The 72,089-nt window shown below is 46.4% G+C and overlaps 1 long non-coding RNA gene across 1 annotated transcript; it reads left to right on the top strand.

The window, feature by feature from the left end:
• Positions 1-28,298: 28,298 nt before the first annotated feature.
• On the top strand, positions 28,299-71,235 carry LOC139059603 (uncharacterized). The gene is made up of 3 exons (XR_011514232.1): positions 28,299-28,420; positions 29,082-29,109; positions 71,160-71,235. It is a non-coding gene; the product is annotated as an uncharacterized lncRNA (long non-coding RNA).
• The last annotated feature ends 854 nt before the right edge of the window (positions 71,236-72,089 follow it).

Below are 72,089 nucleotides of genomic sequence, written 5' to 3'. Positions count from 1 at the left end.
AAGAGATCGCAGAACAACTGAAGCCGAGCACCAACCGAACTCTGCTTCTTCTTTGGCCCTTCTACTGGCTTTCGTCCTTTTCGCACTCTTTTGCTGAGACGCATGTAGCAACGCGCCGATTCGCCCAGGCTTACATCCTTCGGCCGTATTTTATTCAGTACCAAACACGGTGTGAGGGTGCGTTAGCAATCGCTACGAACAAGCTTACACAAAGAAAGCGTTGAACGCGAACATCAAATCCACGGACGGCGCTTCATATTACTGCGCGGCATTCTGCAGAAAAATCTGAATGAGGCAAACGGGAAACGTGCATCAACTACTATAGACGGGACCACCTACTCATCTAAACCGTTTTTTTTTTTCTATACAATGCAGAATTTTAAAGATTGCTCGTGGCTGATCACATAATTCCTCTCATTGAGCTGGATTACTCCAAAAGGCAGACATTACTTGCACGAGAAGGTGAAGTAGAATAATTGGCTAATTAACAAACAATCACTGAATAAGTTTTTAATTATTTACTTTACGAAACAAATTGAATTTTTCGCATTGTAGCTGGTGAGCTGGCGAGGCTTATACACTTGGAAAGAAGTTTCGGGATGACACCAATTTCGAGTTATTCATTCCCAATGTGCGCGCCGAACCACACGGCAGCTCCAGTTACTTTTGTGATTGAATAAAGAAAACGCAGTTTCTTCACAAAAAAAAACAAAATGAAAGTGGAAATATAGTGTATTTTTAGCGCACGCTTCAAGTTTGACGTCTCAAAGCCGGTGTCATCCTTCGAAGTCGTTTAAGGTCGCTTGGCCTTGCAAACTCATGGGTTACAGTTCGTAAATTGCAATACGCGCCCTAAAGAAATTACTTATGAAGTTAATTACCAATAGTGGTGGCTTAGTGCTCTTGATGTTACGCTGCTCGGCACAAGGCTGCGGGACCAAATCCGAGCCGCGGCGGCCGCACTTCGACGAGGGCGAAGTTAAAAAATATCCGTGTAGCATACATCGGATATAAGTTAAAGAGCCCCAAGGTAGTGAAATTTATTCCGCAGTCCCCCACTACAGCGTGTCTGATAAACAGATCGTGGCTTTGGCTGTCTGTCACCTCCAGTTACAATAAGCGCGAAAGCTCCCCAGCTGATATGACGTACTCGCACTGATTATGCTTGATTGGCCGAACAAAACAAAAAAAAAGTTCTTTAAGATGCTGCGCCTCTTTCGCAAACGAGCCCTACGTCAAATTATAGTGGGCCCACTTCGGCTGCTTTATACGTGACGTCACAAAAACAGGGAACTTCACACGTGAAAGTGGCATGCATGAACTAAGTGTGCATAATTACGCCAAAGATAACTGAATTTTATTTTTCAGAACTGACAGGTACTGCCCCATTCTCAAAGAAATAAAAGATGGGTGCCCGCCGATCACTCGGCCACTGGCTACTCGCAGGTGCCGGCACCAAAAATTTTCTCTGCATATAATGAAACTTTTCGGCTGGCTGCAGAACGTTGTCGAGCCCTTTCTGCACGTATACGACATCACACTGCCAACTCATCTTCGCAGAGGATTGGTTTTAGCGGTATTTGTAACGCTCCCATGGATGCCGTCCCGATTTTACACCCGCCCCAACAAGTGAAGCAAGGAGAAGTGAACCAATCGCAGAGACCTACGCCGATCTCACTTACGCGGTTATCTACATTATCTACACCCACAGCACTAGCTGGACTTACAACCAAACTAGCCTCACTTGTGCGCACTAGTCGCCTCTTGTCAGACAGTTCGATAATAAAAACGTGTCAAGGTGGGCAACGCTATTTCCTTTCAAGGTGAACAAGTTAACCTCCTATAATCTAGGAGTGCCTTTGACTGGGCTGCTCAAATAACATTACGGGTAATCGGCCGATGCTTGCATAGGCAGTTACGTAAATTTGGCGTCAGAATATTGGAGCAAAGTCAGTGTGGAATTGTTTGACCTTATATGGCCCAAGGACTACAAATATACTATCTGCCTTTGGCGATTTTTTTTTAATGAATGGTCTAAAAAATGGCATCTTATATAAATTCGAGGCACTGCGCCAGTGCAACAAAGCCATGGAAGGAAGCTATCCCACAGGGGAACACGAAGACTAGCTTTCCTCCAATAAAGAAAGCTATGTTTATCAACCTAACCTGAGTTAGTTTACAAAATTATCAAACCATGTGCACATTGAAGTAAGAGATATTTCTAGCTATCAAAACGCGGCATGTCGAGGGCAGAAAGATATATTAAATAAAAAAAACTGAGACATGTCACCTCTATAAACAGTAATGAATGCAAATTCAGTTAAACGCTCACATTATCATTATATACCTGCAACGCTATCTATTTCTTTCCCGTCATTGAGTAGCCGTAAAATACCAGAGGCACCATTCACATTTCACGTCTTTTTATTCGATATACCATACTACTCACGTTTATTTTTACGATGGCTTGTTTCTCTAATCAGCGTTATTCACCGTCATCGGCCTAACTGTAACAGGAAACTAAATTTAGGCTTTTCTTTTCTGCCTCGCCTACAGGGGAGGCTCGACCAATGCCGCCGTAGCTGAATCAATCGATTTGAAAGCAATGGCTCGGTGCGATGCAAGTAGTACTTTCGAACGAAAAGGCAATCATGTCTCGAGAGTGAATGCGAAGGGTACAAAAGTTGCGCTTAGAACACATCATTTTAAGACGCAACAGATACCAATTTCAAGCTCCAGATTTCCATGCAAGACACGATTGCACCGAAGGCAGGACTACCGTGGAAGATGAAAAAAAAATAATTTATATTGTTATTGGTGATCTTCAAAAGTTGATGGGAGATCAACATCGGTGCTTATATATCGCTTGCGCGAGGCACGCCGCGCGAGTGTCCACGAAATCGAAGGAAGCGATACGCGTGTAAGTGCGTTTCGCCTCCGTTCACGAAGTGTGCAATGACTCATTCAGTAGCGACACAGATCACATTCCGCCCTTCCAGAACATTATACCTTGTAAAGCCAAGCCCGGCAATTTCGCGAATATGCAGTGAACTTCGGCAAAACGGGCGCTGAATATTCCTAAACAACCGCTTTCCAAGCAGTTTTTCAGAGCAATTTGTGGTGATAAAGGTTGCAGAGGGAATTGAAGAGTGGCTTTTTTATATACGTTAAATGATAAATTAAACGCGAAAGCCTACTTGAAAAGACCAGCAAAACAGAAACAAGTGCAGCCTTGGCTTTATTGAAATGCAGAATAGAGGTTTTAGCACGACGTGCTTATCGTATTTCCGCTGAACTCTTGATGTGAAGCGCCGTGACAAGGTACAGGGAACGTCACCTTCACCAGATATGTTACGTAGGAAGACGCAGAAGAAATGCTATATACAACTATATTTACCAGTAAATACGCCGCACTTAGCCAAGACGCAACAGCCCGCGCTAGCCTCCAATCATCGTCGTCGTCTTCACACTGCTCGCCTCTTCGTGATCGCAAGTACTGTTCCGTAGCAATATGATAAAGGCATGCCAGCTGACCCCTTTTTATGTAACCCATTGGTACGTTAAGAAATTTACCGGAAACCGCTCATACATGGAGCCAGCTTGAACAGAACTCCAGAAGTCACGTTTCGGTAGAAGAGAATTCAGTAGACGATATGTCAGAAGGACAAGATAGTGATCCACATGTACATCTGTGTTGATGTTGGCGATGAAGTGCTTTTGTATGCTGCAGAGGTGTCCCGAGCCTTTGTCGTAATGAAAGTTGGAAAAACACTGTACATTGCCGACATCCCTAACAGACACGAACGGGATTAGGTGCAACAGTCGCAGGAATTGCGCCATATCTGTTTTACAGCAGTACATTTTATGGGCTCACTCCCCAAGACATTTCGACATCTGCCAGCAATTCCAGCAGACATTGCCAGCATGTAATAAAGATATTAAAAAATATGCAGATCCCGCGCATAGTGCAATAAGTAATAAAGATGTTACAGCAAAAGCTTGGTTTCTTTTTGAACGCACCTTATGTTCTTGTGTGCGTACCAAGGTACAAGTTATGTGCTCCCTGCATGTTGAACATGCTTGGTGCTGAAATGTCTTATTTGAATATATGCTAGGAACTAAATGTAACTTGTTCCCGTTCAGTTATTCCTCCGTATAAATACCGTTTTTCTCTTTTTTGTTCTCTTCGTGGTATCTGCAACACATATTGGAAGTGATGTATGATATCAATGCATAACTTGAACCTTTCACTGTGCAATGACAATAAGCACTGTGCAAGTGACAATAGCATGTCTCCGAGTGTGTATTTGTGCCCGTATAATAAAGCTATTATTTTCATGAAGTTTGATTGTTGTGCGTGTCATTGCCAGCATTTCCTGGCAGCCTTCTGGTAGAATGTAACACTAGGTTGCCTGTGTCTTCAAGACGCAGTTGTTTTTGGGATACTATATAGACAACACGCACTTGTACATAGGAAGCACCATGTAGTGATAAACAAGAATATATCCAACTGCTGGACCATTTTGATATTTATTTGTCCTATAACAACTACTATATCCATCACTTACAGGGCCCTTTTTCTAATGGTCGTACAAGATCAGAATCATAGCTATGAGCTCTGTAGACATCTTGCTTTCTAATTTGCCTTCAATAGACCAATAGCTGAGAATTTTACGATTACTTTTATTCTGCTGACAGAATAGTAAGTATTGGCCATTAGATGATGCAGTATTATCAGAAATGGCTATTGAACCAGTACTCACTCTTTACCATGCATAAGGCGAATACAGCTGTCGGTTATCAGGCTGATACTCACTCTGTTGATCTAATAATGGACCAATAACTGTCCACTATTGGACCAACGTGCTTTCTATTGGTTCAATAATACACAGAAAGGTGGCATCTACTGGACCAATACATTATCTATTAGTCTAATAAGAGACCAATAGGCGGCACCTATTGTACCAATACAACTTGTATTGAACCAATAAAAGACTAATAGGTGGCACCTATTCATTCAATTCAACTTCTATTGGCCCATTAAAGGACTAATAGGTGGCAGTACTGGTCTCTCTCGATTCCAGTAGAATTGCTATACAGCCTATGGAGCTCCAATTGATTTTCCATAGAACCTATAGAGATCGTCTATTGGGCCAATAGAAATTCCATTGGTGTCTTTGCTAGGGCATGCTCACACTCGGCAACACCAGAAGCATTAACAGGCCGGCGCCCCCTCCTATCATGTCATACATGGATAGACAAATGTTTGTTTGTTGTCTGCTCACTGCGAAGGGCAAAGTACTAAAGCGCTTGTAACTGGCATCACACGCCATTTCAAATATAATTCCTTTTCCCCGTGCACATTGCACTGGCCCCCTAATTGGTTATGTTGCTCAGGTTGCTGGTTTCCGAGGTGAATAAAGCCTAAGAGATCATGCTGCACATACTTTTTTGGTGTCTAAGTATTACATAAACACGTAGAGGCTAGAGCTTGCCAAACCACAGGATGCAGCATGCAAAAAACATACTAAATCTATTTATTGTACACATCTCGATCGTTGTGCGCTCTTAGCATGCCGCGTTTGCGATGACAAAAGCTGAGTAAAAATACAGCAGAAGGTACGGTTGTAGCGTGGGGTGCGTTCGTGATACCCTACTTTTAAACATAAAGTACAGCGTATTAGACACCACTGAGACTATTAAGGACACTGCCTCGAACCCCCGTCCATCAAAAAAAAGGACCGTGTATAAATGGGGAGAGCTCGCCGCAAAATAGGTTAGCCCACTGCCAACCACTGCAACTACAGTGAAGCAGATGATGTTGCCACTCTCTTCGAGCAGACAACGCTGCAGGGTTTTCTCGTGAAATTATTTCCGAGGTATAGCCCTGTCATCTGAAAATGTGATCACACTAAACACGACACATTTCATGTTCAGGAATTTCGGACATTGCCCTTTCGGCTATCGGCCAAACTTCAGGACATTTCACCAGCCTAACTCAAGGAGCAGCGTTTATTATTGTGCAGTGCGTTATTATTGTGCAATGAGCAGCGCCCTTTTATTAACATGCGCATTTTCATGCACTTATTCACAACGTTGTTGTGGCTGCGCCATAGCCGCATTTTGACCAGGAATAAAACACTGCTGTAATGCAGCAGGAAAGTTCCGACAGAGTGCCGTATATAAGCGCAAAACTGGAAGGGTGTACAATGTGGACGTTGCTAAATGAAATATCTTGAAGTTCTGGCGATGTTATGAAAATTCTGCTCATTGAGCTACGTTGGCGCATTGCGACAAACTACGATAGATGTTTGCAGGCGCATTGTCCAAATCGTGTGGTATGACGTGCCTCCACAGATGACAAGACGGCCGCAGCGATCGGATTCCCTAATCGCAGGCGACTGACATTATGCGATGAGGGCAAAAAAAAAGTGTGCCCTGCCTGCCCCACGAAGGTATCGCCGGTAAATATTTAGGGGCAAGAAGAGAAGGAAAGTTATGATAAAAATGAGGTAAAGAGTGTGTAGGAAATATGGAATAAGAAAGTAGAGAGGCGAAATGAAGGGTATAGATGAAGAAATCAAGCGGACGAGCACCAGCAGCGGGGCCCTATTGAGAAAAGACATTTTTTTTTTCCTGGGCTTTGCTCTCCCTTCTTCATGAACGGATTTGCTCCTCTTGGGGCTCGCTTGTGCCTTCGTGTTGCCTTTTTGTCTCTGTTTTTTGATTATTTATGTGTGCTGTGAAGTTTTGGTTTATTTTGAGCACCAAAAGCAGACTCTGCCTACACTCCTAAGCAAAATTTCGCCCTTTATGTCGCATCTTGCCGTACAACCATAACCGCCATCTGCCTTGTCCGTATTTCCTTTCTTTAACGCTGCGAACCCGGTACTTTCATATAACGAACGGCATGAGCGTTTTCAGTACGACAGAGCATTATCGACAGGAAAGTAGCAATTGCAGCGTTTTCAAGAAAGGAAGTGCAAGAAAGAGACGCCGATTATTGTTGTGTGGCAAATATACACCCCAAAGGGTGTACATTTCTTGAAGAGTGCACTCTAAAAAAGTTTACTCCCTTTGGGGCTTGTCCTCAAACAATTATCGTCATCTGCCTTGCTTGCCCTTACTCTGTTGAAAACTCGGCGCTCGTTACTTTCCTGTCGAGAATGCTGTGTCATGCTGATAACGCACAAACCATTCGTGACCAGGAAGTACCGGGCTCGCAGCCTTAAAGGAAGAAAATGCGGGCACAACAGATGAAGATTATAGTTTGGGGACAAAATACAGCCCAAAGAGAGTAAACTATTTTAGAATGTGTACAGCTTTTCAGCAAGCAGAATCTCCTGCGTGGGATTTCAAGAGCTGTTTAATACATTAATATTTAGGTCGTTTTTCTTGTAGTGAAATGTTTAGGTTGATTTTATCAATCATTATTCTAATATTCTGGTTGTTTTTTATCTTTTTTGGTTGTCGTTTAGACAACCAAAGTTTTTCCTAGTATTCCTTGCACTTTTATTCTTCGTGATTGGACAATAGGATATGTTTACAAGAAGTGATGTAACGATTCGGCTTGCGCGTTACTATGGCATCTGGCAGGTTCCTTTATTTTAAATCTTTCAAATTATTCATAACATCGGCCAGGGCCTGAAATTGCGTAAGACGCATATAAATTGTTCGGAAAATGGTCGGGCTCATTACCCTTTGATATTTTGACCCTCTCCTACCCGTGCTTTACTCAACTTTTGACCCTCTGCTTATTCGCTCAATAAAATGTCCTTGGGTTCTGTTTGAGGAACGTTTTTGTAACTGGTATTTCTACCTGTTCCACCTGTTTTGAAACCTTCTTCGCTAGTTGGTCAGCTAACGTATTTCCTCAATTTGTAATGTGTTCTGTAATGTATCTTTGTTTGTTTATAGGGTCTTTAATATCTTTAAGGGCAGCCAAGCGATATATAAACAGCTGATAATTATGTGAATGGTGTATTGTTGTGCAAGTCCTATATGTGACAGCTTTAAGAACTGCTATTTTAAGGTCTGCATTTTTAAATTAGGGTGGGAGTTTGTATTGTTTACTTGTTAGTGTGTGATCTTCTGTGATTAGTATTACGAATGCTCCTCTTGCATTATCCTGTGTTCTGGAGCCGTTTGTATTTTTTTTATTATGTTGTCTTTCTATTTGGTAAATGCATATTCTAATGTGTCTGCAGCGTGATTCTGATAAGGATCATATCTTGTAATTACTTCCACCTTCGTAGACGTCTTGGCTTTCCATTTAGAATTTTTCTGTTCAAGTAATACCTGGTGCATTTCGTTTTCTTTTATCAGTTATAAGGTTAACTGGGGCTACATCTGCTAAAATTGTTAGGCCTATGATTGAAGCTGTACTGAATGCTTTTGTAGTCATTAATACAGGTAATCTTCGAAAACGTTTAAGCGTTTTGGTAATATTAGAATACATTCTATAGGAAACTGGTGACCCATATACAATTAATCTTTCTACGCGTTGAATGTGTGTTTTCCTGAGTTTATTGGGGTCCCCATTATTTCCTTGTTGAAGCGGTCTGTTTATATTGTAGAATAATGCAGCCACTTTTTCTTTTATATGTTGTAAGCATGTTTTTATTTTCTTTAGCATGGTAATTCCCTCTGTACTCATTTTTAGTTGTGGTGTGACTTTCATACTTTTTACCCACTACTAAAAGTGTGGTTTCGCTGGTGTAAACGTTATTCCATTTCTGTATTGCCATTGTTGAGTAGTTTTAAGGCTTGTATTTGCTTTCTTTTGTCAATCAGTTGTAGGCTTGAATTTCACTCTTTTTACTTCGTTGTCTGCAAATGCTTAGGTATGTGTTTAACATGGTAGTTTTATTTCGAGAAGATTTGCAATGGTTAAATTCCATAAGAGTGGGCTGTGAGGAGAACCCAGAGGTGGCTTTGGCTCTGCAAACATCGCAGATCGCTTTGAAAATAAGGCCCGCGCGGGCGCGCACTTTGGCCACGTCGCAGATTACTTTCAAGACACTCGAGCGGCGTCTACTATGACTACATCGCGGCCTTCCTCAGTGACCGCACGCTCAGAGTGCGAGTTGGCGACACGCTCAGTGCCCCTCGCAGCGTGACCTCCGGGGTTCCCCAGGGCAGCGTGATCAGCCCATTTCTTTTTAACTTGGCTCTGGCAAGACTACCTGACTACTGTACATCCCCAAGATGACAGCCCACGAAGTCCGCGTGGCGATCTACGCCGATGACATTGCACTGTTCGCGTGCGGGCCCACGGACCTCGGCTTCCAAGTGCGAGAATCCCCGCAGTCGGCGATCAACGCCGTCGATGAATATCTCGCCAGCATAGGGCTCCAGCTCTCGGCATCAAAAACTGAGGCGTTGTTAGTACACCCCCGTGCTCGTGCGCGCTTCGAAATGCCTTGTCTCACGCTGCGCGGAAGCCCCCTCCCGTGGCAGAGAAAAGTGCGCTATCTTGGACTTGACATCGACTGCCGGGTCAACTTTAACGCCGCCGTCTCCCAGCTCTGCAAGAATTCTAAGAAGGTGGCTGTCGCAACAACTCTGTCGCAACAACGCGAGCACTCTATGCACTTCCCCTCACGAACGCCAGAGCCACCAACTGGAACGCCATCGACATGGAGCACCGCACCGTAATTCGCCAACTTTACGGGCTTCCTCGCAACTCCCAAGTACGAGCAACTCTCGCCGAAGCGGGAGACTGGCCGCTCTCACTTCGCGCACGGAAGTAAGCAATGAACCACATCGAGCGCCTTCAACGTTCGCCACAGGGACAACGCCTCGTTTATCGCCTCCACACCCTCGAGGGCTCGGGCATGGGCCAGCGTGCCACCGAGTTCAGCGCACTCGTCGCGTCGACGCCGCAACTCCTACCTCTGCCGGTATCGCCGCACGCCTCCGCGCTACTCGATGTAAACACCACGGTGCCAGGCGTCAAGTCCAAGCGTCAAACAGCTGTTCGTGCTATGCAGCAGGAAACGGCCGCACTGCTACACGAGCGCCTAGGGGGCCGGCTGCTCGTTTACACCGACGGCTCCGTAGCGAGTGATGGTTCTGGTGCTGCAGCGTGCACGGCGCCGGATATTTGCGCTACACGGCAGTGCCGCCTTCGTGTTGTGTGGTCGTCGCGGTGGCCGAGCTTGCTGCGATCGACCTAGCAGCTGATCTCCTGCTTCAACAGCGCAGTGTTGTTTCTGCCGCGATCCTTTCGGACTCGCGCGCGGCACTGTGTATGCTGGCGAAGGATTACCTTGGACCTCCGTTGGTGCAGCGCATCGGCTCAAAGCTCCGCCATCTCGTCAGCCAGGGCTGCGATCTGGCGTTGCAATGGGTTCCAGCGCACATCGGCCTGCAAGGGAACGAAGCCGCGGACGCTCTCGCAAAGCAGGCTCACTCCCTGCGCTTCCCCCTCGCTACCTCGGTCAGCGGCTTCGACGTGGCCAAAGCAACCCTTCTGCGAGCGCTCCGTGCGCAGCACCCGGACCAGCGCGTCGCCGCGGGTGCGTCACTTCAACTCCTCCCCCGCGTGGGCTTCTCCCGGGCGGACCACTCTTTCCTGCTTCGCCTGCGCGTTGGCTGCTACAGGACGGCTGCTAAAACACACAGGCTGCAGGGAATTGGCGGCCCCGCGTGCAGCAACTGCGCCGATTTGGAGACGCTCGACCACTTGCTACTTCGCTCCCCTGCCTTCGATGTGGAGCGCACGGACTTGTGTACAGTCTATCGGCGACTGGGACTGACTTACGATACGGCGACCGCGCTGCTATTCCCTGCAGCCCACTCGTCCATCGTGAAGCACGCTCTTTCGGCACTGCTAGACTACTGCAATGCGACGCACTTGAGAGCGCGGCTCTGAGCCCCGCACTCACATTTTTTTCCCCCTTGCCACGTTTGTCCTGTCATTCTCTCCTTCATCTTTTTCTTCCCGTTCCCCCTTCCCCGTGCAGTGCTGTTGAGGTGTGCTCCTGTGAGAGGCAGTTACGGCGCTGCACTCATCTCTTCTATTTCCTTTCCTAAAATCACTTCACACACAGACTAGGCGTTCGTGATTTGCGTGGCCAGCGCCGTAGTAGACGCTGCAGTGTTTCCACTCTGTGCGCGGCGGCGGGTGAGGAGGACATCGAGACAGCGTGGCAGCCAACGGGCAAGAACGCCTCTACTCCCTCACCTGACCCCCATTGTTTCGCGCGCCACAGGAGAAAGCACGCATCAGGGTCGCGTTCCTCGCTCGCGCACGCGAGATTGAAGCGCGTTCGCCGGCTCACCCTCACACGCTATCACTCATGCGGAACCTCACGACGACGGCGACGGCAGAAATGCACCAGGAGTCTCTGTATAATTGCTATCCCAATAAAAGTGGTATGTGCGGTTCTTTAATAGGTTTTCTAGTAGCTGCAAGTATATTTCTATTTCGTTCAGATTTTCCTGCTGATTCTTCCTTTGGGATAATTATGAATTTTGAGGATGGTATTCGTTAGAGAAAAAAACACTTCTAAGACACGCGTTGCAGAAATTTCGAAATATTTTTATGTGCTTTATATGGCTTGAATTAAAATTGTGTTTATGTTGTCCGGGCCCGGTGTTCCTTGTTTTCGCAGCTTCTTTATTACAGTGCCTAGTTCTAATTGTGTGAATGATTTGTCCTGTAACTTTGTTCCTGGTATCTGGTTTGATTCCTTTCTTTGACAATCATGTTCTGTTTGAACTCTGCCTGATACGTTTACAGTTTGTCTACTTTGTAGCGTCTTGCTCCTTTTAGAGTTTTTGTCGTTCCACCGCTGTCTTTTCCTAGAATTGTGGATATTACTCTCCGCTTTACTTGATGCCGCGCTATGCTATACAGTAAGATGAATTGGTTTTTCCTAACCATTTAGCAAACATTTTGCCAATTCTTGTCTTTGGCGGTTTTATCAGCTGTAAATGTCGTGTGCTAAATAATAGACCCGTGTTAATTCGTTTCTCTTGTCTACTCTAGCCCTTCGGTATTTCTGCGTGATGCTCAGACCTTTCACGTTCTATCTCTAAATCTTCAGTCCATTATGAATTCTTCTCATTATTGAAGGGGTTCTTTATTTTTCTGTTTTTTACATAATCTTCTATGCTACTGCAGAAATTCTTTATTGTTATTGCGATGTCACTTTTGGTTCTTATTCTATATTATACTTCACTAAGATAGGGATCTTTCTTTAACACGTCTAATAATTTTGTCTTTTCTTTTAATGTTAAGCCATATTCTTGTTATGCTTTGGGCTTACTTATTTCAGTGTATAAATACGTGTATCTACGATTGCTGTTATTAAACTGTTTAAGTACTTGCCAATTTAGAATATCTTCTTTTAATGCCTGATTTACTATTCTTAAATCCCTTCACCCTTTTGGTCGTGTTCTAAATGCCGTGGAGAATCCTTATTGTTTAGTATTACTAAATCATGCCTAATAGTAAATTCTCATAAGTCTTCGCCCTTATTGTAACAAGTCCTGCTACATGAAATTTTATTTTTAGGTTCAAATTCTCCACTATTCTCAGCTTGTTATGTAGTATTTATTGGATAACGGTTTCTAAATTATTTAGGATTTATGATATAGTTTCTCGTGGTGGACTGTAACAGTTTTTAAATAAATATATGTTCTCTCACTTAACCGTTAGAGCAATTATTGTTTCTTGAAATCAAATTGGCAACACAGACGTTCTTTTTTTAACAGCGTGTATGCCTTAAGGCGCCACAAAGCTCTCCCGCAAACACATCAAACTATAAGGAAAGCTACATCACAGGAGTATCTTGCAGCACTGTGAAAGTTGCTGGGCTACATAGACAATCGGAAGGCTGAAAGTGTTCATCCACGCCGTGCGGTCAACTCAGCGTCGGTTTGTCGATGCATGCTACAATGCTGGTGAAATGACGCAAGAAATCTGTTTGGACATGCAACCAAAGCAGCGCTTAAGATAGCGGCCCGCTCGTCTCGTTTCAACGCTACGTAGTTATCAGCAGTCGGCACTCTTTGGCGGCATCGCAGACCACTTTCAAGGTGTGGCTCGCGCGACGGTGCCATACGAAGCTGCCGCCTGAGTACGTCGAGTTAGGCTTCACAATGGTTCGACGTGGATGGATAAGGCGCTAAAACGCGATAACGGCTTTTAATGTTCGGAACATGATCAGCTGACCTAGTGCCGCCACCTGCAGTGCTTTGCTTGCGTCATCAATGCGCATTGCGCCCTGTCCGCATCGGTTCGTGTCGACGCAGCGCTGTCGTTTGTGCTGGTTTGATACAGTTTCACATCACTGATGACACCGGGCTGCGTAGAGATGAGCAAGTGGCCCAATGCTGATGCATACCTAGACGTCTCCCTGAGGAGTTTCTGCGTGATTTTTTTTTTCGTATTAATCGCGATAGATGCGACGAACACCGGCGGCGGCGGACAGCATCGCTTACTGAAACGCTATTGGAATGATGCCATAACAGTGAACACTTGGAGCTGAAAGCTTGTGAAACTTCAAAAGTTTTCTACCCGTGTAGACCACCCTAGCCACGCATGTAACGTCTGCAGACAGTAATCGAAACGCAGAAAAGCTTTTCTTTCTGGTTTTTTCTTTGTTTTTATTTCCTTCTTTGTCGGAAGCTGCTGTAGCGGATTGAGCAATAGCACCGGTATTGATTTGCTTTAATATTAGAGCACAATAAATAATAATGGTTCACAATAAATGTGAACCATTAAAAACTGCACATGCCCAAATAAATGCTTTTTGCGCGGCTTATCTGACTAGAACGGTAGAATGAAACAATCTGTGCGGAATTGAGTAGTAGGGCAGTAAGCTGGGCGAGTTGAAATTGATGTGTAGAGGTGGCTGAGGATGACTGTAGATGCCCGGAGCTAGCAGACCTCGGAGCACCGAAAGAAAACCATGTGGTGTCTCGCGACGTCCATGTAGGTAACTCAAGCGCTATTCATTGATCTTGTAAATATGAAGGTGACTTTCGAGCTGCAGGAACGACGGCCAAGGACCATCGGCTCAATCTTGCACTCACCAGAGAGGAAAGCGGGAAGGAAGCGTGCCGTCTTCCGTTACGCGCTTGGCACCGAGAAGAGAGGAAGGGGTAGAGGAGGTGGGGAGGGGGGAGGGGTAGTTGTATTTTGGCAGCAAATGCGTATTCCGTGGCCACGCGCGCCCAATCTTGAAAGCGATCGGCGCTTGGGGCCGAGTTTAGGCACTTCGACGGCTCATACCTTTGTGCGTGTTGCGTTCTCGTCTCTCAGCTTCCGCTGAAGCGATAGTTACGTCCATAACGCGCATGCAAACCCGTAGCAACTGCCAGAAAAGGTAAACCTAGCACACCTCCGCCTACCCTCCTGTTTCTTGACGTTTTACCTAATGCACCTGTTACCCGGGCACTTTAACGGCGATAAGGAAAAGGGCAGTTGACCTTAACGGCCGTTGGACGGAGTTACACGGCAGTGCGAGCGCCGTTGGAAACCGAACGGCGATTTACACTAACGGAACGCGCCGGTCTGCGTTCCGCCGCCGTTTCCGTCCATTTTGTCGTGAAATAGGCAAGATGACAGCCCCCCCCCCCCCCACGCACACACACACAGCAACGTGCCCCCGCTGCAGGCGAGCACGCCGGCGCACGAGCGCTTTGTCTGGACAGAGTCACTGACGCATTTACTTATCAACTTGTGGCAGGATCACCTTGCCGAACTGCGAGCTCAGAAACACAATGCGCCCCTGTACGTAAGGATGACGGCGCTGTTCAACCAGTTCTGTTGAACCAGTCTCAACAGCGAAAAAACGACGCGCTGGTGTAGGGGTATGCAAGCTCGCATGTTCGTAACCTCCCGTGCTAGTGAGGGACACGAGCGCACGATGTAGGCAAATGTGGAACAGGTCACGCAAAAGTTGGCCTTCAAATCTTGATCCGACAACGTCGGCATGGTGGGGTCGTACCAAGACGGTGGCCTGGAAAGCGTCCACACATTCCTTTGCCTGGCTGACATCACCACAGCGAGGGCAGCGAGGCTGCGACATTGCCTCTCGGCCGTCTTCCGCTTCTTCTTGATTGGCGCTTTCTTAATGCGCACAGCTTGCAGTTCAGCCCTTCTTACAGACAACAAGGCCTCGTAGTGCGCAACCACGAGACGCAGATCGGGTGGACGATCACGGTCGTATTCATAAAGCGGCCGACTAAGCGCCATTCCATGGCTTTTCTCGGGAGCGCGTCGCAAAGTCGCACCACATTCAACACTGCACCTACTGAATCGCGCAGACGGTCACTCGCGGTACGAAAGAAAAAAAGGAAATGCACAGTGGTGCTGCGGTTAGTACAAGCGATCGAACGGAGGAGGAAGACGACGACATTTCCACGCAGACGCGGTTTCCTTGGGTTTCTTGTAAATTGCTCGACAGCAAAGAAAATCTCGCCCTTATCCGGATACGAAGCTCCTTGGAAGCCTATGGGGACCTGTGGACTCTGGTGAAGAATTGCCTTGTCCTACAGATCCTGCTCGTCTGATAGACTCAAAACAAGCACGGCTGGCGCTTAGGCCTAGTGCGGCCGCGCCGCCGCGCTCGCCCGACGAAGAAGTGTTTGTGCCAGATGTGAGCTCCTCATCTGTACCTTCCACTGGACTGCAACCGATAGTGTGCAACCGATAGCTCGAATACCCAAGATGCAACACCGAAGGACAGTCCACTTCGTGATCTGAATGTGAGCCTATCCGCAATCGTGCCGACGGACACTGGTGACCCTATGGACGTGCAGCCCTCTGGCGGTTCGACGAATGCAGCCAAGCGAGGTCCCCCTATCAACGTGCTTCAACAAGGCGCCATCGCATCGAAGCAACCGGCAAAAAAGGTAAGGGCCACCCCAGACAATTCCTACACGGCCTCCCCTACGCCCGCTCCCTCTCAGTCTTACCCAACACCCACCCCTTCTCAATGCCATCGAGTTCATATACGCCCCCTTTCATGCTACGACGTAACTTCAGTACCCACAAAATATGTCCAAAGGGTCATCGACCAATCTCTTGAAACCACTGCATACAAAGGGTTCGCAGCATATAAATCTACCAACTCGATCACTCTGCACTTGGCATCTCTCAGTGATGTGCAGAAAATGGGCACTTTAACATCTATCCCGCTGTCAGACGATCAACACCTACCTGTGCATTGCTACTTTGCATCGGGCCCTAATATACAGAGGTGTGTTGTCTATGGCATTGACCCTGCAGACACCCCTGAGATATGTCATGAATTGACCTCCACGACACACAGGGTGCTCGCAGCTAGATTCATGGGCAAAAGCCGTACATGCTTCGTGACGGTACAAGGCCCTCAATGTATTCCACAACGGTTTTATATCTATGGTTGCATATTGCGACCTAAACCCTACCTCCGTCGGGCAATATTCTGCTACCGCTGCTTTCAACGTGGACACATGCAGGCGTTTATCCCACAGCGTACTATTGATCCAGAAAAGCTCACACCAGAAGGCCAACCATGATATCGATGTGGCTTATGTAAATCTGATGAGCACGATATGACAAGCACAATTTGTCCGACTAAACAGAAGGCCACAGTACGGATACGAAAGGCTATACCAAAAACGACTATAGTAACAACACACATGAGGTTCTTGCAGAAGAGCCAGAAATGCTCTTGGCAGAAGAAAAAGCCCCAGAAACACCACTGTATTCTTCTGTTCTTAAACGTGGCAAGCAGTCGCACACAAAGGAACAGAAATTACCGGAACCTCTGTATCAGTCGGATGATGACCATGATGACATTGACGCTCGGATAGACACACTGGCCAGAGAGATTGAGTGACTACGCAAACATAAAGAATTGATAATTCTGCGTCGTCAGGAAACAGGAGCAACACGTGACGCATCAACCACTGTGAATGTCACCGTTACGCCTGGATCCCGTCCAGCACAACAGGTAAACCAAGCTGTTTGGACAGCGGTTTTAGATCAACTTGCTCAATTAACGTTGCTCATTCAGAATTGCCTGCATCATGGCTAATTCTTTGCCGCAGCTGTCACAGGATGGAATTCTACAGTGGAATAGTCGGGGCCTAAGCTCCCAGTTAGGAGAAATTAACACCAAGCTTCAATATAATAAGCTACATGCATGGGCACTGCTTATTCAAGAGCATAATAAGCTATGCTCGCTGTCCAATTTTAATGGGTATCATAACCCATCTATTAGAGATAGACGTGCTACTGCAATGGCTTCAGCTCCGGGAACAGCTGCAGTTTATATATCATCGCATATTGCTCACACAGTGATTGATCTGGAGCCATGGTGTAGTGGTAATCAAGAAGTTGTCGGGGTCCTGAGACGACCAGTGAAGACTCCTGTCATTCTAGTCGCATTCTACGCCAGACCACAGTACACACGTTTGAACTTCGGGTGGATAGCGCATCTCCGGTCTACGTACCCGGGAATTCCTATTCTCGTGGGTGGAGACTTCAATGCCCCACATAAACATGGGGGTAGAAGTACACCTCCCGAAGAGGATACCAAGCTAAAAACATCATGAGCGATGCTACTTTTACACTGTTGAACCATCACACTGCGGCTACCAGGGCTGTACCCACAGTATGTAGAACAAACGCTCCAGACCTCACGTGGTGGTTGGGTCCTGGAATGCCGCAGTGGCGGCTGGAACCAGATACATGGGGCAGTGATCATATGCCAATAATGATTGGTTTGCACAGAACGTGCATAAAGAAAATTCGACGACGAGTAACAGTCACGCATTGGAATAAGTTTCCGGAATCATCGATTGATAAAGTACCCTCAGAGCCCTGAGGAATCCTTCCCGCTTTGCAAGAACTGCTACGGAGGAACACCACTGTAGCCACAGTTGACGAGGAACAACCTCAACCGGACTTCGCCCTTTTGCAACTTTTGGCAAAGCGACATCAGGCAGAAGTGTATGCGTCGAGGAATTTTGATGCACCAAGTAGCCGTGCACGTGCTAACCATATAGCGGCGAAGGCGCGTCGGCACGAAAAGCAACTTTCTCGACGACGATGGTATGAGTGGTGCGAGAATCTTGGACCGGGCATTGGAAAGAGAGCACTTTGGCGTACCTTCCGGTCAATGGAACGTGGTCATAAGCAACTTGACCCTGCAGCGAGCGTTAGGTTAGCGATGCAGATTTCGCCACATCAATTTGCAGAACACGCTGCTAGAGCGTTTTTCCCGAAATACGATCAAGCCTCACCAATAAACTGCCCCGAAACTGATGAGTCTGACACAACTTCCAAATCCGAAATGTCCAGCCCTTTCAGCATGGCCGAACTAACAGTGGCGATTGAAACTTCGAAGCAACGAACAACACCTGCTCCCGGTGGTATTCCTTATAAGGTTTTCAAGAACATGGAAGGAGCAGCTCTCGACGCACTTCTTCAGGCTATTAATAAAGTATGGGAGACTGGAAACGTTCCACCTGATTGGAAGCATTCAATTGTTTCCGCGATTCCGAAACCAGGAAGGTCTCCAAATAGCCTGTAGTCTTTACGCCCAATTTCACTAACCTCAACTGTCTGCAAGCTTGCTGAAAAGATGCTGGCCACACGTGTTTCCTGGTGGCTTGAAAGCCACGATAAATATCACCCTGCTCAAATTGGATTCCGTTCTTACTTGGGAACTGAAGACGGACTTTCTATCTTATCAGACAGTTTTGCAGGTCTCACCACACAGTCACGCTGTGTGCACGGTAGTAACAACAGACATTATGAAAGCTTATGACAATATAGACCATGCTATCATTGTAGCCAACCTCATCGATCTGGGACTTCCACCGCGGGTGATAAGATTCATCTACTCGTTCCTTCAGAATCGCACATCTGCGATTAGAGTAAATGGAAGGCAAGAAAGATACTTCACATCGAACAGAGGAGTCCCACAAGTTTCGGTTTTGGCGGCTCCTCTTCTCTTCAACGCTGCTCTAATACCTCTAGCCTGGCAACTACATCGGATTCCAGACGTGAGGTTCTTAATCTATGCGGATGACGTCACTTTGTGGTCCGTGCATGAAGATATATCTAGACAAACCCAACAGCTTCAAGAAGCCCTTGATGTTCTGAAAGCAGGGTTGGACATTTCCGCCCAAAAATCAAGCTTTGTGGTGGCCAACAAGAAAGGACGCACAAGAATCACGCAGCACCCCTTTCCGCTTAGACTCGGTGCAGTGACAATCCCTGAGGCTTCTGAAGTCCGCATACTGGGTCTCGATATTCACCACTCCGGCAGTGGTGCACGCTGGCTCCGTAAAACCAGACAGAGCTCGACAAAAACACTTCACCTCATTCGTCGCACTGCAGCAAAAGCAGCTGAAGCTCGTACTGACATAGCTCGACGGTTCGTGCGTGCAGTCTTGCAGCCCCGAATTTTATATCAGGCACAATTTCAACGGCTGACTTTGGCACAGCTGGCACAGTTGGAGACGATTAATCGCGATGCTATGCGCACAATCACAGCACTGCCCCGCATCACTCCGACACCAACCTTACAGGAACATGCCCAGCTCAATACAATTGCAGAGCTAATTTTGCAATGTGAAAAAGCACGTGAAATAAAAAAGCTACTTATTCCAGCTGTCGCTGCGTTGCATGCTCATTTTCAACGCGGCTCTCGGATTGACAATCAGCCCTATCCAATGCCTCCCTGGGAATTCACCAGCATCACAATTAATAAGCCAACGAAGTTACGACCCAGCGATACAACAGGTATTATTGACGAACACAATATCGTCGATGTATCATGCGCTAACACCTGCAAAGTCTATACGGATGCTGCCATTCTCCCAGACGGCGGAAGGACATCATTCCTGAGTACTACGCATAATTTCATCAGCGGCCACCGCGCTATTTATCTACGGAAGCCAGCGCTCTAGTAATGGAACTTCAAGCCATCCACGACGCTGTGCAATATGCGACATCTAAGCTGCCTACCATCAAGCAACTAGATATCTTCACTCATTCTTTAGCGGCTATTCAGGAACTCAATAAGATTGATAAGGCGATGGAAATCTGCGAGACAATACACACTGTCAATAGTAAAACAGCTACTTGCGTCAAGGTACACTGGATTCAAGGCCATTCAGCGAACCCTCACAACATTGCTGCTGACCAGCAGGCACACTGCCCCCCTAAACCTGATCTTCCGCCTATTTCCCTCCCACCTCAACACCTTAACTCGCTCCGAGCCCGTAAAACTTTTGTCCGGCAGGGCACACGCGCCTTTATCCCACCGTGTGTCTGCTCCCTCCCCCTTCACCTTACTAGGGCGGAGGAACTTGTGCTTAGGATGCTTCGAGCCGGGGTGGCCCTTCCAGCGGCTGTTATCTCGAGGTGGAAATGGTCGTACTTACCACTGGGTGCTACGTGTACATACTGCTCCGTTCCTGCAATGGAAGCACATACATACTACCTAATATGGACATGTACTGGTTTAAAATCGGAACGCTCGCGTCTCCTACTGCAAGCCGGCCTCCGCTACAGTGTGACCACCAGCTATGACCACTGGATACAAGACAACAGATTCTACAAACCACTGCTTCAATTCATACACAACACAGGCCTCAGAGCACATATATAATACACATATACGCACCAAGAATTATGCCTTATGGGCAAGTCTTTATCGCAATATAAAAAAAAGCGATCGCACGTGACAAGGGATGCTTCACCACGTTGAAACTACAACAAACGCAGCCATATGGCAACGCAATGGATCGAATTCGATCCTGAAACCAAAATTTTTCGAGTCGGCGAGGTAAAAAGTTCAAGAGTCACGTGATAACTGGTCGAAACGGAAGTGAACCTACTGAAAGTAGAAAGTACCGTGTGAGCGCAGTCACCTCCGTTCCGTTCCCACGGCCGTTACGGCGTTCAACTGCCGTTTGCGTTAACGGCCGTTGCAAGTGCCCGTGTAACAGGGGTATGCCGCCTCCTCCTCACGCGCTGTGGCCGTGGCCGACGCCGCGTCGATATTGGCCTTATGGCATCACGTGGGCCATCGCGCCGGCTGCGTTTGTTTCCAGTCGCGCTTCACTCTTACAAAAATCTCTGTTAACATGAATTAGTACTCCTATCAATTTTTTATTTACTTTACTGACAGCTTATTGCCATTTACATTCTAGTAACATTTTTGCATACACCGTCAAAACACTTCTTTCTTACTTTTGTATAAACGGTGTTTTAAATACACCCTTAAAAGACTTCCTTCTTACTTTTGTATAAAGAATACATTAAATACGCCGTTAAAATCTTCCTTCTTGCTTTTCTATAAAGAACGTTTGTTCATACGCCGTTGAAGGACTTGCTACTTACCTTTGTATAAAGAATATTTTTAATAAACCGTCAACGTACCGTTCTCTAACTTTTTCTAACATCTTTGCTACTCCATCAAAAAGTTTGCAACTTTTTGGCAAAGAATGTTTTACTATACAACGTCGAAGTATTTTTTTTTGAAGGACATACATGTGTCGTACGTCTAAGCCAGTAGAGATTGACGAAAGATATTTAGAATGGGAAGCAACTAATTCAGAGCTTTTCAACATTTTTCCAAGACACATTAATGTCGATATATAACGTACCCATGAATCAAGCTTTTTGTTTTAAATCACAGTTCTAATCCTAGTCGGTGGCCAATTGTTGAGGGAGTTCTACTAAAGTGTTTAAAGAAATAAGTTAAGTAAGTTTATTTCGACCATCACGTCATACATGATGATGCAGGGGAACCGAAGTAAAAGCTGTCTTTCAATGGCTTCACAGAGCAACGGCCCCACTTATTTGGCGGTAGCATACAAAGTAACATAAAAAGAAAATACACAAAAAGAAACACTGCTCATGGCGGTCACATTGCACTGCAGAACAATATATAAACATGTTACATAAAGGCTGCATCTGGTACATAAATATATAATAAAAAAGAACACACATGGTGAAAAAATTGAAGGTTACTGATGGTTTACACAATGCAATGACATGGCAAAGGCACTTTTACAGAAGAACATAGGAATAGCATCGAGTAACACCATAATTATGTAAAGCGATTTGGCTTTAGTTGCATAAATAAATGACAAAAAAATTTTCAGGAAAGAAAGCAAGCCAAGAGTGTTTGAAATGTGACACATTGGGGTGTTATATCCTATCTCAATAGGTCATTAAGAAGTCGTGGAAGCCGGTGTTCTAACGTTTGTAGACCACATGTTGTTCGAAATGTTTCAATTTTCCACATATCCTTATTTCTTGTGTTGTACTTTTGTTCGTGCCTTCTCAGGCCTGAAAGAGTTTGAATAAAAGATGTTTTATTTAAATGTTCTTCTTTAAGTGTTCGGCTGAGGCGATAGCCTGATTTTTGTTACTGGAACTATTTTGTGTTCTAAAAACATTTCTCTTGTATGATCTAACCTCGGTAATTTCTTAAGAATCCGCATTGTTATTTTTCGTAATACAAGTAATACAAGTAAGTAAGTTAGCAGACTGTTCAAGATAAATGTTTTAAAGGTTCTACTTGACTCAAGTGAACTTGGTGGGAACGTCAGCACTGTTCGAGAACGTTCGCTAGCGCTACACCAACTGACCGGTGTGATGACAGCGGAGTGCTATGAAAGGCGCACACCAGTTAAGCAGCTTTATTCCGGCCTTAGGGCCGGTTAAGTGAAGGCTGATTTACGCTCGAGCCACAGTGCCGGCCTGGCGCACGCGTGCGATCGTGCTGAAAACTTCACGTCTCGCACACTGGTGCACAAGTTTCGGCATACACTGGGTTCGCAAATTCAGTGTAAACCGAAGTATGTGTACCAGCCTACGAAATCTGCAATTTTTCGCCCAACCACCCGCGTGCGGCAGGTGGATAGTGTGGCGTGCGGCTCGAGCGTAAAGGGGCCCTTAACACGCACTGCTATTGCATGGTCACCAAGTAGCTTTGTAACGAGATAATCTGGTGTGTGCACTCCGTGATATAACCAGTACGCCCTACGGTGAAACATGCCCGCACAGTGACGTCACGTTACCTGCTCAAGAGAAGATAATTGTGCTCGCTTAATATTGAGTGAACCCGCCGTGCTTGCTCAGTGGCTATGGTGTTCGGCTGCTGAACACGAGGTCGCGGGATCGAAACCCGGCCACGGCGGCCGCATTTCGATGGGGGCGAATTGTGAAAACACCTGTGTACTTAGATTTAGGTGCACGCAAAAGAACCCCAGGTGGTCGAAATTTCCGTAGTCCCCCACTACGGTGTGCCTCATAATCAGAAAGTGCTTTTGGAACGTAAAACCATATAATTTTGATATTAAGTGCATTCGCTTTATAACACGACGACAAACTTCTGAGCTACGATAAAGTTATGCGGTGGCGTTACGGCATCCGGTATTCCGCAGTACCAAGACACAGAATATCTAGAGGCCACGCTTTTGCCGTGCTTCGGGCGCCGGAAGAACGTCGTTGCCGCCACACTTTAGTCATCTATTTAACTACAAAATTGCTACTATTAGACCAGAATATCTTTCAGCATTGCCTTGCCTTAGGCGCTATGAAGCATATATTTTTTCTTGAAATGAATAAGTGCTAAAACAAGTTAATGTGAAAAATAGAATAACCACATAATTTACCCTTCCAGATATTACTTTTTAAATTTTTATTACATCTGCAGGAAAAGTCGGTCTCCAGAACAGTTTTTGTCTCAAAAAATGAAATTACACAACCCCTAATTGCTTAACAAAATTAAGCCGACTGTCTTGTCAGGTTCTCTTTCCACCTCGGCCACAGGGTACATTGCTCCAAGTACAGTCTCCGAAGAAAGCGATGCGCACACAAAGGCCCGCCACACCTGCTACCGAGAGGCAATGCATGTGTACGGGCCAGGTGGATTTGTGATACAAGGGCATCGATGAAAAGCGTGCGTGTTCTCCCCGAAACGGAGTCACGCGGTGCTTTCGTCGCCGAGCGACATCTTAGGTCATCGAGATGTACGTGCTAACTCGCGTCAGCGTTAAAGTGTGCGAAGGTTAAGATGCGGTGGTGCCGCACTCGCAAAGAAATTGTGTTGTCGCCCGCTCGTTCCCTAGCTGATTTAGTCGTCGTTCATGCTCGCTCGTTCGCACTGTCGTTTATTCATTCGCTTGCTCGTTCGTTCCACTATTAATTCCTACAACCACTACGTCTCTGAGACGCACTTGCTGTAGGGCACTTAAGCTGACGAGTTTAATTACGTAACGAGACAAAAAAATGGTGCCCAAATATCAATGACTGCAACAAATGCATGCCTTCAAGCGCGTCATTTCTTTTATAAAATGAACAGCTTTCCCGAAGGTTTCGGTTACTGTTATTTTGGCAAACATTCCCAATGTTGTCAGCCTATTTTTTAATCTGTCACTTCTAGTGGGTGAGTCACTGTCTTGCACTCGCGGTTTCGTTCACTCCGAAGTGCTACGCAAGTAGCTACTATCAGCCGAATTATATTCGACGCAGTCTAACTGAAAATACCTGTCTTAGGACCACTTCACCGAGGACCATTCAGAGTTGCATTTTCGCGCAAGTTCGGAATTAAGAAGTTACGACCTAATGTTGTGCCAAACAGATTCATAGACCAGAAGTTGCCAAAGCAAAGAAAGCCCCTTTTGCAATGCAACAGAGGTAATCCCTAAAAAAAACTACTGTCATCATTTTACCCTGTTCGTTTTGCTGCACCGCTACAAATTTGGTTTCATGGTCAACACATTTCTTTACTGCCCTACTGCCGAGCAATGTAAATTTTCAAAGGCCCCTCCATTGAAATGTATTTCTTCATCATAGCCATGACGTGTGGATTCAACGAAAGCCTATTTTTAGCTTTTTAACATTCTGCGCATTTTACCAAACAATATATTTTCAGGCATTTTCAACTGCAGAAGTCAGCCATGAAGTGCTAGGGCTCTTCTTGCGCAGTAGGCACGGCAACTTTCTTGGAAACAATTGGGCATCATTGCTCTGTTTAATTACTCAATCAATCATATGCACGCCTGCGAAGCTCAGTACAAGACACGGGCTCAAGTCCCCCGTTCAAAACTATGGCTGATACTGAATGTGAGTTGTTAGTTTCTTGGATTGACTTTGTGCACCTTTTCCCGAGCCAACATTTCAACTTCATTGCGGTTAATAAAAATCGCATATCTATTGTCTTGCTCACTTGAAGATCTTGCGTAATGTTTTCTATTCCCAGCCGCCTCGACTGACAACGACAATAAAATATGTGGCTACAATTGGCTGGGTATGCACGACACTTGAATTAACGCATTCGTAACAAGGGCACCAATTGCTCTGCTCCATTCATTTTTTATGCTAAATGCTGCTCGCGAAACCAATGCTAACAGTATGGGTACGTGCCTCCTACAGATAGCTGCGGCTCATCTTGAATATCAGTTGTCATTTATGTTATGTGCATGTCTGGCTTATCATTTGTGTGGCATGCTTTTCTCTGTCAGCAGCATCTTGCAAAAGTTCAGATTTACAGTACAAGCCCTGCTCTGCAGCTGCCACCTGTCATAGCAGTTGTATGTAATTAATTTAAAAAAGTAGATGCTTCTATATTGCTTTGTAGTTGGTAGCAATAACACCATATGAAACATTTCTTTGCAAGTTTGTTACAATATCGCTGCAGTAGAACTGCACAAGCCATTGGACTTTCTGGATTCATGGCAACATTACAGGTCCACAGGTGTTTTCATAAGACGCAGCTCTCTGTAACTACCACATTTCTTGTTGGCAGTGAGTGTCAGTGGATATTTGCTTTGATGTGGTGATTCCGTACACTCATGCGCTATCCCTCCGCTGTTCTATCTACGGAACCGCGCTAACCAGCGGTCCAAAGAGCCCAGATGTCCTGGATGAGGATCTGCCTGAACGCACTGAACATAATGCTTCTTCAAGCAGGTGTCATCAGGCACTGACCTTTCTGAAAACCTGCTTCACATAGCTTACTGTTTGTTTCTCACTTTTAGCTATTCCTGCGTTTTTCAGTGCCTATGTTTAGTTGCCATTCACAGGGCATGTGCTACATGTTCTCTGAAAGCATTGTAGCAGTATAGCGGCGTGCAGTATCTAGGAAACATTTATTTTTGTCTTGTGCAGCTCTACAAATGTGTAAGAGTGCGGGGGCTTACCTCTTGCTGAAAGCTGGGACTGATGTTGTGGAGAAATTCTCACTGTTGTGTCGTGCAACCTTTCTATAGCTACACTTAAACTCCAAGCCTTCTCTGTCAACGGCATCTTTCACCTGCGCAGGTATCAAGAACCAAGATGATTCACAGGCAACAATGTGTAATAGCAGCTGTAAGTTGTGTTATTCAAAATTTGCATCCCTACCATGAATAGCCAGCACGCTGATTTTATTATGCATTCCTATTCGCAGTTGCACCGAGTGTTGTGTCTACTTTTCAATCTTCTCACGGGGAGCGTCGTAGTTTTAAGATGTTAAGAAAACTGGGCGCTGAAATTGCCAATTCTTCCGTCGGTAAGCCTCGCTCCCGTGTTGTTTTTCTTCCACGCTGGTGATATCTAACCGATGTCTCATTTACAGCTCTATCAAATGGCATGACTGACAGTCTACCTGTACGAGTTCCTCCAGAGGGCCAGCACATTTCTCCGGAAGCTGTAACTGCTCTACACGAGAGTGTACGGCAATTAGAAAACCTGCTGCAAAGTACAAAGAGGAGCCTGACGCTTACACAGCGAATGAAAAATAAAGCTGTCCTAGAACATATGAACCTCAAGAAACAACGTAATCACTTTGTAGCTTGTGATCAGCTCCAGTGCATGGAAAAGTCATCGGCGAGAGGCACGCGTTGGTCTCCAACAGTTCAAAAAGCCCTTAAGGTTAGGCTGTCTTGTGATGCCCATGGATATGCTGTTGTAAAGGAACTTAGAACATGGCTCCCTCTGAGCGCACCCTACGGAGGCACTTGGAAAAGAACATATATTCTCCAGGCGTCCTGCATAACATTCTGCAGTGTCTTGCTCTTAAATTGTGTATAACAATGTTCATGATAGATAAACGTGGCATGTTCTACCTATCGGCCTTCATTCTCCAGGTTAAGCTTATGTATGACCACCAGTGGGACACAGTCACAATGCTGGACGAGAATCAAATCACACCAGGTCTAGCTCTTGATTACTCAACCGTCCTCGTAAATGGCAGCCCTATCCAACCGTTAGCTGATGGGGCACTGCCATAGGATGCCTTGGCTACGCATGCACTAGTTCTGATATTAGGTGGTGTGACCACACGCTGAAAGCAGACTGTGGCATATCGTTTGACAGAGAATTCCTTTAGTTCTGGTGCTATTAAGAATATAATCTTAAAAGTAATTCAACACTGAAAATATTTTCATCCACGTGGATGTGGTGGTCACCTATATGGGAAGTGCAACCAAGGTGTTTGGAGGGAATTAGGGATAATTGTTGGCAAGTACTGCAAAACCTCCATCTCGTTCCTGCACCCCTGCGATACAAGTCGAAGGTTCTATTTCGTTGCCGACGTAGTGCATATCTAAAAGAATGTTCGCAACCACTTTACAAGAGGTCAGTCATTCTTTTGGCGAAGTGATATTGAACCGGACCATAACTTGTCGTTTAATGAGGTTAAGATTTAGCACATAAACGTGCTTGTAAAACTTGATGCCGAGCTTGATTTTAGTCTTGCACCTCACTTGAAGCCAGCTCGCTTAATCCTGGAGATTTAAGAAAACTGACAGTAAGCCTTGCCTATTCATTTTTTAACTACGACACTGCGATTCAAATCATTTCCCAGTTCAGAAAGGAGACTCACCCGTGGAAGCTCTCACAACTGGTTGGTTGTTTCAAACTGTTTTCAGGTGGTATAAGTTAATGACATCGAGAACAACAGAGCTTTCCATCAGCTAGCTTGATGAGGAAAAGTACGGTGAGACAGTTGCGTTGCTTAATGCTGTTATTGATTTATTTTGAAGAGTGCAATTGGCAGTGCCAACAGAAATACTTGGTAGCCGGTACAGACAGGAGTAGTACTAGCGACAACAGTTGCACTCGAATCGCACGAATACTACTTGAGCCAAAAGAACTTTTTCTATGTACTTCTTTGTGGAGACGGGCAAGACGCATTAAAAATACCTGTTTTCCATATTGCACTAAAGAAACAGTGCCCAGGTCCCCTGAATTTTGCTGTGTCATTCAACCTGCCACAATGACACAGTTTTAAAGACATAGCAAATACAATAGCTATGCCAGTGATGACTGATTCTTCCTGGCAGGTCCGGACAAAACAGATGGAAAGGCCAATTCGAAGACAGAAGACGCACACTTCATCACCCTTCCTGACGACATTCTTGCACTGGGCAATGCAGAGCAAGAATCATTAGACTACCTGCCTAGGTACGTTGTGAACAATGTGCTGAAAAGCACAGTGTACTGTAGCCAGTGCAAGGCAGTAATACAGTCAAACAGTGCTAGTATGCTGACACAGATGAAGTCCTACACGAGCTCCATTTTTCTCGTGATGCCTTCGCCAGCAGTTTTAAATTTATTGGAAGCTGCAGAGGGTTTGCTTTGTGCAAACAGCCGAGGCCTTCTGCATAAAAAAGTTACTCTTGCACACCTAAAGGCCTCTGCTGTGGTAAACTGCTGTCTGTGTTGTCACGATGTTGAGAGGAAGCTGTTGAATGTGTTTTTCAGGACACGGTTACACATTACTTTGAAGAAAGAAAAGGAGCGTGTAACTCCAAATATTTAAAACTTGAATGTGTAGCTGTCGCAGTGTGGGAAAGCAAGTGGCGACAAACGGCGTTAAGTGAGAACAGTTTAGTTAAGGTCGCCTAGTTTTTTTAGGTTGCGTCTCGCTCTAAGAATCTTTTATAGTTCACTTTAATTAATTTCTCTTTCTATTGATTATTTACTGTAATTTTTCCTCTGATTATACTTGGCTTGTGATTAAGTACCTGTTTTGATTTATGTTGCAGATAGTGTCTAGTCGAACTCGCTGAATATATGCCACCTTGAATTAATAAAGAAACACCTTACATTTTTCCTAATATAGGTACCTTCTTCAAATATGGATGTTTGCCGTAAGTTCAACTGGGTTATTTTTATTTGTTTCAGTAATATTTAGCGGTTGTCTATTGTGGCTTAAATGAATTCATCTCTGCATTGAATGTGATTAATTTAACCTATAAAACTGCATTATGCTCTTGTTTAAACTCATGCATGCGAAGAATGTCTGTTTCAAAGCGCAATAATGGACACGGACTTGTGACTAGAAAAGCAAACCTGTAATTCATCTATGCTGAAAATAAACTATGAACTAGCTTGCAACTGGAATGCTGTTTCATATCATTTCGACCTCTAAAAAACATAATTTTACTTACCGCAATTTCGGCCTCGTCATAGCGCGGCAATTCTTTGCGCGGTCATCACTTCCCTATGTGAAGTCAGATCTCGCAAATTTTACTCCGGAGCGAGTGCAACCATCCTCATTGCACGCGCCTTTGTTCAACTCGGTTCGTGACAAGTACGTCACTTAGTGAACGGACGAGCTAACCCACGATAAAGAGTTATTCCTGATGAGTGACTAAGAAGAAGAAGAAGAAGAAGAAACTTTAGTAAAGAATAGTCCGGCAGTTCTTGATGTGGTGGCCTCAGGTGACGGCTCGAAGTTCTTGGACTCGAGCGGCATCTTCGGCTTGCCGGACGGCCCAGAGCTGGTCTGCCAGCTCTGAACTTCTGATAGCCGCCTCCCAGCGGCGGCGACGCCTACGGAGAAGGTCCCCGGCGGCTCCCGCATCCGGGGCGGCGTCGGGAAGAACGGAGCTCGAGCCTTCTACTCTGGCAACAGCCGCGATTATGGACGCGTCGCCAACGGAGCTGCTTTGATTACCGTTGTTGCCGGTACACTCCCAGAGCATGTGTCGCAGCGTTGCTCTGCGTCCGCATGTTTTACACGCGTCTGTTGGGTACAAACGCGGATAGCAGTGGTGTAAGATAGCGGGGCTAGGGTAGGTGTGTGTCTGGAGCAAGCGTAACGTCACGGCCTCGTTCCTGTTCAGTTTATCGTGTGGTGGCGGGAATTTACGTCTTTCGAGTCTGTAGTGTTGGGTGAGGTCTCTGAACGTGGTTAGGCGATCGCCCCACGCCCAGTGTGTTTCTTGTTGCTGTGTTTCTGTTATAGTGTCCCGATCCGGCAGATCCGATGCCCCGCTCTCGGGGGCGGAGGCGGCCACATAATCAGCGGCGGCTCGGCGTGTGAGACCTCGAGCCGTGGCGTGGGCCGCCTCGTTTCCCGCTAGCGGAACATCGGTGTGTGCCGGGGTCCAGAGGAGGAAGACCGTAGAATTTTGGGGTTGCGAAGGCGAAGACGAGTCCCCGTCGTCAGAAATTCGGAGTATGCGGGCCGCTTCCCGCGAGACACGACCGCGCGCGAAGCCGCGGATTGCCGCCTGCGAGTCGCTGATCACGATCGCAGCGTTCGGCACCGCGACGAGCGCTAGGGCTATGAGTGACTAACCTGAAAAAATTTACACAAGCCTGTACTCTGGTTTGAGATTGAGTGAAGCGCTGCTATCGCGCTCGCGCTTCGCGAACAAATGGTAAAAAACTCCTCTCATTTCCCATGTACGAGGAGCCCCGACTCGATGATCGGCCATGCTATTTCAGTCGACGTTGAGGCGGGAGAAACGTAATATGCACCAGCTGCCACTCTCAGTTTTTGCGCGTGCTTAGAAGATTGGCAAGCACGCTCGTTGGCGGCATTGTGACTTGTAACACTCTTTCGAATCTTAAGGGCCGCGATCGTTCGTGCCCTCTGTCAGCCTTTGTACGTCATAGCTTATACACGCCGCGAATTCACATGGTAAGGACGCCACAGGTTATTCAGGCCACTGAGGGCTTGCTGGATGTCAGGATGTTGGTATTCGATTGTAAACGTGTTATTTACAATCATTCGCAAGACGATCTTGCGACACGCGTTTGATAAATGTTGCGCGCCTAATTGTAGCGCACGCGATACATTCGGAGTCGTCATGGCACAGCTTTAGCGCTCGTTCAGATACTTTAGAAAAATAGTTATCAAAACAGGAAAAAGTTGCCGTCACTGAATTTGTATAACCGTCCGCCTAGAAATTCTATGCTCCACACGAAGTTACTCCGAGCTAGAAAGTCAGTGCGAATGTTTAAAGCCTTGCTATGCGTGCATTCACTCTGCGAAAGGTCATGTGCAACGCTTGAGCGATGTACTCGGTGCCACGGCCGAGGAAGGAGCGTGAAAAAGAGAAGAAACGAGGAAGACTGAAGGCGGAGGAGAAGAGTGCCGCTATTTTACGAAGTTTAAAGGGTATTATCTCCACCTCCGGTCTCCTTCACCGTTTCGCTGAACACCACTTACACTTTCCTCCAGGTGGTGTTGCTTTGCCGCACTTCTTGCCGCGCAGAGATTGAGGAGCAGTTAAGTAGAGAACAAATAGAGGTGTATGAGGTTACAGAAGCGCACCTTAGAGACTTGGAAGAGCCGCCAGAAATTGAGAATTATGTTTGGGAAGAGTGCAACAGAGCTAAGTCGGAAAAAAAGGGAAGGGTAATCGGAATGCTGACTCATCATGGAGCCAAATGGAAAAGAGTAAATTCAAAATATCAAGAGCATCTGCGGTTATCAGGTACAATAAGTGGGGAAGAAAACTTGGCTATGGGTGACGTACTTGTGGACCTGGAAAAATTTCACAGAGAAGAATGAAGAGTTAGTTGAATGCCCAAGTGCTGATATTAACGGTTTCGGGAATGGTGCTGAAATTACCCTATTAGCTGACATGAATGCCCACATACAGGATTTAAATGGATATACCGACAACAATGGGAATTCAATGCTAGGCCTTTGTGATCAACATAACCTCGTTATCGTGAATACAGGACGTAAGTGTGAAGGGCAGATCACGTGAGCAGTGGTAAACTGGCAATCAACTATTGATTACTGTCTGATGACAAAAGGAATTCATGATAACTTCAGAGAAATGGGCATTGTTGAAGAAGGGTATAGCAGCATAGGGAGTGACGATCAACGCATCATTTTGAAAATGGGATATGTATTTGGGAAAGAGAGCAAGGAGTGCAAAATGGCCAGTCCAAATTTGAACATTGAACAAATAACAAATATAGTCACTAGAGTCGAGGAAAAACTTGGCAAACGGCCAAATAAAGACTGCGAATATAGTGTACTTCTAAGTGTAATAACGACAGAAATACGGAAAGAGAAACAACATAATTGTTGCAAAGAAAAAAAGAAATAGAGAGGCTGGTGGAACAGGGAGATACGGGAAGCGATCGCCGAACGACAGAAAGCATCCCGGGGCACAGGCAGGCAAAGAAAGCGCAGTTGGCGCAGGATGAAATAGCCAGTAAATGGGAAATATACAGAGAGAGAAAGTCGATGGTTCAAATACTGGTGCAAGCAAAGATATAAAGTGAAGACGAACGTTGGTTGTCAGACATACGTGAGAAAAAGAATGCAGCACCTAGAATATTTTGGAACCACATAAACTTAATATGCAGGAATTCTGGAACAATACAACAACATTTGGCGACAAAGTAGAATGAATTTAATGTATACTTGTAAGGGGGAGAAACATAGAATTCACTTGTATAGACCGTTGACCATTACATAGGTAGTATACAGGTTAGCCATGCAGGCAATTATGTTAAACCTGCAAGTACGGGCAGAGAATAATGGCATTTCGGGAGAACCTAAAGATGGCTGCAACTAGAATGGCTGCAACTAGAACTTAAAAGAAGGCCGCAACTAGAATATTTTGGAACCACATAAGATAATTAGGCAGGAAGTCAACAGCAATACAACATATCCTAGATGAAGATGGAAACAGACTGGAAGAAGAAGCGGCAAGAAATTACATCCAAAAAATAACAACCGTATTTCTCCAAAGCAATGACGAGGTTGCATTTGAAGAAAAAAAAGCATGAAAGAGACCCAGGTGAGAAAGGAGCTGGTGCTGACAAATTTCAACTGGAAGAAAGCCACATAGAAAATTCCTAAGCGCACAGCCACAGGGCTGTACGAGGTTCCCGTTAGGCGGATTATTGAACTAGGACCGAAAAGTAAGCAAGCTCTGTTAAAAGCAGTGGAAAAAAACTTTAAAAGATAGACGAATACAAGACAGTTGGCGACAAAGCAGAATGAATTTAATTTATAAAGGTAAGGGGGAGAAAGATGGAATTCAATCGTATAGACCGTTGACCATTACTTCGGTAATTTACAGGCTAGCAATGCAGGCAATCAACTTAAAGCTGCAAGCATGGGCAGAGAGAAATGGTATTTTGAGAGAACTTCAGAATGGCTGCAGAATAGGTAGGCGTTTAGATGATAACTTATTTGTTCTTACTCAGTGTGTTTAAATATCAAAAGTAGAAATGAGACCGTTATATGTGGCCTGTTTAGACATTGCAGAAGCCCATGACAACGTAGACGGCTACATTTTGTGGAATATTCTGGAAGGGGAAGTTTTAGGGGACGATTGTCTACAGCTTTTAAGAGAGATTTACCTAGAAAATACCGTTTGTGTTAGATTGGAAAGGATGTGGAGGGAGGAGAAAGTTAATGTAAAAAAGGGACTGAGGCAGGGGTGCCCTTTATCCCCGCTGCAGTTTATGATGTACATGGTGAGGATAGAGAGGGTGCTAAAATGAAGTAATATTGGGTTTAATCTCTCATACAAACAAGCCGTTACAGTAGTAGAGCAGCAGCTTCCAGGTTTATTTTGTGCGAGCGACATTGTGTCGCTACCTAACAAGCAAAGTGATTTGCAGCGTCTGGCTAATATCTGTGCACAGGAAGGCAAAAATTTTGGTTTGAAATTTAGTGTTAGAGAATCAGGTGTTATGGTATTCAAGGAAAACAGTGAACAAACAGTGGCAATACAGGGCCAGGAAATACCTCGGGTAACAGAACATAAATACCTTGCTGTATGTATAAACGAAGACAATAGGCATATGAAAACACATGAAAAAACAATAACAGTGAAGAGGAAGAGAAATGCCGCCATAATGAAGCACAGAGCCCTATGGGGATACAATAGGTACGAGATGCTCCGAGGTATGTGGAAAGGTGTAATGGTTCCAGGACTTACTTTCGGAAATGATGTTGTTTGCTTTAAATCAGGGGTACAATCAGGACTCGATGGCAACCAAAGGTCAGCGGGATGCCTCGCATTGGGCGCTCAGAAGAAGACTACAAATAAAGCTGTGCAGGGTGATATGGGCTGGACTATTTTTGGAGTAATGGAAGCTCGTAATAAAATTGTGTATGAAGAATGACTCAGGAATATGGAAGAAAGTAAATGGTCTGGGAGAGTGCTCAGGTATCTGTACAGAAAAAAAACATTAATTCACAGAGGAGGGAAAGAACTAGAAAGCTTACAAGCAAGTGTGCGGCCTGTAGGGTGGGCAACACAGCAACAAAAACGTGAAGCTGAAAGTCAAAGAGGCTGAAATAATCACGTGGGTGGCGCCAATGGAAAAGAAACGTGCCATGAGTAACTACTTAAAAGGAAAAAATGAAATCAGGGAAAAATAATTTATGAGAGCGCAAAGGGAAGCTCATTACTTTTCGAAGCGAAATCGGTATGCCTTAGAACACGCACCTATAAAGCGATATATAAGAAGGAAGAAGAACCATGTGCTTGCTGCGGTAAAGCTAGGGAATCTATGGAGAACGTTTTATTAGAACGTGAAGACGTCTGCCCTGCGGTCGATTTAGGCACTACTGGCCTCCTTGAAGCCACTGGATTCAGCGAAAGCAGTGGAAAAGTAAACATTTCCGCAATAGGGATTAGTAAGAGGCGATTTGAGGATTGGTGAGAGAAAAGTAGGGAAACGACCAAAAACGGTGACGTACAAAAGCAAAATTCACAATAGGGGATCAGAACATTTGGTTGAGGGAGTTCATAGGGTTTTCTTTTCTTCTTTGTCTTTTTTAACCTAGGTAGGACTTTAGGCAGTATAATAGCAAGAGCTTGTTGGTGCAACACACCCCCCCATTCCAAATAGGACGCTCATAACATCCATCCATCCAGCCATTTTCATACTTTTTCCGGCGCGAAATTCTCCATCTCCAGGCGCCTTCGTCTTCCGGCTCTCGCTTCCTTTGGCTTGCGCCTAAAACATTCTGAACCCCTATTCTAATGCGCAAGCGACTTCCCTGGCCGAAAGCAAAGTCTGAAGAATTTTATGTTTTCATCAACGAAAAACTTGTTTATTAGGCCTGTTTTTCATTCATTATCGCTCTCGGAAAGCTCTCTTTGACTTTCGGACCAAAGCATCTCGTTTTCAGTGCCGTCCACCGCGTTTCAAATGCCGCATTTTTCTATAAATATTACGGCCACAGCCGGTGGAATCCCAATCTAAGCTTCCACCGCATACCTTGACACTTCTTCGATCGTGAATGCATGACATCCATTCATCAGTCACTCATTACGACGTGCCCGAATGCGCTCCTTGACAGGCTTGTAATACAGACGTCTACTGGCTGCAGCTGGGAAGTCATCCCGCCCGGTGTTACCACCAGGTCTGTGTGGCAAGCTGTGAGCTTGTCCTCGGCATGCATGTCCGGGTGGCACTTAAGGACCTCAAGCATAAGCATGGAGAGGAGCGCTAAGCTGGCACCAGGCCTCGTGCGCCCCACATTCTATCCAGTCAAGGACGAGGTTAGCGTCCATCCAACCTTTCTCGTAGGCGCGCATTATGACACCTCGCGAAAGTTCGCAGCTTTTGAGAGAGTCTTGCGCTTAAAAATAAGAAAGGGCGCAAACTTGTGACCACCTGCTGCACAGGACCGCATTGCCATTACCCATGTCTTTTCATTGATGGACGAAAGCAGACGAACTTGTTTGGTCACAGTCGACTCCACTGCTGAGTCAGCAGGCACATCAAAATATACAGGAATGCAGTTGGCGTTGCCGATCTGGCGGAGTTAATATGCCCTCCGCATTCGTCGCCACAGTCGGCGTTTACAAAAAAAGGGTGAACTAGGTCTATGGTTGCTCCACTGTCCCTTATTACCTTACAGGTTTTTCCGCTAATCCGTAGCTCCAGGAAGTATGGCAGAGAAGCTCCATGCTTTCGTCGCTTCCGCCACCGTAGGAAAGCACTACCGGCTTTTTTTTTTGCAATCCGAGTCATAGTAACCGAGGCCCTGGCACTGATAACATCGGGCCGGTTGCCTCTTCTCGAACCTTCTTCGAACCTTCCTCCGGAGAGCTGCTAGCTCCTTTATCGTTGTTCGCTTCCTGAGTTGTTTTCATCGTCTCGGCCCTCTTGGTAGATTTTACCCGTGTCTGTTTTTGGGGTGGATATACCTTCTCGGATTATCCCTTCCATTTGAACGCTATCCTCTTCGGTAGTGAGCTTCAGTCGCATCACGCATTCCTCAGCTAGCCGAAGCGCCTCTTCTACAGTGTCTACGGCATTTCCATCCTGCACCCAAGACCTCACTGACTGTGGAATGCTGCGGTGGAATTGTTCCAGACAAATACACTCTATAATTTTGTCTCTACTTTCATAGACTTCAGCACCCTTAAGCCACTCAACGAGGTTTGTTTTCAAACTGTACGCAAACTCGGCGCAGCCCCCGTCGCTCTTTTCGCTTGCCTCTCTGAATCACTGCCCAAATGCTCCCGGAGAAATTCGGTACTTCCTCAGCAGCGCTGCCTTTAGTTTCGCGCAGACTTCCGCATCATTCGCCGTTAATCTTGTGACTACGTTCGCTGCCTCACAAGACACCAAAGTCCCCAAACACTGTGACCAGGTGCCCTGAGCGAAATTCATCATCATCATCATCATCAGCCTGGTTACGCCCACTGCAGGGCAAAGGCGTCTCCAACTCCTTCTCCAACTACCGTGGTCATTTGCTAATTGTGGCCATGTTGTCCTTGCAAACTTCTTAATCTCATCCGCCCACCTAACTTACTGCCGCCGTCTGCTACGCTTCCTTTCACTTGGAATGAACTCCGCAACCCTTAATGACCATTCGTTATCTTCGCTCCTCATTACATGTCCTGGCCATGCCCATTTCTTTTGCTTGATTTCAACTAAAATATCATTAACTCGCGTTTGTTCCCTCATCCAATCTGCTCTTTTCTTATCCCTTAACGTTACACCTATCATTCTTCTTTCTATAGCTCGTTGCATCGTCCTCAATTTAAGTAGAACCCTTTTCGTAAGCCTCCAGGTTTCTGCCCCGTACGTGAGTAGTGGTAAGACACAGCTGTTATATACTTTTCTCTTGAGGGATAATGGCAACCTGCTGTTCATGATCTGAGAATGCCTGCCAAACGCACCCCAGCCCATTCTTATTCTTCCGATTATTTCAGTCTCATGATCCGGATCCGCAGTCACTACCTGTCCTAAGTAGATGTATTCCCTTACCGCTTCCAGTGCCTCGCTACCTACCGTAAACTACTGTTCTCTTCCGAGACTGTTAAACATTACTTTAGTTTTCTGCAGATTAATTTTTGGACCCACCCTTCGGCTTTGCCTCTCCAGGTCAGTGAGCATGCACTGCAGTTGGGCCGCTGAGTTACTAAGCATGGCAATATCATCAGCGACTCGCAAGTTACTAAGATATTCTCCATTAACTCTTATCCCCAATTCTTTCCAATCCAGGTCTCTGAATACCTCCTGTAAACACGCTGTGAATAGCACTGGAGAGATCGTATCTCCCTGCCTGACGGCTCTCTTTATTGGGATTTTGTAGCTTTCTTTATGGAGGACTACGGTGGCTGTAGAGCCACTATAGATATCTTTCGTCATTTTTACGTACGGCCCATCTACATCCTGATTCCGCAATGCTTCCATGACTGCTTAGGTTTCGACTGAATCAAACGCTTTCTCGTAATCAATGAAAGCTATGTATTTCTGAGCGCAAGTACACTTGCACAAGTTCTCTCGAAATCAACCAAGAATAAGGAAATGACATCTAAAACCTTGTACGGTTTCATTCACTGGTCAATCTGCCACGGATCGACCTCGCTTGATCTGCTATGGTTGTCTCCTTCACTGCCCGTCGCTGGGCGCAATTTCGGAAGTTCAACCTGTAGCTCTGCCATCTCTCTATCGTGCTTTTCCCGTTCTCGCTGACGCTCACGCTCACTCTCACGTTCATGACGCTCATGCTCCTGTGTTCCTTGTCCCAGCTTCCAAGCAATCTTAATGCTTTCATCATCATTGCCACTATCTTGAATTGTTTGTTCGACAGCTGGCTTTTTCATCTTTTCGTCCTCCTCAACTCCCAACTCGTCGCACAATAACAACTCTGACCTCGCCAACCTTCTGAGATCCATGGCAGCTGCCCCTACTGGTGGATAGAATTGTTTTTATCGACTGGAAATTTCCTAGAAAACTGGAAAAATGCAAACAATATACTAAACTCCAAAGAGGAAGACGTTGAAGAATTGAAAATTATGGGCCCATTAGGTTACTCCCAGTATTATATAAAATATTCACTAATGTAATCTCCAATAGAATAAGGGCAACACTGGACATTAGTCAACCAAGGGAACAGGCCGGATTCAGGAAGGAATACTCTACAATGGATCACATCCATGCCATCAGTCCAATTATCCAGAAATCAGTAGAGTACACTCATTCTCTCTATACGGATTTCATAAATTAGGAAAAGGCATTTGATACAGTACAGATATTAGCAGTCATGGAGGCATTAGGTAATCAAGGAATACATACCCCTTACCTAAATATCGTGGAAAATATCTACAGAGATTCCACAGCTACCTTGATTCTGCACAAGAAAAGTAGAGAGATACCTATAGAGAAAGGGATCCGACACGGACACACAATCTCTCCAATGGTATTCACTACGTGCTTGGAAGAAGTGTTCAAGCTATTAAACTGGAAACGCTTAGGATTAAGGATCGAGGAAGAATACCTGAGCAACCTTCGGTTTGACGATGACTGTTCTATTCAGCAACACAGCAGACGAGTTACAACAAAAAATTAAGGACCGTAACAGAGAGAGGGTAAGAGTGGTGTTGAAGATTAATAAGCAGTAGACAAAGGCAATTATGAATAAACGGGCAAGGGAACAAGATTTCAGGATCACCAGTCAACCTCTAGAGTCTGTGAAGGACCACGTTTACCTAGGTCAATTACAAGGAAATCTGATCATAGAAGAAAATTCATAGAATAATAATAATGGATTGGATCGCATACGGCAGGCATTAATTGTCAGCTCCTGACTGGAAGGTTACCATTATCATTAAAAAGAAGGTATACCATCAGTGCATTTTTCCGGCACTGACGTATGGGGCAGAGACTTGGAGACCGACAAAGAAGCTTGACAACAAGTTCAGGACCGCGCAAAGAGCTATGGAACGAAGAATGCTAGGCATAACGTTAAGAGACAAAAAGAGAATTGTTTGGGTCAGTGAGCAAACGAGTATTGCCGATATTCCAATTGACATTAGGAAAAAGAAATGGAGCTGGGCAGGTCATGTAATGCGTAGGTTAGATAACCGGTGGACCATTCGGCTTACAGAATGGGCACCAAGAAAATCGAAGCGCAGTAGAGCACGGCTGAGGACCGGGTGGTGCGATGAAATTAGGAAATTCGCATGTGCTAGTTGGAATCGGTTGGCGCAGGGCAAGGGTAATTGGAGATTGCAGGGAGAGGCCTCCATCCAGCAGGGGACATAAAAGGGGCTGATGATGATGATGACTAGTAGTTCGTGTTGTTTTCCTTGTTGCTATATTTTTTGGCAGTCGTCGCCCTTCATGTGCGTAAATGTTGTTGCTGTTTCGCCAGGAATAACTTGTCCACTTAGGGCAAAAATTCAATTAGATCAATGGTAGCCTGGTTTGACGTGGAAGTGAGCCATCGTTTTCAGGTACCTGGAAATATGATGAATGTAGAAGTCGAAGTCGAAGAGGTCCAGCACTGCTAAGGAAACATCCTGACGTACCTGGTACTTTAGGTCATAGTGGTAAGACAGCTCATCGATGGGAGGAGCTTTTTCCAGGATTGGCCCAGTCCAGTATATCACAAAAGAGCAAGTGATAACGGCTCAGTAATGACAAAGGTATGAAGAGACACTGGGTTCAATGTCAACACACGTTGGGTTCAATAGGCATGGGCACAACCCGTGCGCCACCACTACGCAACAAAAGGTGCCGTTAGTGGTCAATGACTTCGCAGGAAAAACGCACAAAGCCTAATTGTACAGCCTGCCAAGCACCTGTTTCGATTGCGGGCTGTGAATCCTTCCATAACAAGCCATAATTACTTCAAAGCCTGAAAGAAAGGAGCCCAGGTGTGCAGAGGAACAACATATGTACCACCTTCGCTCATGGCCTCAAGTTGCCAGTCAGACAGGTGTTCTCCCGCTGATATTTCACAGAATATTGGTGTACAAGATACAATCATTTATTTTTTCAGGGGAGGGAGGGCCCTCCTATGGGGCACATTTCTTTTCGGCAAAAGAATAGCAGAAACTATGTGTAGATTTCTCGCGCCTGTGAAAGGGTTAGCCCTTTGAGGGTCGTTGCCGTAAATATACGGCGCCGCGAACAGGTCCGAAAATGGTCGAAGCCGTATATTTACGGCTCCGTCTGTACGTTTAAAACACGCGCTGATTTCCTAACTTTTTCTTGCCTGGCATGTGCTGCCACTATGTGGGAACACATGGAATTTTTTTCTCGCGTCTCTCTCTTTCGGTTTTCGTTGTATAGTTGTTTTTTTGCTCCGGAGCGTCTGCTACCGCTCGCGCATTGGCGCTCTCGCGGGCGCGCGGCGGTTAGTTTTGGTTTTGTTCCGCAGGCGGTTTCGGCTTCTTTCGCTCGCAAAACTGTTGGCTCTCTCGACTCAAAGGGTGACCGCCTGTTACTCGCTCGTTTGTTGCTCACGGGGGTCCGCATACGAAGGATGCCGCCGTGCATGCGTTTCCTTTTTTGGCACTTTATTCTGAAGTTGCCTCCCACGGCTGCTCAGGGAAGCAGCACCCAGAGGAGGTGCCCCGTCTGCGCCAACACCACTCGGCAGCAAAAATATTGCAAGGACACAAGGTACATGTGCGCTGATATCAACAAACCGCTCTCTGTGGACCCATGCTTCAAGGACTACCACACGCTGAAGAAATATTAGTGCAAGAGGAACATTTGAGAGTTGCGAAAAATTTTCATGTGCGCATTCCTCTTGTGTATTTTTCTCGTGTGGACATTGTGTATAACAATGCGCCAATTTTTTGTTTTCTTATAACTTTATTTGCTATTTTTTATTGTTTTTCTTGAGTAAAGAGTACATATATGCCAACGCAAAACATCTTTTTCTCCCTTTACGGTCACTCTAGAAAAATTACGGTAAATTTTTTTTCGAAATAGGTCCCTCTGAAGAATTTTAATGTGCAATAAAAAAATCGACCCTGGGTGGTCGCATATGGCGAAAACAATCGACCCTCAAAGGGTTACCTTGCTTACAGACAACTTTCAGCAATGTTCCGTAGGTTGTTTCTAAAACAATTGCGTACCAATTAAAGCTGGTGTTTCCCAAGAGTCTATACTAAAGCCACTAAAATGTATTGTTTATAGCAATGATATTTCTAATTCAAGTGCTAGTCCAATATTTCACTAACCTGACAATACTGGGCTTTTATCCTGTGCGCCGCAGTATAATGACGCGTTTTTTTGAGGTGCAACATACCGCAACCAAAGCTTGGGCTGGTTTCCAGCAAACTGTATCAATGCTTATGTCTCCAAAACTCAACTGATCGGTTTCTATAACCATTCCAAGACGGCACAGCTCAATCTTGGAAGAATACTTCATACAGCCTGTTGTTCTGCACATGCCTGCAATCCCATTGGTTACACAACCTCTGTAACCTATCTAGGCATACATTTTGACAGTGATTTAATAAGGGACGCGCATCCTAACTTAGATCTTTCAAAGCCTTCCGACGGGACTCCGTTTATTGCAGAAAATGCGTTACTTCCTGCCATTATTCCTAATAAAAATCTATTTGCATGCCATGGAGAACAATGTACTCCTCTATGGAATTACTTGGTGAGTCATTACGCCCATCGATGTCAAACAGTCTCAACGCTTTACTACGCTCTCTAATAAATTGAAAGATATACGTTATAATTTGTTTTTGCTTCGATGTTAAATGGCTGATCAAACAGCAGTGTGGCTTCCACGTCCAGTTTGACCTCTCGTGAAGAATTTCTGCCAATAAGCACGGAGACACATTTGAAATGATGGCCTTGCCAATTTTCAATTCTATTTTTATGGAACGGCAAATTAGGATACCCTACACCTTGGCGGTACAGAAGACGCAAAGCGTCTTCTGTACTGCGAAAAAAAAAAAACATGCCAGTTCAATGTGCCCAATAATTCAACAGATTGCCCCTATTCTTATAGTCAACGAAAGTGTACGAGTATACTCTATCGTCTACTAAATATAGGCCGAAAGGATGCATAAGCAGCTTATGATTTGACTTGCTGGTGGGCGTAGCAAGCGGAATATACGATCTCTGTATCTGTATTTCTTCACTTTCTTTTTGTTCCTTTTATTGTGAAAATACAATGCGCTGTAAATCTATGCATTCTGGTGCTCTTGGACAGTGTCTTGTATCTATGATAAGAATATTCTTATTAATTACCGTTGATTACCTGTGAGTTGTGTCTAAAATATATCCTGAGATTATCGTTCAGAAGTTTTTCTTTTATGTTCTGAAGTAGGTAATTGCTGTTTTTCCTAAATCGAAGCATGTTTATTAGTTTTTCTTCATCGCTTGGTTTTAAATTAACAAGGTCTAATGCTGTATGCCAGGCTCTGCAAATCTAGCGCAACGTCGCGCATGCGGGCTTGTATATTGTATCTTGTATGTTTTCGGAATAATAAACTAATATTAGTAGAAATGTTACGAGCCACATTACATGAATGAATGTTGAAAGAGAAGCTTCGAAGTTCTCTAGCTTGGTAGAAGTTCCTAACAGATAACCTATTAGTAAAAAAAAAAGAAGACAAATAGCCTCAATTTTAGGCGCAGTCAGATATGCAGTAGATGAATCCAGTCTCTGGAGACTGAACAATGCAAAATAAATTATTTATAGTGGTCTCTTGAAACCTAAGAGTAACAGGAATACATTGTGTGGTGCATGCATAGGCTTGTTGCGGAGCACTTCCGTTACCGCACTCAGTAAATAACAACAGCAAAATTTTACGGAACGCGAGATCTTCGATAAAGCTGAATATCTGCGCAGCCTCACAAAGAAGCCTAGTATTCGCATTTACAGCCTCTGCTAGTATATGTGAACAACATTGCCACGTTCAGTTTTACAGACTACGGTACAGGGTGCTCGGAGATGGAACGTTTTCTGAGGTCCCATGGTCCGTAAATCGTGGCCGCATGTGGTTGTAAAACTTAGTAAAGTAGAGGAAACGCTTCTTCTAGTGCTTACTACGGGTCATTGTACTGAAAACAGAGCTTGCTTTACAACGGCGAACCGACAGAGAATCCCAATGAATTAGAAGGCCAAGAAGGCCGCCTCTAACATTATCCATATAAACATGAGGGGTTCTTCCAAAGGGAAAGGAGCACGCGGAAAGTGGATAGAGCGTCCACGCCCGACGCGCCGAGCCGTCTTCAAGTTCGGAACATTTCCTGAACAAACAAGCTTCGCTGCCGTATATTTCAGCGCCTATTCTCGCTTCGGTGAGAACGCGCGCTCTTCGGTTCTCATTCTCCCCCTCCCTTCGTTCCTCGATGTGTCCCCTACACACACCCTTGTCGGGGAGCGAAGCGAGGACGCCGGGATTTTTCGCGCTCGCGCGAGGGCGCGGCGCGACGTCTCTCGCTCGTGCGCTTCGGTTCACCTTACGTCGCCTCTTGTTTACTCAACGGGTCCACGTTTTCCTCTAGCACTGGCACGTTTGCCTGCGCGAGAGCGCGACGCAATGACTTCGCCTGCGCGACTGTCCTTCTGCCATCTGCGCTTGCCTTCTCTCCAGAGCCTTGCTTCGCTGTTCAGTGGCTGAGCAAACAGAAGTGCAGCTTCAACGGCGAGATTGGGATGTCGTGATGAACTTTTGCCGACGACAGTAGCACGAGTCCGAAGAAAACAGTTCGCTCCGCAGGCCCTCTGAATCACCATAGAGAAAACATAATACGTGAAATAACGCTGTCCGGGAGGGAGAGGGGGACTGGTAGGCAAATTTTCGACCAATTCTAAGTCTATGGATCCATGCTTAGCTTCCGAACAATTGGAAGTAATACAGCGGTGAGCCATAGGTGACACGCATTAGGAGAATGGCAGAACGTATACTAATAGAAATCCAAACAAAAGCACACGCAAGCAACATGCTCTGCGTAATAACGCCGCGCGTTGTTTGCAAAGCATTAACAAATTCAAAAAAAAATCTAAGGAAATTCGTTTGTCTTGTGTCTATGCGCCTCTTATTACCACAAGACATTTATTTGGCGTGGCTTTATCACTCGAACGATTGCTTGCTTTTTCTGCAGTGCGTTGTTCAACTGCGCGACATTGGGTTCTTTGTCACCAGTGAGAAGGAATAATTTAATTACTTCCATCGCCCAGCAGACGGTAATTAACTTTAACTAAAAGATGCAGTTTGCCTTTGAGAACCGCGGAAGGAAAAAGATGCTAAGAAACATAGGCCACAAAAAATTCTAAGTCAATGTAACAAACAAAGTAGGCGTTCTGTAATATAAAACAAATCACAGGCATAGCGAAAAAGAACAAATTTACATGCAGAAAAAATGTAGTTACTTCGTCCCTTAAATTTTCACCGCCTTCATTTCAGTCGTAGAAACTGAACCGTTCCGAGCTTATTTTCCTGTGTTCGTGCATAAATGTTCGAAAAAGCCACCTGCAAATGTTTTTTTTTTGCATTCACTTTACTGAAAAAAACTTAATCTCACCATGGACGTACCGCCACATATGCGGGTGGAATTATCATTACGCTAATTCCTGAAAAAAAAGAGGATACGACTTTGTCTACGAAACAACTGTAGAATTCCGGCAGGGGGCCATGCTTAAAAGTGCACGCGGACCGATCACAACGGGTAAACCACAGTTCAACAATCTTTCTCAGACGCCGTCGCTGTACCAGTGCCAATGCTGCCAGGCTACGAAAATAAAACACCTGTCCATTTGTCAATCAGCTTCATTACAGAGGAAACGTCCCAGACCGAAAAAATGACCATCGCCGATTTACTTCAAAACAGAATGGGTTACTTAGACATTGTGTCAATAAGATTTCACGCAAGTATTTTTCTCCAAAAAAAAATTTTTGGTGACGTAAATGCTCTTCCAAGTTCTCGCGAAGATGGAACCATTGGTTGGAAGTGGAGGTAAATCATTTTAATCAAGTATGAAACCAGCTACATTCAACAATTTTACTTTGGAATATTCTACTGACGTCGTTCTTTTATGCGACGTCATAGGTGAGCTCATTTATACATTTGTCGCATACGATTGGCTCAATAGAAAAGAAAGAAATTGTACATTTTCAGAAATATTTTGCTTAAGCTTCGTTGACGATTAAGGTATAATAGCTTTTACAGTTTTTTCGGTTGCTATAGTTTATGCTAAAATAATGTTCAACTATGATATCAAGGACTACTCCAGAAAATTACTTCCGAAGTTCCCAAAAAGTCACTTTCTGGCGGCGTTCAGATTTCAATTAAGCATTAAGATCCACTAGATGAAAACTATACGATACCTCACTATACGCACAAATTGTTCAATTTGTGATCTGGAAATTATTATTTAAGCAAATTTTGTGCCAGCAGGAAAAAGAATGCAGAAGCAATCTCGCCGGTATTCACTCCCGAACTGTGCCTTCACTGCGGAAAACGTTTGCGCCACGGACTCTCTTTCTGGCACACATAAACCGTGTGGCTATTCTTTATTCAGTTTGAGATTTATTACAGCAATGTGATGCATTTTACCAGATGCAGAATAAGTAGCAAGCGAGGGTGTCCCAAAATTATTAAAAGCTGTTGGGGGGACAGCACAATATAATGTATGAATAGTGTTAAATTTATAATTCAGCAGTCCGTTGCCTACATTTATAATGCATAATTTAAACAGGACATTTTATAAAACAAAGCATCGGACTATACAGAAACAACATTAGCAAAATAACAAAACAAAATACAGAGACGGAAAGAAAAAAACGAATAAAGATAACTAAAGAACAACAAGATGCACGATAACAATTCACCGAGCTTATTTTCAAACAATTTTTTTTTGTAAAAAAGAAAGCGAATGCAATGAGGAACGTGTTTTTATTTCACATGAAAAGCTTGATATCGTCGCCACAGAAGTGGTTTGTTTCCTATAGTTAGTTCTATCGTTTAGGAGTAGCACGTTTTGTCGTTCTGCAAATCTGGTTTTCTTAGTATTGGTAAAATGTTCAGCAGTGAAACCTTCAGCAGATACCCCGTTGTGTAGACAGAAAACGATGATTGATAGGTGATGACAAAACAACAATCGCGCACTCGGCGATCTTGCACCAGATGTCACGGCAAAACCTAAGTGTATGCGCGTACAACGACGTAAAAGATTTCTTGACAAAGAGGTGAGTTGTTTTAGTGGCAGGGCACCTCCAGCTAGAAGAGGAAACGCTGGGAAGCAACGGCACCCCGCAGGGCTCCCTCCTCTCACCCACGCTCTTCAACCTGGTCATGATCGGGCTAGCAGAAAAGCTACATGAACTCAAACACGTCCGGCACACCATATACGCTGACGACATAACCCTCTGGGTGCGCTAAGACAGCGAAGGTCACATCCAAATGGCACTGGAACTAGCAATCGAAACAATAGAGGAATACCTTATGGGTACGGGCTTTCGATGTTCGCCGAAAAAGTCGGATCTCCTACTCTACCACCCCACGCATAGGGGCAGACCACCCGGGTGTGGTTGGAATGCGGCGACGACCAGGCGCGAATACGCACGAGAGACGGAGCAACCATCCCGATAGTGCAGAGAATTAGGGACCTAGGCATGATAATCGAGACCAACGGCTTCAATGGCGACACGATTACTAAATTAAAGCATAAGACTGCTAACGCCATGAGAATCCTCAAGAGGGTCACTAGCAGAAGAAACAGAAGGAGGGAGGCGAGTCTCACACGACTCATACATTCTTTCGTCATGTGCCATATTGCGTACGTCGCAGCATTCCACAACTGGTACAAGGAAGAAGAAGCCAAGATCAACATCCTCATCCCCAGAGTGTACAAGATAGCACTGGGTCTACCCGAGTCCACCAGCACGCACCGCTTGCTCCAGTTCGGTCTTCGCAACACGCTTAATGAAATCACCGGGGCGCAGCGCACTTCCCAACTAAAAAACATTAGCGGGCACGAGAGCGGGACGCCAGATCATGGAAAGTCTCGGCATCCGTTACCACGCACAACAAGGCCAGAAAGTGGCCGTTCCGGACGCGATCAGACAAACGCTGACAGTCGAGCCAATTCCACGGAACGTCCACCCGGAACACAACCGGGCAAGAAGAGTGGCCAGGGCCAGAGCTGTCGTACACGGCCACGGAGACGAAACGGGGGCACAGTTTGTAGACGCCACTGAATACGCCAAATGCTCGCGATTCGCGGTTGCGGTCGTCGATTCGAGCGGCAAAACGCGCATAACGGCAAGTGTAGCGTGTGAGCGCGCAGAAGAGGCGGAGGAAGCGGCGGTGGCACTCACCCTCACAGATCCAACATGCACAACGGTTCTCTGCGACTCGCGACAAGCGGTCAGCAACTTCGCTAAAGGATGGATCTCACGGAAAGCGGCCCGAGTCCTGAGCAATCAACAAGTCCAGCGGGAGGTAGATTTTCAGATCAGAATCCAGTGGTTCCCGGCGCACATGGGAGAAGTATCGAAGACATATCGGAACCGAAAGGAGACGGCACACGCAGAGGCGCGCGAGCTCGCGAACCGCGCCGGCAACCGTCGTCCGTGGGACAGCACCAAGGACTGCTTGACCAGCTACAACGAAATTACCAAGCCCCTCTGCCTGGCCTGCCAAACCTTCGCTCCGCCCAGCGACAAGTTGGACATGGCGCAGGCGGTGGCCCTCAGACAACTGCAGACGCTTACGTACCATAACCGGGCACAAAACCACACGGTCTACCCCGGCACATAACCGACAAATATATGCAAGGTGTACCACACTGATATAGCCATTTTAACTCCCATGCTCTGGGACTGTAACAAAAATATGCACGGTGCTAACTCCGGAACCCTTCCGCCGTGGTCGGCCGCTGCCTCGCGCAGCCCCAGCCTCGGTGACCAACTCCTGACCGTCTCGCAGGCCCGCGAGGTGGCGGCTGAATGGCGTCCCCACGTGGGAGACCTCGACGTCCACGTGGGAGACCTAAGGCCTCGTCGGGGAAAGCTCTGCCGGACTTTAAATAAAGTTGTTACCAACGAATTATAGGATCTTACGTGCGAAATTTAAATCTTTATATATCGAAAGAAAATCACATGCTAATGGGCTGAATGTCATAAGTCTAACATGATTTTGTAAGTGGTAAAAGTGTTCAACGTGTTTGGTATATGTGTTGCCCTACGACGACACGCAGTAAGAAAAATGACTATAAACGTAGGCGTAATATAGCGACAAAATAATGTGGGGCTCGAAGTAGCAACATGTTTCAGTTATTACATAAATTCTGAAAGAAACATTTTGAAGCAGCGATATGACATCAGATAAAATTTCACGAGCCTATCAAAGATTTCACGAAGAAACTTGGTAATATTATACAGTGGTAGGGCATGATTGTTGAGCTGCTGAGCTAGAGCTTATGCGTAACTGGGGAGAATGGAATACCATATATGTGGCCTTAGAGGGATTAATATGCAATAAGAATCCTTTGCACCAGGACTAGACATTGCGAAGGTCGGTATTACGTTTTTCTTGAACGACTTTGGGGAATTTATCGACAGAAAGAAAGGTAGTATCATCTGCATATAAAATACAACTACAATGGTAAAGTAGTGTAGGTAGATCATTAATGTATAAAAGGATGAATATAGGTCCAAGAATACATTCCTGGGATACACGTTGATTAATTACTTATGCGGACGATCGGTGATAGTTTAATTCAACAATTTGTGATCGATTACCAGTGTAGTTGCTATGAACTGTATAGGGGGGCCAATTATGCCAAATTATTTTCGTTGGGTAACAAAATTACGTTGTTAATGGTATCAAATGCCTTACTAAGGTCAATGAACACAGCTCCAACGGACATACAAAGAAAAGCCCCACAATTAAAGAAACATTTTGTCCTGGTCCGAGACAGCTTTTTGTTAAACTGCGAGGCTTTTCTTTCGAGGAACACTTATGCGTCTCCTTTGTAGGAATTGCTAGAATTGGGTGGATGTCTCGTTTTCCCTTATAACAAATTACACGCTCTACGCGGAGTACTTAAATGTGTCATTTAATGATCAGGAAGACCTACCGTAACAACTCACTACGCTTGTACAAAATCATTCGAGGGCCCCATTCACTGTATATAATCCCACGTACAAACTGCCAAGCATGTTTCCGAAGCGCAAGAACCAAACGCTGCCCGAGGAACAAAGGGATGCTTTTTGCAAGCTGCGCTGCTCTGAAGGCGACTTCACCTATATTGTCAGATTGTGCAGCGGCCTCAACGAATACATGAAGGACGCCACGAAGGCAGCGCGTGACACACGTGCCTAGGCGAAACTGGTTGATCACTGCTTTATGAGTGGACACGGGTTTCATTTTGATCACACCAGAACCTTGGCGCGCGAGCACCGATGGGGCGCGACAAAATTGTCCGATCTCTATAGAATTTAATAGAATTTACAGCCATCACCAGGACTTAACGCTTACTCATTATTTAAAGGTTACCTAATTCTTTAGAACCATGACCCATTTTCCACTTCGCAATCTGAACGTAAACGAAGAATTCGTGTTGTCATTACTAAAAAAAGCCCTCTACACCCAGCTGCTAATTTCAGCTTATTCATTGCTTGTGAGGACATGACCCACGCAAAACATTTCGCTGTATGACTTAAGCCATGTAAGCCAGTATTAGGTGTTCCAAACCACCCACATGACTTAACTTTCCCTTAGGAGTTTTAGCGAACATTTTAATGACTTGTTAAAGCAAAGCTTAGAAAAATGTTCGCTTGTTTTCGTTCTGTTTAACGACAATCGCAATAAAAAATAGGCAAGACTAGGCCCTCTAATCCACACACACACACGCACGAATACACACACATACGGATTAATAAGCCGCAGAAATCAGACACGTAATCTTCATTGAGATGAACAAGCAGGTCTTCTGGCAAGAAATCGGGGCCCTAGGCACTATCAACTGTTATGTCTCTAGTTGCGTCATTGCAACCGGTGCCACAGTAGCATAGAAGATGAGCTATAGGCAACCGTGACGAGCAAAATGTTATAGCCAGGTTTCTTCCAGAAGCGTAATTACGTTGCGCTCAAGGACACACAACCACCATCCTTCCGCGAAACTTTCAGCACTTTACAAGTTTTGTTAGTTGTGCGGCGCAGCTATTTCCTAGCTGCACACACACACAAACACACTGCATCATGCTCTGTCGCCTTTTATCTTTCGTCATTGCGGCCGCTTCACTGTCCTCGTCGTACGGTCAGTTACGACGGCTGTTAGCAGCATTTTTATTGGATCTCATAAAAAGAAGCCCTTGGGCTATGTGGCGACCACGCTACATAAACTACTTGCATTTCTATATACCAGCGCGTGTGGTTGAAGGCACCTGCGTTCTAATATGCACTCCTGCATAAAACTTTCATGGCCAACCAAGACGGCGCTGTATCCCGCAGGGCCATTCTGTAGTCCTACTACAGAGCCGAATACGAGGACGTAAAATGACTGCGGTCTCGACGACTTCCGTAAGAGCCATGCTGTCATTAAACCTCAGGAAAACAACGAGAAAATAAATAGCAGTATTCCATAATTACATGGCACGTATGAAAAAATTGGCCAGAATCAGAATTATAATAACACTAAGAATTTATTATTAAGCGTTTGGTCATATTGTCACGAAGTTAACAAGCGAGGCCTTGGCAAAACATTGTTTCTTTATTAATAGTTGGACACTCAGGGATTGCGCGTACCAATACGGACTTCGTCTCTCTCTTCGTCACTCGCAGGTGCTAGCTTATCTCGCGTCATTTCTCCCCTCTCAAAAGCGACCATCCCGGTCGGCTTGTTTAAATAAAGTGCATAAGGTAAGGTAACAGGACAGCTCTAATGGCAAATCAGGTCACTGAAAGCAAAGGACAACCACAATCCTGCGCAGGACGGCGAAAGGTTTCAATGGTGCGTATCACTGGCGGGCGTAGTACGGCTTCATCCGCACTGCGTGGGCAACTGAAGTACGGGGACGTCGTCGGCTTAAACGAAGCTCAACCGTTTAAGTCACGACCTCTTAATTCACAACGCTAAGGCGGCGCATAACCTAGTATGGTCTGAAGTATCATCGCAATTATTTGTCCGAGAGCCGACGGTGGCAGATAGAGGTGTCTTTACCCCCAGGTAGAGGTCGGCCCTGGTTGTAACGACAGGCGTCGGTACTCTGCTGACTACGGATGCAGTCCCGAGCAAGCTGGCGAGCTTCCTCTACTTTCTGGATGAACTCATCAGCGCTATCAGTTGTCGTGGTGCGTTCGCCTACTAGGAGCATGGCGTCTGAAGGTCTCGTGACACCGCTTCAAATGGAGTAAGCTGGATGGTCTCCTGCGCAGCTGTATTATATGCAAACGTCAGGTATAGCAAATTTCGCCAAACGTATTGCATTCTACATCAACCTAGATGGACAGAACATCGGCCAGTGTTCTTTTCAGGCACTCTGTCAATACGCAACTATCGGAAGACCACGGTGATAAGCTCTGGTCTTTCGATAGTTGCTTTGTGTCACAGTGAGAACTTCTTTTATTAGATTAGCAGTAAAAGCTGCACCGTGATCAGTAATGAGAACAGCTGGTGCTCCATGATGCAGTACAATGTCATGGACTTGGCGACTGCAACACCAGTTGCCCGGGATACAGCTTTGGTCTGGGCGTTACGTGTTAAATATTCGACTGCTGCGATCATTCATTTGATTTCCAAAAATGACTTACGAAACGGACCTAGGTGATCCACCCCCACTTTTTGGAACGGCAATCAAGGCGGGTTAGAAGATGCAGCATACCGGCGGCCTTTATGAGTTGTACTTTACTCCTTTGACAGTCACGAAATGTTTTCACATAGTCCTGAACAGACTAAAATAGCCGTTGCCAGTAGAATTTCTGTCGTATGCACGCTTTTTTGTGGTGAAGCCTAGGTGTGCGGCTCAAGCGTCGTCGTGACATGCCTGAAAACGTTCCTCGTGCAGTGCCGTAAGGACTACGAGCAGGAACGTTTCCTAACAGTCTTCAAAGTTTTCTTGTAGAGAACATTCCTCCGCAGGCAGTACAATGTCAGTCCTCGTGACAACGGGCGCATGATAACAGCGTGAACTATTTGAAGACACAGAATAAGAGAAAGCTGTTAGTGTCCGCAAGTTATGGGTCAGCATCTGTACTGCGTCCACCATGCCAAGAAACGTAAAATCTTGCTCCTCGAAGTTTGACGTTGTCAAGGGAAGCTGAACACGTGACAGGCCGACAACGTCGCTTTACTTTTGTACAGATGGGTAGACGACAGATATGACGTACTTCTGATGGTGGATGCTCCAACAAGCGAAGCGGCCTGATGCATCCCTGAGATTACAAAGCCAACAAAGCGAATTATTCTCGCTGACCGCTCAAAATTGCCGGCCGTAGAGGTAGGGTACAAACTTACTTATGGTCCAAACGACTGATAAACACTCCTCTTCGGTGGTTGAGATGATAACCTCAGCCTTTGTCAGATTACGGCTCGTGTAAATGATTACACGCTCTGTAGCGTCATACTATTGAAGAAGAATGGCTCATAGTGCAACCGTGGTGGGGTCCGTGTGAATTTCAGTTTCAGCAGCATCCTTAAAATTTGGGAGCACTGGAGTTACTTAAAGTCATTTGGCGCAATTCTGTGAAACCATGTTCAGGCTTTTTCGTCCACACTAAAGGCACATCATGGCTTGTTAGTCTCGTCAGAGGCTGAGTGAATTTAGAGGAACCTTCAAAGAAACGACAGTATTCGGCGCAGATCCCCAAAAACTGCTGAACAGCGTTCTTCTCTTTAGGACGAGGGAACTCGGTGACGGCAGCCAGCTTCTCAGTGTCTTGCCGAACACCTTGGGGGCTGGCCACGTGTTCGACAAAGCTGAGTTCCTGACGACTTTACAAACGACTTTGTAAAGTCGTTTGTAGTCGACACAGACGTGTGGTGTGCTGTCCTTTTTTACCTGAATGACGGGAGATGCCCACAGACTTGCCGAAGGATGAATCGCGTCATCATTCCGCATTTCTTTAAGCTGCCGCTTAATGACGCAGTAGGAATGCTGACGAACTGGCCGCACCGACTCCTATGTTGAAATACAGTGTTTCGAAACACAGGTGCACTAAACTTTAGATTCTGTGGAGAAGCAGCCAGAGAATTCACTCACGAGGCCTAACAGTCGCTGCTTCTGTAGTTCCGCCAAGCCGGCATAATTGTGAACGCGCCTGCTCAGGCTGGTAGCATGTGTCACGGCCGGTGAGTCACCTGTAACGTGGCGACAAACAAGAAGTGAGCAATTTGGTCGCGGAAAGCGACTGCCGTGCTTTGAGGGACGTGCTGAAACTCCTTGCTGAAGTTCGACAGAACTAGCGAACGTTTGCTCTGCAATTGAAAAAAGTGCTCGGGTTGCCCAGATATGTAGTTCAAGTAGCAGTGGAATAGTTCCCTTGGTAACGCCGACACAGTCGCCAAATGCATCCACGCGCAACTCGCGTTGCAAAATTGTTTATATATATATATATATATATATATATATATATATATATATATATATATATATATATATATATATATATATATATATATATATATATATATATAAAGAACTTGAGTGGTGCTACAAGGTAAACAGAACAAGTATTTAATTTCGACAGTTTCGATCGGTGGACCGATCTTCGTCAGGGTTTACAAAAAAATGGCAGTTCGGCCGTGGTAGGGAAGACACCAGACCGGGTACCCGGTCGTTCTTACATACATCAATCCGAGAGGAACAGTTGTGACATTGATTGATTTTCGGCGCCTTGGCAGATTTACAGCGGCCTTTGGCAGCTATGCAGGGCAAGAGGAAGGCGGAGTCACATGTATCTAGAGCAAGGAGGTGTGTGAGGAGGAAAAAAAAGAAAAGAAAAAAAAGGAAAAAGGAAGAGAGAAAGAAAACGGAAAGGAAAAGAAAAAAGCACTCAGGAGGAGGGAGACGTAAGACGGAGAGGGAGGGGGGCGGGAAGTAGCGGCAGCTAGGTTCCCGTGCACCCGAGGCAAGGAGGGAGAAAGCGGTCGCTCCGCAGCTCCAGTGCGTGGGCTGCCGTTGTAGCGGGAGCGGGTGGCGGGGGGCACAATAGAGAAGGGGCCCAGAAGGAAGACAGAAGAGCGGCAACTTGTAGAAAGAAACACAGTGTCACAGTACAAATATACAAGGCACGGCCCGTTCCGGCAGCTTTGTGGTCCAGCTACGGTGCGAAAAAAAAGAAAAAAATAGTTCCAAAACAGAATATATGCATGGGATTCGCAAAGCAAGTGCGCCCATGGGCTTAGATTTAGGGAGTCGAGTTAAATAGCCTCCTTGTGGTCCAATTTTTGAACGTTTAACAGACAACTGACATCAAGTCAGCACGTGCGTATTTCAGGAAGGGCAATAGGTCACTCCGAATGACCACTTCAGTGGCAGGGTCCAGGGAACTGAATTTATTGGTTTTCCACTCGCCCCCTTGAGGCGCATGCGGAGGGGTGAGCAAGCAGTGAATAGCCAGCGTCTCAATTTTAGAGTACATAGAATGTATTCGCGTTTCCCACGCGCTTTCACGGCATATCCCGGAGGCACGTCATCCGCCCCGGACTCTCATTAATTCCTTTAGTGTACGTTCCAAATTTATGGATGAAAAAAGATTCTCTCTGCTCGCGTGCACGGGTGTGTTGGAAACCAGATTGCAAGAGCACAACGCTCACGCGTTCAAAGGAGTGATCTGGCAGCCGAACGTGCCTGGAGAAGGGTAAATTGGGGAGGCTTTTCACATGCGCGCGGTGATTGTTAAACCGCAGGCGAAAAGGGGTCTCTGTTTGGCCAATATATTCCTGCTTACACACCTCGCATCGAATTTTGTACACGACGTTACTGGAATCACAGTCAAGATTTTCGGTAATTTTATATACGAAGGGCGAGTTCGATGCTTCAGCCGTGTCTGCTGTTGTCATGTGACGGCATACCTTGCAACGAGGTTTCCCACACGGTCGACAGCCCTTGGGCGTGTTTGACTTCTGTGTCCTCGCCCTGACTAACAAATCCCTTAAATTTTTGTTTCTTCTATACACAACCCGAGGCGGCTGCTTGAAGATAGTAGCGAGTCGGATGCTCTGTTTCATGATATTAAAATGGCGGGTGAGAATGGCATTGACCCGCGGAGCACCGGCGGTGTATGTGAGGACCAAGTTTGGATCTGATTGTGTATTAGTATTGCAAACCTTTTCTCCCATTATCTGTGCTCGATCTAAGCTGCGGGCGCGTTCAATGGCATCGTCTACTATTTTCGGAGGATATTTTTGGCGTATGAGAGCAGATTTCAGTTCCTCCGCGTGTCGCTCAAATTGCGCAGATTCGGAACAGACTCTTCTGTATCTGTGGGCCTGGGAGTAGGGAATGCCTCTTTTGCAGTGATGGGGGTGGCTACTATAAAAATGCAGATATTGCTGACGATCTGTCGGCTTTTTGTATAGGGACGTGGAAATGCGACCGCCACTCAGTGACAGAGTGACGTCGAGGAAGTGAATACTATTTTGGGAGAAGTTGTGCGTAAAGCAGATTGACGGGTGCAGAGAATTGAAATTGGAAATGAAGTTTAAGAGACTTTGTTCATTGTCGGCCCACACAAAGAAAATGTCATCCAGGAATCGCTTATAAAATATTGGTTTTATGGCCGAGTTTGCGAGGAACGGTATTTCTAAAGATGCCATAAAGATATTTGCATAATTTGGCGCCATCTTCGTACCCATGGCGGTTCCACTGATTTGCAAATAATGCTTGTCCTCGAACTCAAAGTGATTATATTTCAGTACTAGATTTAAAAGAGTCTCAACTGTGTCTTTATCTAATTGCCTAGATTGGCTGGAGTCAGCGTAAGCAGAAACTGCGGATGCTATGCCCTCGGCGTGAGGTATGTTGGTGTACAAAGATGCGACATCCATAGTGACCAAGTAACCCCCCGCCGGTACCGTCAGGTTTGATACCTCCCGAAGGAAATGATTTGTGTCTTTAATGTACGAGGGAAATGAAGATGGGATGTCCTTAATGAGACTGTCAATAAAGCTGGATATTTTCTCAGTCACTGTTCCATTACTGGAAACGATAGGCCGACCGGGATTGTTTATTTTGTGGATTTTGGGTAGTAGGTAGAAACGGCCGGGGCCAGAGTTTCTTGGTATCAATGCTTTGAGCGTCTTATCGGTTATCTGCCCTGCCTTGCGCAGAGTGGTTAGGGCGTCCTTTATTTCGCTTTCAAATTTCTCGGTAGGGTCGCTTGGGAGTTCTCTGTAAAATTTAGAGTTTCCCAGTTGACGGAATCCTTCGGCTATGTAAACACTCCGGTCAAGTACCACCACTGCACCACCCTTGTCCGCTGGCTTAATGACAATTGTCTGATCATCACGTAGAGTTCGCAGTGCCTGCTCTTCCTCTTTTGAGAGGTTACTGCGGATGGGACGATGCCTCTCGTACTCTTTTATAATGTCTTTTTGAACCGCACAAATATACATGTCCAAGTATTTGTCGCGTGCCTCGCCAGGTGTCCACGATTTTTCGGAGAGTTCAGGTAGCCGGTCAAGACACCCTTCTGTAGTTTTTCGATCATAAAAGTACTCCCGTAGTCGCAAATTTCTCGCGAAGTCATCCAAATCTTGAAGCAATTGAAACTCGTTCATCCTTCCTGACGCCGGACAAAAAGTTAGGCCTTTCGAAAGGAGATTTAGTTGCGCACTCGACAATGGGCTACTCGACAAGTTTATGACATTTGAGGTGTTGCCCACTGTCTCGTGCTTTTTTCCACTGATTACTTCAGAACAATCGGTTGCCTCGGATTCAGGGTTTTGGCTTTGAGAATCAGCTCTGATGACCGTTGGGATATTGTCACGCTCCCGTTTCTTTCTTTGTTGTTCTTGGATATTGAAATTTTTCCTTCCCTCGTACTTTACCAGTTCCAGCGCTTCCAATTCAGTGAGCTTTGACTGACACAACAGAAGCTGCTCCTCGTTTTTAAGCTGCGATGCTCTACGCACGCTATGTTGTGCCACCAGACGAGTGAGCCCAAGCGAGGCCTCCCGTAGTACAGCATTCCACTGCTCTCTTTCTTTTTCATCAAAGGTGTCCATTGCCAGCTTGTGTTTTACCTGGAGACCCTTCGGTGCGACGCCCGAGGCTAAATATTTATTCATATTAGAGGCATGCATCTCAAATCGCACACGCTTGTCAGTTGTCTTACGCAACGTCATGAACTCGCGGGACCAAAAAGTGCCGGATCGCGCCGTACCTGAAGTGTTGGCCAGTCAATCTCTCGGCGTTGGCGCTGCGCAGCCGACAGCCTCGGCGTAGGTGGGGCGATCTCCGCGGTGTCCGCTGCCCTCCCGGCAACCGGCGCCCCTGGTCGTGCCTGAGCTCCGGGCACGTGCAGCGTGTTGGTCGGACCCGTCACAGGGGGCAGCCTGGGCATCGCCCGGATGGTATGGTGAGCCCCGCCGCATGGGCCCGGCGTAACCATTCGAGGTGTGATCACGCCACGATCCATGCAACCGTCCGCCGCCCCGCAGGAGCACGCACCTCAGGTGACTGGCAATGATGGCCACCCCCTCGAAGCTGGGGTGCACCCCATCAGATGCGAGTACTCTGCCTGGGGGCAGCCACTGGAACTCGTGGTCAAGGTAGATGGCGTTCCTTGTTCGCCGGCAGTGATTTCGCAGCAAGGCATTGAAGTGACATGCCTCCTTGTTGAAGCGCTCGATGTACCGTCTGTTGCGACACGCTCGGCGGCGGTTTGGTGTTCTCGGCAGCACCAAGGTGGCGAACAACTTCTTGATTTCCGGGCGCAGCTTGCGAATTGTGTCCAGCAGCTTTCTATACCGCTGGAAGACCATGCTGCCTGACTGAGAGGTGAGGTCGTTCGTACCCACATGTAGCACCAAGGTGGTCACGGAGCGTGGCACAAAGTCCAAAAGTGACAACGTGTCTTCAATCGATGCACATGACTGCGAGACGAAGGCTGGGGCGTCGTCCTCGTGTGGATCAAAGTGACTGAAAACATACTTGGTCTGTGAATCGCCGATGACGGCACAGTGCGGTATCTTATGCGGGAATTTCCATGAGATCTGTTTCCCTGTAGCAGGTTTAGTAGCCATGAGTAGTAGTAGTAGGCAAAGAGGGTTTCTTCAGGCTACCTTTCAAACGTAAAGAACTTGAGTGGTGCTACAAGGTAAACAGAACAAGTATTTAATTTCGACAGTTTCGATCGGTGGACCGATCTTCGTCAGGGTTTACAAAAAAATGGCAGTTCGGCCGTGGTAGGGAAGACACCAGACCGGGTACCCGGTCGTTCTTACATACATCAATCCGAGAGGAACAGTTGTGACATTGATTGATTTTCGGCGCCTTGGCAGATTTACAGCGGCCTTTGGCAGCTATGCAGGGCAAGAGGAAGGCGGAGTCACATGTATCTAGAGCAAGGAGGTGTGTGAGGAGGAAAAAAAAAGAAAAGAAAAAAAAGGAAAAAGGAAGAGAGAAAGAAAACGGAAAGGAAAAGAAAAAAGCACTCAGGAGGAGGGAGACGTAAGACGGAGAGGGAGGGGGGCGGGAAGTAGCGGCAGCTAGGTTCCCGTGCACCCGAAGCAAGGAGGGAGAAAGCGGTCGCTCCGCAGCTCCAGTGCGTGGGCTGCCGTTGTAGCGGGAGCGGGTGGCGGGGGGCACAATAGAGAAGGGGCCCAGAAGGAAGACAGAAGAGCGGCAACTTGTAGAAAGAAACACAGTGTCACAGTACAAATATACAAGGCACGGCCCGTTCCGGCAGCTTTGTGGTCCAGCTACGGTGCGAAAAAAAAGAAAAAAATAGTTCCAAAACAGAATATATGCATGGGATTCGCAAAGCAAGTGCGCCCATGGGCTTAGATTTAGGGAGTCGAGTTAAATAGCCTCCTTGTGGTCCAATTTTTGAACGTTTAACAGACAACTGACATCAAGTCAGCACGTGCGTATTTCAGGAAGGGCAATAGGTCACTCCGAATGACCACTTCAGTGGCAGGGTCCAGGGAACTGAATTTATTGGTTTTCCACTCGCCCCCTTGAGGCGCATGCGGAGGGGTGAGCAAGCAGTGAATAGCCAGCGTCTCAATTTTAGAGTACATAGAATGTATTCGCGTTTCCCACGCGCTTTCACGGCATATCCCGGAGGCACGTCATCCGCCCCGGACTCTCATTAATTCCTTTAGTGTACGTTCCAAATTTATGGATGAAAAAAGATTCTCTCTGCTCGCGTGCACGGGTGTGTTGGAAACCAGATTGCAAGAGCACAACGCTCACGCGTTCAAAGGAGTGATCTGGCAGCCGAACGTGCCTGGAGAAGGGTAAATTGGGGAGGCTTTTCACATGCGCGCGGTGATTGTTAAACCGCAGGCGAAAAGGGGTCTCTGTTTGGCCAATATATTCCTGCTTACACACCTCGCATCGAATTTTGTACACGACGTTACTGGAATCACAGTCAAGATTTTCGGTAATTTTATATACGAAGGGCGAGTTCGATGCTTCAGCCGTGTCTGCTGTTGTCATGTGACGGCATACCTTGCAACGAGGTTTCCCACACGGTCGACAGCCCTTGGGCGTGTTTGACTTCTGTGTCCTCGCCCTGACTAACAAATCCCTTAAATTTTTGTTTCTTCTATACACAACCCGAGGCGGCTGCTTGAAGATAGTAGCGAGTCGGATGCTCTGTTTCATGATATTAAAATGGCGGGTGAGAATGGCATTGACCCGCGGAGCACCGGCGGTGTATGTGAGGACCAAGTTTGGATCTGATTGTGTATTAGTATTGCAAACCTTTTCTCCCATTATCTGTGCTCGATCTAAGCTGCGGGCGCGTTCAATAGCATCGTCTACTATTTTCGGAGGATATTTTTGGCGTATGAGAGCAGATTTCAGTTCCTCCGCGTGTCGCTCAAATTGCGCAGATTCGGAACAGACTCTTCTGTATCTGTGGGCCTGGGAGTAGGGAATGCCTCTTTTGCAGTGATGGGGGTGGCTACTATAAAAATGCAGATATTGCTGACGATCTGTCGGCTTTTTGTATAGGGACGTGGAAATGCGACCGCCACTCAGTGACAGAGTGACGTCGAGGAAGTGAATACTATTTTGGGAGAAGTTGTGCGTAAAGCAGATTGACGGGTGCAGAGAATTGAAATTGGAAATGAAGTTTAAGAGACTTTGTTCATTGTCGGCCCACACAAAGAAAATGTCATCCAGGAATCGCTTATAAAATATTGGTTTTATGGCCGAGTTTGCGAGGAACGGTATTTCGAAAGATGCCATAAAGATATTTGCATAATTTGGCGCCATCTTCGTACCCATGGCGGTTCCACTGATTTGCAAATAATGCTTGTCCTCGAACTCAAAGTGATTATATTTCAGTACTAGATTTAAAAGAGTCTCAACTGTGTCTTTATCTAATTGCCTAGATTGGCTGGAGTCAGCGTAAGCAGAAACTGCGGATGCTATGCCCTCGGCGTGAGGTATGTTGGTGTACAAAGATGCGACATCCATAGTGACCAAGTAACCCCCCGCCGGTACCGTCAGGTTTGATACCTCCCGAAGGAAATGATTTGTGTCTTTAATGTACGAGGGAAATGAAGATGGGATGTCCTTAATGAGACTGTCAATAAAGCTGGATATTTTCTCAGTCACTGTTCCATTACTGGAAACGATAGGCCGACCGGGATTGTTTATTTTGTGGATTTTGGGTAGTAGGTAGAAACGGCCGGGGCCAGAGTTTCTTGGTATCAATGCTTTGAGCGTCTTATCGGTTATCTGCCCTGCCTTGCGCAGAGTGGTTAGGGCGTCCTTTATTTCGCTTTCAAATTTCTCGGTAGGGTCGCTTGGGAGTTCTCTGTAAAATTTAGAGTTTCCCAGTTGACGGAATCCTTCGGCTATGTAAACACTCCGGTCAAGTACCACCACTGCACCACCCTTGTCCGCTGGCTTAATGACAATTGTCTGATCATCACGTAGAGTTCGCAGTGCCTGCTCTTCCTCTTTTGAGAGGTTACTGCGGATGGGACGATGCCTCTCGTACTCTTTTATAATGTCTTTTTGAACCGCACAAATATACATGTCCAAGTATTTGTCGCGTGCCTCGCCAGGTGTCCACGATTTTTCGGAGAGTTCAGGTAGCCGGTCAAGACACCCTTCTGTAGTTTTTCGATCATAAAAGTACTCCCGTAGTCGCAAATTTCTCGCGAAGTCATCCAAATCTTGAAGCAATTGAAACTCGTTCATCCTTCCTGACGCCGGACAAAAAGTTAGGCCTTTCGAAAGGAGATTTAGTTGCGCACTCGACAATGGGCTACTCGACAAGTTTATGACATTTGAGGTGTTGCCCACTGTCTCGTGCTTTTTTCCACTGATTACTTCAGAACAATCGGTTGCCTCGGATTCAGGGTTTTGGCTTTGAGAATCAGCTCTGATGACCGTTGGGATATTGTCACGCTCCCGTTTCTTTCTTTGTTGTTCTTGGATATTGAAATTTTTCCTTCCCTCGTACTTTACCAGTTCCAGCGCTTCCAATTACATTCTATGTACTCTAAAATTGAGACGCTGGCTATTCACTGCTTGCTCACCCCTCCGCATGCGCCTCAAGGGGGCGAGTGGAAAACCAATAAATTCAGTTCCCTGGACCCTGCCACTGAAGTGGTCATTCGGAGTGACCTATTGCCCTTCCTGAAATACGCACGTGCTGACTTGATGTCAGTTGTCTGTTAAACGTTCAAAAATTGGACCACAAGGAGGCTATTTAACTCGACTCCCTAAATCTAAGCCCATGGGCGCACTTGCTTTGCGAATCCCATGCATATATTCTGTTTTGGAACTATTTTTTTCTTTTTTTTCGCACCGTAGCTGGACCACAAAGCTGCCGGAACGGGCCGTGCCTTGTATATTTGTACTGTGACACTGTGTTTCTTTCTACAAGTTGCCGCTCTTCTGTCTTCCTTCTGGGCCCCTTCTCTATTGTGCCCCCCGCCACCCGCTCCCGCTACAACGGCAGCCCACGCACTGGAGCTGCGGAGCGACCGCTTTCTCCCTCCTTGCCTCGGGTGCACGGGAACCTAGCTGCCGCTACTTCCCGCCCCCCTCCCTCTCCGTCTTACGTCTCCCTCCTCCTGAGTGCTTTTTTCTTTTCCTTTCCGTTTTCTTTCTCTCTTCCTTTTTCCTTTTTTTTCTTTTCTTTTTTTTTTCCTCCTCACACACCTCCTTGCTCTAGATACATGTGACTCCGCCTTCCTCTTGCCCTGCATAGCTGCCAAAGGCCGCTGTAAATCTGCCAAGGCGCCGAAAATCAATCAATGTCACAACTGTTCCTCTCGGATTGATGTATGTAAGAACGACCGGGTACCCGGTCTGGTGTCTTCCCTACCACGGCCGAACTGCCATTTTTTTGTAAACCCTGACGAAGATCGGTCCACCGATCGAAACTGTCGAAATTAAATACTTGTTCTGTTTACCTTGTAGCACCACTCAAGTTCTTTACGTTTGAAAGGTAGCCTGAAGAAACCCTCTTTGCCTACTACATATATATATATATATATATATATATATATATATATATATATATATATATATATATATATATATATATATATATATATATATATATGGTTACGTAGAAAAACGCCGACGGCAAGCTATATACAAGTATATTCACCCGGGAATACGCCGCACTTGGCCAAGAGGCAACAGCCCGCGCTAGCCTCCAATCGTCGTCGTCGTCGTCTTCTCACTGCTCGCCTCTTCGTCAATGTAAACACTGTTCCGTAACACAACCCCCGGCGGCAAACGCGCCGGCCCGGAGCGACTTAAGGCCGGACTCGGAAGCAGTGTAGTAGGCCTTGAGACTACTGACGTGCACGACATCACTAGATGTCAGAGTAGAAGACGAGGCTAAACTCACAGGACCAATTACGTACGTCAAAGGCATCACCTGGCGCAGCACGCGGTATAGCCCCGTGTATCGTGAAAGGAGCTTCTCTGAAAGTCCGACGTGACCAGAGGGCGACCACAGGAGCACGAGCGCACCAGCAGAAAACTGTACGTCAGGGTGGCGGGCGTTGTACTGACTCTGCTGAGTGGTTTGCGAGGCTGTTACTCGAGTACGGGCAAGCTGGCGTGCATGGTCGGCGAGGGCGATGGCGTTGCGCGCATACTCGCTTGTTGAGATCGCAGCAGGAGGAAGCGCTGTGTCAAGGGCTAATGTCGGTTCGCGACCGTACAGTAGATAAAATGGAGAAAATCCGGTGGTGTCATGCCGGGAAGAATTATATGCAAATGTGACATAAGGAAGGCCAATGTCCCAGTCGCGGTGTTCCTTGAAAACCTACTTGGACAGCATATCGGTGAGAGTACGATTTAACCGCTCTGTCAGGCCATTGGTTTGAGGATGGTGTGAGGTAGTCAGCTTGTGTTGAATGTAGCAGGAACGCACAATGTCGGCGATAACTTTCGAGAGGAAATTATGACCATGCTCAGTAAGCAGCCGACGCGGGGCGCCATGAAGTAAGATAATGTCACGCAAGAGAAAGTCCGCTACCTCAGTGGCGCAACTGGTAGGGAGAGCCCACGTGAAGCATATCGGGTGGCGTAATCAGTTGCGACGGCTACCCATTTGTTCCCAGAAGATGACGTGGGAAATGGACCGAGGAGGTCTAATCCATCACGAAACAACGGTTCCACAGGGACGGTGAACGGCTGGAAATGACCGGCAACAACAGGCAACAACATAGCGTCGGACGGAGCGAGTGAGACCAGGCCAGCACAAGCGGCGGCGGACGCGGTCGTACGTGCGGGTTACCCCAAGATGTCCTGCAGTAGGTGCGTCATGCATCTCAAAGAGCACAGTCTGTGGTAGCTGTTTTGGCACGACAAGAAGAAGATCAGAGCCGTCAGGGAGGAAGTTCCTACGGTACATATTGCCGCCCTGAAGGACATATCGGCGAACGGATGCGTTAGTAGTGTAGAGCGCAGACGCTCGATGAGTGCTCGCAGCGATAGGTCTCGGTACTGCTCATCGGCGATGTTAGCGAAGGCAGACACAGAGAAAATGCCGTTCGCGCTACTACTGTCGGCGTCGTCAGGCTCGTCGACCGGGTAGCGAGACAGGCAGTCAGCGTCCTTGTGTAGTTGGCCAGATTTGTAGGTGACAGTATACGAATATTCTTGGAGGCGTAAGCCCCAGCCACCGTCTTCCTGCAGGATCTTTCAGTGAGCATAACCGGCAAAGCGCATGATCGTCTGTGGCAACGGAAAAGAGTCGGCCATATAAGTATGGGCGAAACTTCACAACCGCCAAAACTAGGGCCAGCCACTCACGCTCAGAGATGGAATAGTTGCGCTCCGAGGGTGAGAGGAGCCTGCTGGTGTAAGCGATAACACGGTCGTTATCACGCTGGCGTTGTGCCAATACTGCGCCAATTGCGTGACCGCTGGCATCAGTGCGGACTTCGGTAGATGCAGAAGGATCGAAATGGGCCAAAACGGGAGGCGTTGAGAGAAGGTCGATTAGATACGAGAATGCAAAGGCTTCGTTATCGCCCCACTGGAAAGGGGCGTCTTTTTTCAAAGCTTGGTTAGTGGTCGTGCTATGGCCGCGAAATTTTTCACGAAACGGCGGAAGTACGAACAAAGGCCGATGAAGCTGCGCACATCCTTGACACACTTTGGAACAGGGAAGTGCGTAACAGCATGGATCTTGCCTGGGTCCGGTTGCACTCCGTCCGCGTCAACGAGATGTCCAAGGACGGTAATCTGGCGATGGCCGAATTGGTACTTCGATGCGTTGAGTCGCAGACCAGCTCGACGAAAAACGTCCAGGACTGCTGAGAAGCGCTCGAGGTGCGTAGCAAACGTTGGAGAGAATACTATAACGTCGTTGAAGTAGCACAGGCACGTGGACCATTTGAAACCGTGAAGAAGGGAGTCCATCATGCGTTCAAAAGTGGCAGGGGCGTTACATAGACCCAACGGCATCACTTTGAATTGATAAAGACCGTCGGGTATTACAAAAGCAGTCTTCTCGGGGTCGAGGTCGTCCACCGCAATCTACCAGTAGCCGGAGCGAAGGTCAATAGAGAAGTAGCAAGCACCATGGAGGCTGTCAAGGGCGTCATCAATCCGAGGTAGGGGATACACGTCCTTTTTGGTAACTCTGTTAAGGTCGCGATAATCTACGCAAAAGCGCCATGAGCCATCCTTCTTTTTTACCAGTACGAAAGGTGACGCCCATGGACTACATGACGGTTCCATAATGTTCTCGGCAAGCATTTTGCGAACTTCTGCGTGAATAACTTGACGCTCAGCCGGTGACACGCGATACGGGCGGCGATGAATAGGAGGGGCATCGCCGGTATTAATGCGATGTTTAACAGCGGTAGTCTTGGCCAAAGGACGATCGTTAAAGTAAAAAATATCTTGGTGCGAAAACAATGCGGTATAGCTCACGAGTGTACTCGGACGGCATGTCGGGTGCAATCATTTTCTGTAAGTCGGCGATGGTACAAGTTGCCGACTGCGATGGTAGAGGAGGATCAGCTGAATTGTCGTCTACTGCAATAGGTGCTACTGAATGATCCTGGAATGAGCAAAGCTGGGCCAGAGACATCCCGCGTGGCAGCACTTGTGTCGTCAAGCCAAAATTGACCACTGGCAGGCAAACGCAATTCGCCGTAACAGATAAAACTGTATTAGGTACTGTGATCCCGTGTGTAAGGAGGACGTCTTGCATTGGAGCCGCGATGTAGTGACCGTCGGGGACTGGTGGGGATGACACGAAATCAACGTAAGTCAGTGCCGAAGGTGGCAAGCGAACGAAGTCGATGGAACTGAGGCGACTGGGGTGTGGTTCAGCGGGATCCAGAACAGGCAGGTCAAGGCAGAGAGTACTGGGGGAACAATCGATGAGAGCAGAATGTGCGGAGAGGAAGTCTAAGCCGAGGATGATGTCGTGGAGACAGTGGGCGATGACTGTAAATAGCCCGATAGTGGAGCGATCGGCGATGGAGACGCGGGCGGCGCACATACCTATTACGGGGGCTGTTCCGCCATGGGCGACACGGACAGCAGGCGTCGTGGTGGGCGTGATTATTGTTTTCAGGTGGTTGCGAAGGTCAGCGCTCATTACCGACAAATGCGCCCCAGTGTCTATAAGAGCAGACACAGAAACACCGTCGACTTGCACATCAAGAAGGTTCAGATAAGTGGGCAACGTCAATGGAGGATTTGGTGGCGTAGGGAGCAACGCAGCGCCACCTCGAGGCGCTGCATCGTCTGGTATTCCGGCATGGACCAGCGTCCAAAGGGAGTCTGCGAAAAGGAGCGGCGGGGCTGAGGAGAGCGAGATTGTCGTCGTTGGGGCGAAGGCGAACGAAAATAGGGTAGGTTCGGCGCAGGAGAATCAGTGGCGGCATTATCTGAGCGCGCGACATAGGGACGAGAAGGGCCACCTGAGGGTCTAGAGTAGTCAGTATAAGTAGACCGGGTCGGGGAACTCCAGAGACTGCGACAGTGGCGAGAAATGTGCCCGATTCGACGGCAGTGAAAATAAATGGGCTTGTCGTCAGCAGTGCGCCATTCAGATTGGTAGCGGAAACGTGGTGGGTCGGGGTGCGGGACGGGGTGCGGGACGGGGTGCGGGGAAATGCGGGACGGGGTGTAATCGAAGATTCCGGGTGGGTATCTGGGGGATGGCCCGAGCAGATGGTGTGAATACCCAAGTTTGCGAACTCCTGGTGGACAACCGCCTGGATCAGAGAAACCGTGACTGCAGATGCGTTCGAGGGGCTGGAGTCGAAGGCAGCCGGATAGGCGGCCTTGATCTCACGCCGGATGATCCGGGTAACATCGCCAGTGTTGGTGGGACGAGGAGCATCGGCACAGGAAGATGTCGCTGGGGTGTTGGGCATACGGGAAAACTGCTGGTCAATAAGTCGGCTCTTCGCGAGTTCCAGGCGGCGGCACTCCTTTAAAACTGCATCCACCGTCCCCACGTTGTTGAAAACGAGCAAGTTGAAGGCGTCATCAGCAATGCCTTTGAGAATGTGGGAGTCTTTGTCGGACTCAGTCATGTGTATGTCAACTTTGCGGCGCAGAGCCAAGACGTCCTGAATGTACGTGACGTAGGGCTCCGCTGACGTCTGCACGCGGCAGGATAACGCGTTCTGCGCGGCAAGTTGATGACCGTATGGGTTGCCGAACAAGTCTCGGAGTTTTTGCTTAAGCGAATCCCAACTGGTGAGCTCATCTTCGTGCGTCCGAAACCAAACTCGAGGTCTGCCACCAAGGTAAAAGACTACGTTGCCGAGCATGATAGGAGGGTCCCACCAGTTATTGCGGCTGACGTGTTCGTACAGGCTGATCAAGTCATCGACGTCTTCCCCATCTTTGCCCGAGAATACGCCAGCATCACGGGGAGCGGGGAGAGTGATGTAGGTCGTCTAAGTGTCTGCAGGAGTCGGAGCCGGCGGAGTCGAGTTTTCGTAGCCGGGAGCCATGAAGGAAGGCTCGACGTACCATCCACTGCGACGCGCCGTGACGAGGTACAGGGAACGTCCACCTCCACCAGATATGTTACGTAGGAAGAAGCAGGCGAAAAGCTATAGACAAGTATATTTACAAGGGAATATGCCACATTTGGCCATTAGGCAACAGCCCGCGCATGCCTCCATTCGTTGTCGTCGTATTCTGACTGCTCGCCTCTTCGTCATTGTAACCACTGTTCCGTAGCAATATATATATATACAAATATATATATATATATATATAATCAGGCCAGACTGTACTTCCACGATTCAAATCTGTTTGATTTCAAGTGACTGTTCCGCTTGCGACGCGGGTGCTACACATCCGCCACATTTAGATGTAGTGGCAAAATGTGGGCGACATGGGTAGCATTCACCGCATTTGTCACTGACTAAATATTAACATTAAATTAAACAAACAGTAGAATGTTTCTTAACTGAATTGTTGCTCACAATCAGCAAGTCGTACTGAAGTTTTTTGGACTGTGAGGAATGTGTGGCGCAGGCAGTACGCGTAGCCAATGACAGAATACCAACATCTTGAATAAGCAGGTGGTGCTTTGCCTTTAACGTAAGATATCCACGTAAGGTATTCGTAAGGTATTCACTTAAGTTCCTCTCTCTTATTTTAATAATGCCTTCTTTTCCATAGACATGTAGTTTCCTGCTACGTGTTGCCTGCAGAGACTGAACAAAGCGCTCACCTCGCAACCTCTACCTTAACTATTTCTCCAAACACGCTGCGGTGTTGCCCTGCCGAATTCTAGACTGCAGGTTCGATCACGGCCACGGTTGCTGCAATATTACGTGGGCTAACATTGGCTGTATATTCAAGAACAAACGGTGGTGAAGATTTATCGGAAGCCAGCTACTATGTTATGCTTCATACGCAGAGTCTAGTTTCCACACGTAGGATTAGACAATACACCTAATTCTTTAGCGATGTTCCCTGCCTCGCTAGTGGCTACCGTGAACCACACAAGCCAACCCTATGAGCGCGTTTCTCACCCTCATCTGCCATCAGACTCACGTGGTGAGGTGAGGATCGCCTTAGGGCAGATTGTTGAAGGCGAGGGAGGGTGGACGTAGTGAGGTGAGCACAGGAGAGGGTACAGTGACGATGTGAGGTTAAATGAGGAAATGGCGATTCATATTATGGAAGTACAGAAAAGTCCCTCAGATCGTATACGTGGTGGGCTTTAATTAAAGTCTAATGTTTTGAAGTGAGCTGGCAGGAAGTGTCCCTAGCGTGAATGTACGTCGAAGCACACTTTTAGCTGACAAAATCATAGATGACTGTTGATATTAGCTGTAGCTAAACCTATTGAAAGCTGCAACCAATGAAAGTGGCGAAGAGAGCGGAGGGAATGACGGCGGCTCTTTGGTGTCACTCTAAGATCTTTTCTTTTCTTCACTCATCACCACCGGGCTGCTCACTCCTTTATCCGAACTCCTTGGAATTTACCTTTTTTTGCTCTCGTTAAAGGAACCAAAATTTGTGCTTAAGGATTTTCTGGTACTAACAGCGTTTGTTCGCATATAAACTTTCTACAAATTTCTACAAATTTAATATCTCCGTCGAATAATTTACTGCCCCGAAAACAAGAACGAAACCTCTTAATTTTGTTAAGCAGCGCATGCTCATGGACGCGACAACAATGCAGCTGAGTTGCATTTTGGGAAGTCTAAGCACAAGTGAGCCCGGCTGAGTAAAATTTTTGTGAGTCTGAGTTCGAGTGAGCCCTGAGAAAAAAATATATTTTGGAAGTATGAGTGAGGTATGTTGATTTTGCCGACCTAAAGACAACAAAAATGATAGCTATACTTGCGGCGGGGTCGACAATATGATAATGGATGTACCAGACGGGTGCCATAAAAAAGATTAAGCACGACAGCACGCAGCCTGGAGCCGCAACTGCGATTTTCCCCTCCCCTTCATGAACACGGGCGTCTACTTTTACCCTCCGTGTTTGATGCTCGCGTTCAGCGCGATTGACAGCAAATATGGCTGTCAGCATTGTCACTGCTGAAATTGCACATCTGCACTTATGGCATATGGATACTGTCATAGGCGAAACTACGGTTGATTTCGTAGAGCAGACAGGATCTCAGAAATTATCAACGCCTACCATTATGTCCGACACCTCAAAAACCATTACAGAGAGCTGAACATCCTGAGGTTCTATAGTGAATCGTTGATAAATGGCATTACGCATAGTAATGCTTCTTTGCGAACAATTCTAGTCGAGGAATCTTTTGTTTAGGAGGCAACCGTTCATTCAGTATAGTGCTAAAAACAAAGGACTGTGATCTATCCCGAACCGCCAAAATTGCACATGCGCTACAGAAACAAAAGAATGTGTGCACTGCACGCACGCACGCTTTCACAAACAAATAAGAATGAGCAATTTTTTTAGTTCCCTTTGCACATTTTTTCTTGGGACGAAATGAATCCAGCGCCGCCAATGCCGAGCATCATACTTACATTCGTTCTTACACTATGATGAGCAAGAAATTAGCAAATTTATTGCATAGCGACTCGTTTATACATTTTGCAAGTTAATAGCGTTCGCAATCCCTCGGCATTGCCGCTATATTAGTCTGGTATGAAGGCATTTTTGTCAGGACGAAGATGAGGAGGAAAACACTTTATTGAAGTTCTTACAAAATCTCGCCACCTGCCTGGATAGTCCCATGGCTAGTACCGGGAGGTCAAGTTTCCGAGCCCTATCACAGGCGTACTGGACAGCCACGACTTCAGGGATATGATCGTGGGATTTAAGCATTCTTGAAAACCGATTCTGGTAAATACCAGGGCCGAGTGACCCACACTCCGAGAACATATGTTCAAGTGTGCATATATACTTTTTGCACGCTTTTCATGTAATATTTGTCTATGTCTGCAATGTCATAAAATTCCTTCATTTTTGCAGGTGAATAATAGGACGGTGCTTGCAATTGCCTAAGTGTAACTGCTTGTGCTCTGTTTAGTCTCCAGTGAGGGGGTGCAAACTCCCTCCTTCCCATGTAGTAATGTTTTGTAGTTTCATTGTGTGTCATGAGCGTATCTCTCTGCAGGTTCTCCACTCGAGCCGAAAAAAAGGCATATGCAAAAGCGGTCCGGTCTGTAATATCGCCGGTGACAGGAATGTCATCAACTGAACCAAGGTGCGCCGGCAACCAATAAATGTAATGTGAATCATTTGTTTGTCTTCTGTTAATTATCCTCGCAGCCTGTGGAGAAATTTAGCCTCTATTGGAAGTCGTAATAGCCGTTTTCAAGTAACTATATATTTCTCTGTATCTATCGTGTGTTACTGCCAATGCAATGACAACTTGTTCAGCGACTTCAGTATTGCTAGTATAGACCGTGGCGCAGTTCGTGCATTTGCTCTGGTGATCCACTACCACCATCGCGAACTTAGTTCGGTCCTTGTAGGCAGCCGAATGAACAAACCAGGCTCCTCTGCCCGCTTAATCCATTTTCTTAAAACATTTATGGGGTTTTACGTGCCAAAACCACTTTGTCATTATGAGACACGCCATAGTGGAGGACTCCAGAAGTTTCGACCACCTGCGGTTCTTTAACGTGCACCTAAGTCTAAGTAGACGGGTGTTTTCGCATTTCGCCCCCATCGAGATGCCGCTGCCATGGCCGGGATTCGGTCCCGCGAGCTCGTGCTCAGCAGCCTAACACCACTGCTATGAGCAACCACGGCGGGTTCCATTTTCTTGATGAACGCCGTTATTATTTGTCATTGATAAGTTAAATTGAAGCGAAAGTCAGAGTTCGTGAGATCTGTCACCCAAGAAAACCCTATTGGGTCTGATTGAGTGAGTCCGAGTCAACCTACGTCGGTACATTTCTGATTATTCTGTGTCCGGGTGAGCCCCTCTGAGTAGAACTTACCTTAGTCTGCGTATGAGTGAGCTCTAAGCAAATATTCGGTGCCCTTCTTCTCTGTGAAGAAGAATGATCAGCGAAGCTGTGAATGTGGGCCCCTTAAT

The sequence above is a fragment of the Dermacentor albipictus genome, chromosome 4 (assembly GCF_038994185.2).
Source record: "Dermacentor albipictus isolate Rhodes 1998 colony chromosome 4, USDA_Dalb.pri_finalv2, whole genome shotgun sequence".
In the NCBI taxonomy this organism is placed as follows: domain Eukaryota; kingdom Metazoa; phylum Arthropoda; class Arachnida; order Ixodida; family Ixodidae; genus Dermacentor; species Dermacentor albipictus.
Note: the sequence above shows the minus strand (reverse complement) of the source record. Positions and strands in the feature narration are given on the sequence as shown.